General features: G+C 33.2%; 8 protein-coding genes and 1 pseudogene across 13 annotated transcripts in view; 5 read left to right on the top strand and 4 right to left on the bottom strand.

Annotated features, from left to right (window-relative positions):
* Nucleotides 1-3,363: 3,363 nt before the first annotated feature.
* LOC107626514 (large ribosomal subunit protein bL28c) lies at nucleotides 3,364-6,031 on the top strand. Its single transcript, XM_016329417.3, has 3 exons — nucleotides 3,364-3,977; nucleotides 4,088-4,201; nucleotides 5,561-6,031. The coding sequence occupies exons 1-3, from the start codon at nucleotides 3,884-3,886 to the stop codon at nucleotides 5,791-5,793; spliced, it is 441 nt and encodes a 146-aa protein (XP_016184903.1). The 5' UTR covers nucleotides 3,364-3,883; the 3' UTR covers nucleotides 5,794-6,031.
* Nucleotides 6,032-8,985: 2,954 nt separating this feature from the next.
* LOC148575515 (uncharacterized) lies at nucleotides 8,986-11,310 on the bottom strand (annotated as a pseudogene).
* A 280-nt stretch (nucleotides 11,311-11,590) lies between these two features.
* Nucleotides 11,591-12,586, top strand: LOC107626513 (early light-induced protein, chloroplastic). The gene is made up of 3 exons (XM_016329416.3): nucleotides 11,591-11,796; nucleotides 11,943-11,990; nucleotides 12,122-12,586. The coding sequence occupies exons 1-3, from the start codon at nucleotides 11,653-11,655 to the stop codon at nucleotides 12,470-12,472; spliced, it is 543 nt and encodes a 180-aa protein (XP_016184902.1). The 5' UTR covers nucleotides 11,591-11,652; the 3' UTR covers nucleotides 12,473-12,586.
* Nucleotides 12,587-14,370: 1,784 nt separating this feature from the next.
* Nucleotides 14,371-17,049, bottom strand: LOC107626512 (acireductone dioxygenase 2). The gene is made up of 7 exons (XM_088504395.1): nucleotides 16,806-17,049; nucleotides 16,008-16,119; nucleotides 15,827-15,921; nucleotides 15,438-15,552; nucleotides 15,231-15,355; nucleotides 14,755-14,825; nucleotides 14,371-14,658 (listed from the first exon to the last, which is right to left on the bottom strand). Exons 1-7 carry the CDS (start codon nucleotides 16,821-16,823, stop codon nucleotides 14,592-14,594), a joined length of 603 nt encoding a protein of 200 aa, XP_088360521.1. The 5' UTR covers nucleotides 16,824-17,049; the 3' UTR covers nucleotides 14,371-14,591.
* Nucleotides 17,050-18,579: 1,530 nt separating this feature from the next.
* Nucleotides 18,580-20,506, bottom strand: LOC148575514 (chlorophyllase-2-like). The gene is made up of 3 exons (XM_088504394.1): nucleotides 20,327-20,506; nucleotides 20,062-20,216; nucleotides 18,580-19,522 (listed from the first exon to the last, which is right to left on the bottom strand). The coding sequence occupies exons 1-3, from the start codon at nucleotides 20,415-20,417 to the stop codon at nucleotides 18,833-18,835; spliced, it is 936 nt and encodes a 311-aa protein (XP_088360520.1). The 5' UTR covers nucleotides 20,418-20,506; the 3' UTR covers nucleotides 18,580-18,832.
* Nucleotides 20,507-38,909: 18,403 nt separating this feature from the next.
* On the top strand, nucleotides 38,910-40,819 carry LOC107626511 (chlorophyllase-2). Its single transcript, XM_016329413.3, has 3 exons — nucleotides 38,910-39,072; nucleotides 39,183-39,337; nucleotides 39,877-40,819. The coding sequence occupies exons 1-3, from the start codon at nucleotides 38,982-38,984 to the stop codon at nucleotides 40,564-40,566; spliced, it is 936 nt and encodes a 311-aa protein (XP_016184899.2). The 5' UTR covers nucleotides 38,910-38,981; the 3' UTR covers nucleotides 40,567-40,819.
* Nucleotides 40,820-46,596: 5,777 nt separating this feature from the next.
* LOC107626509 (VAN3-binding protein) lies at nucleotides 46,597-51,073 on the top strand. 3 transcript variants are annotated; one of them, XM_016329410.3, is made up of 7 exons: nucleotides 46,597-47,081; nucleotides 47,721-47,840; nucleotides 48,946-49,408; nucleotides 49,492-49,728; nucleotides 49,826-49,875; nucleotides 50,100-50,157; nucleotides 50,456-51,073. In XM_016329410.3, exons 1-7 carry the CDS (start codon nucleotides 46,734-46,736, stop codon nucleotides 50,686-50,688), a joined length of 1,509 nt encoding a protein of 502 aa, XP_016184896.2. In that variant the 5' UTR covers nucleotides 46,597-46,733; the 3' UTR covers nucleotides 50,689-51,073. The 3 variants fall into 3 exon arrangements, with proteins under 3 accessions (XP_016184896.2, XP_016184898.2, XP_016184897.2); XM_016329412.3 differs by having other exon boundaries at nucleotides 46,639-47,081; nucleotides 47,733-47,840; XM_016329411.3 differs by having other exon boundaries at nucleotides 46,639-47,081; nucleotides 47,730-47,840.
* A 6,522-nt stretch (nucleotides 51,074-57,595) lies between these two features.
* On the top strand, nucleotides 57,596-62,261 carry LOC107626508 (CCR4-NOT transcription complex subunit). Of its 3 annotated transcripts, none has more exons than XM_088504392.1 (12): nucleotides 57,596-57,907; nucleotides 58,590-58,697; nucleotides 58,985-59,071; nucleotides 59,267-59,320; nucleotides 59,487-59,632; nucleotides 59,779-59,929; nucleotides 60,008-60,145; nucleotides 60,680-60,751; nucleotides 60,831-60,904; nucleotides 61,016-61,157; nucleotides 61,716-61,794; nucleotides 62,012-62,261. In XM_088504392.1, exons 1-12 carry the CDS (start codon nucleotides 57,749-57,751, stop codon nucleotides 62,107-62,109), a joined length of 1,308 nt encoding a protein of 435 aa, XP_088360518.1. In that variant the 5' UTR covers nucleotides 57,596-57,748; the 3' UTR covers nucleotides 62,110-62,261. The 3 variants fall into 3 exon arrangements, 2 of the variants coding, with proteins under 2 accessions (XP_088360518.1, XP_088360517.1); XR_015905052.1 differs by having other exon boundaries at nucleotides 57,620-57,907; nucleotides 61,027-61,157; XM_088504391.1 differs by having other exon boundaries at nucleotides 57,619-57,907; nucleotides 60,831-61,157.
* Nucleotides 62,262-63,343: 1,082 nt separating this feature from the next.
* The window catches only part of LOC107626507 (neurogenic locus notch-like protein), a 1,998-nt gene continuing 1,834 nt past the window's right edge, over nucleotides 63,344-63,507 (bottom strand). For both annotated transcript variants that reach the window (XM_021116782.2, XM_016329407.3), the window contains exon 6: nucleotides 63,344-63,507. This exon is cut by the window's right edge and continues 99 nt beyond it. The gene's annotated coding sequence lies outside the window, so the exon portion shown is untranslated.

Below are 63,507 nucleotides of genomic sequence, written 5' to 3'. Positions count from 1 at the left end.
TCATCTCCTTTGCCAAAAGAACGCGTATGGCAGCCGTGGAGTAGCCATAAACGCTGTCAAGGAACCAACGCTCAAGCACTACTACAAGTAAGAAAAAAGTGTTGAGAATGCAACCAGAAATGTAACCACAAAAAACACGATGGAGTGAGCTGAGTTTTTTATCGATGGAAAGGGATGGGTTGGTAGCGCGTTTTGTTTTGGAGCGTGAATAGTTTGTTAGGTGGCTGATACAATTCCTAATTTTGATAGCTGATTTTTAGGTATAAATAATATTTTTATATCGATATATTATAGAAAAACAAGAAAATTTATTAGAAGTGGGGGAGCAAAAATCAGTTACTAAGAAGCCAAAACTGGGAACCAAAACAATTTAAACAAAAAAAAAAAAAATCCATGTAGCTAACTATGTGGTCATGTTTCACGTCACATGTGAATTGCAAAATTATAGGGTGTTACGTTGGCGCTCCTCCACCTCGTCCCCTAGGTGGTGTTATATCCGGCGGAGGCACAATCTCAGGTCCCGGTGGACGTGGTGGCACAACCTCGGGTGGGCGTGGAGGCACCACACCCGGCTCCGGTACGGGGGTCTCCGGGCCAGGTGGGGATAGAGGTGGTTTAGGGGCATCAGGCAAGGGAATGGGATGTGGCGGCGGGGGAGGATCCGTAGTTATTTCGGGGGGGACAGTCGGATCTATTTCGGGAATTGGCAGAGTAGTTGGGATCTCCGTTGGAGCCTTTACCGGGTATTCGGGTATTTCTTCGTTCAGACCCGCTATGGTTATTAAAGATTTTGCGTTGAAGGGGGAGATAGAGATGGCCATGGATGTGGTTTTGATTTTGGCTTTGGGTGCGAAATGAGAGTATAGATTTCCCGAGTGGAGAGGGTAGACGATGCTTCTCTTTAGGATGGAGCAACACATGCTTAACGATGTCATTCTTTTTCTGTGTTTCCGATTCCTTTCTTCTCATTCGGTGCATCGCGATATATAATTATATACTCTATATGCGGATGGGATGGGATTTGCATGCTCAACACACTTGTAACCTTGTCACACACTCCCTCAACTCATCTTTCTAGGCACAACACGTAGGTGTAGTAGCATAGCCTAACATGTACGTGTTAGTCTTACTATTTCACATAAAAATTGACATTTTCATTTTGGCAAAAAATTTGAATTTGTTAAATGACGACTCATTACAAAAATATTAATATTTTTATGTAAATATAATTAAGATATAAATATATATTATATTAACTTGTTATTCAAGTATACTATCAAATCATTATAAATTAATTAATATCTAAATATATATTATTAAAAATAATTTAATTAAATATATTAAATTATATAATAATTTTAAGTTATCATCTTTTAAAAATATTTTTATTTATTTATTTTGTGGAAAAAAGTATATTCAAAGACATCAAATTTCAAGTTAATATTTAGCAACTATGAAAATAACATGGTCCGTATATAAATATTATCTATTTATAAAATGCTCTAAGATTTGTAAGTTTTATTTTACTGTTGTAAGAATTTTTATAAGGTGAGAATCACTAAATTATATTGTATATGAAGTTTGAGGATGTGATCGCTAATTTAAGAGGATTGACTTAAAATTCTCAATTTTTTGTTATGTTGGGAGTCTAGCTTAATGTTTGTAGTTATACCTAGATCAGTATTGATGACATCTTTATCTTTTATAATTTATTTAAATTGTGATAACAATGGTACTTATGATACGAGAGATAATTGTTTTTTTGGTAAGCTTGTATTGCGATGACAACTTCTCTTAGTATGTCACCAACCTCTGTAGAGGGTGGAGAACTAAATCCTATAGAAGAGGCACCGTGAGAAGATAAAGAATCTGCCATGATAGGTGAAAATAGTGGCGAGGATTTCAATTTGACAGAATAGTCCCTCAAATTTCAAAACGCAATAATATTCATCGCACTCTTTGACTTTATATTTGGAGGCCGTGACACAACAAGAATTTTTGAACATCAAATTTATATTTGGAGGTAGAGATTCGCTTTATAATTCAGCTCCAATCAAGTTTTAAGTTGGCAATCCTCCAAAATAAAGAGGAAGTTGTGTTTACTGTAAATAGTTATGGTATCTGTAGTAGAGTTGAGTATAAAGTCTTGGAATCGCATCACATCAAGTATCATAGAAAGTGTAACAAATTTGAAAAAAATTGTAATCGGTTGATTCAGATCCCTCTTTAACAAAGAAAGGATATTTAAGATGTTAAAGGAATAATGGACTTTATACACGTTTGAAACCGAGATCTCTAGATAGCTTGATAACTAATTTGGGTTGGTCGGGTGGTCAGCTCACTTGTCCGCTTAAGTAAGTGTCGGAGGTTCGAATCTCGCCTTGTGCATGCAGCAACTCATTGACTAGCGGCAGACCCTTAAATGGAGTTCAGATTCGCGACGGATTAATCCTTGACCGGTCGGGTTGAGGGATACCGTAAAAAAAAAAAAAAGCCAGCTTGATTACCATGTGATTGTTCTTTTATCTTTCCAATGATAAAAATTGATGTGATTGTGTCAATTAAAGTCTTGCAAAATATAATAGAGACAAGTTATGGTTTCAGATCAAATTACAAGAAAATTTGATTGGTAAAATAGAAGTTAGTTGCATAAATTTATGGAGATTAAGAAGATTCCTACATTGAGTTGTTAAGATAGATTCTAAGCGTGCAGGTAACTATATCAAGTAATATTGTGGGCTTGGACTAAATGTTGGAGGTCCAAAAAGGACTAGGAGAAGAATGTAACAAATATTGTTGAGGACCCGAAGAACATATACTGACCAAGTATGCTAATCGAATCAGATCAAATCTGACTTAAAAAATGTAAAAATTATACACTTTTTAATTTGAATATGGAAGAAAAGGTGGTGTTGGACTCAGATGTGGGGAATACAGGTGCTTTACAGCCATATGGTGTCAGTGAATAGTGAATAGAACTCGGACCATGCGAGTTCTTCCTTTCATAAAGAAATTGATAACAACAAACAACTCGGAGAGTCCGTTTTCTAGCTTTCGAAATTCATATTTGCCTAACAACAAGTCGGACCATGCGATTTATTAAGTAAAATTTTAAAATCAAACAACTCGCATGGTCCGATTTGTGTACTTTGAATTTTTTAAATTTTTTTAACACAAATCGGACCCTCCGATTTGTCCGATTTGTGTACTCCCATAATTTTAAAAAACACCAAAAGTTACTATGTTAAAATATATCACTCATTTTGTTTCCATATCAAAATTTTTTAACCAAAATTATATCCGATCATATAGATAAGTGTGATCTGATAAGTGCGGTGCATATAGAATAGAATTGTAGACTAGCCACTATAAACAATTGAGAGAAATAGAATAAGGCAGCACCAGCAGATCCACATGGAGAACCAGAGACAAGTCGCAGGCCAGTTTGCATTTGAAATTGAAGCAGCAGAGATTTCCACCCTCGAGATTATTCACTCTGTCTCGGATTTGAGGGGCAGCTCCACGACACAAGGCGACGAGCCCAGGAGAACCGTTCCGAACAACGTGGAAGGGGAAGCACAGACCAATCATCACTGAACGTCCATGGTCTCAATCGCAGTAACACAGCAACCGCAGGAGCTGCTGACGGTGGCTTCAGATACCATGCATTGGAGGTCACCATGGCTCTTCATCCGTTTCATCTTTCGTTAGTTGCAGGGATCCAGCTTGTGTTGTGGAACCGGGGCGGTTTTCCAAACCGGGTTCCTTTAGTGGCTTTAGGCCCAGACCAAAGGAAAAAAAACCAGGTGGATGAGGTTAGTATAGCAAGTATATAGGAGCGAAAGTGAGTTGTGTGAAGGAGAGCGAGAGATAAGAAAGAAGAATGGCAATGGCAGGTTGTGCACTAGTATCCACCTTCCCCCTCAAATTGAAGCCTCCCAAAACGAAAACCTCTTCTTCCAATCTCCTTCACCCAGGCAAGTGCAACTCCATTTCCTTGTTTATTTATATTCAATTAACATAATTTGAACTCCAAAGTCCAAACTACTAATTGTTTATGCTTCCTGCACATTTTTTTTTCTTACAGAGCTTGCCTTCGTCACTTCCCACCTCAGCGGCATCAAAATTTCGTACCACCCTTCCCCCACGCCCCTTCTTGCGCCCATCTCTCCAAAGTTCTTACCTTTCCAGCCTCTTGCTCGTAACTCCTCTACCCTTTTCCCTCAATTTCTATTTTTTACCTTTCATTGTTTGCTATCTGCCATGCACCATCTTCACTCCAAGTAGGGAAGACAAATTTAGAATTCAATAAATCGAAGATTGTCCTGTTTTGGGCCAAAAGGATTAGTGTTATCGTTCAATTCATCATAATAAAACCAATGTTATCTCTGACTAACTTCATAATAGATACTTGAGAGGTGATACATCAATTACAAGTTTCATATTCCAACCTTTTTAACATCGTAGGTTGCGTTTCAATAGTGAAACCCTTAAACCCAATCGTGATCAGTTGAAGGACTCTGACTTGTGAAATCACCTTCTTGGTCACATGATTGGACGAGGACACATTAACACATTTATTCACCCAGGATGTATCTTATCCATTTTGATGGCTCCTGATACTGGAAATATTGATGGATGGACAACTGGATCTGGAATAAAGATTAAGATGGTGGATACCCATGTGCTGTCATGATTTTAGCCAAGCATTTGAGTTCTTCAACCTGTTCATACTACAAAGTCTCCTAGTATCTCTGCTTGATTCATCCATTATGAGTTTGCTCTCTGCCAAAAGAACAGCCTTGTTTAAGCAGCTAACAAAACAAAAATCAATCATTTACATGGCCAAAAGTAACTAAGGGAGGTTGACCAAATAGCAAATTACTCCCTAATTACTATATTTTATGTTTAGCTATAAGTGGATGATTACAAAAATGTTGTGTCCTGCACCAGGCTGTTAAAGGTAGCTGATTTGAATAGCTACAACAACAATTGAGTTATTATAAAGAATACACAACCCATAAGCCGATGACTTCAACGTGATCATGTGATATTGTTTGAGTCATATGTATATTGAAGGAAGACCACCGCATTTTGTTTAGTTGAAGCTTGTGTTAATTGTTTGATACTTTGATCAGATCATTAGAAATTGGAAATAGGAAAAAGTAATCCTGAAGCTACCAACTGTGATTTTGAAGCTTCTTCGTATATTATCTTGTGGCTGGGCAATTACTATATATTACAATTTCACTTTTCTTGGACTGAAGAAACTAACACTAATATTTACTCGAGCTTCAGCCTGATCTTTAGGCGACATATGCTCTAGTTCTACCGTCTTTATTTTTTTTAAGAGGGTGACATGCATGGCTAACAATATGCTAATATGGATGTTACTCATTGATGACAAGTTAGATTATCATTAGTGGCGGAGGAACCTAATTGGAATCTGTTATGTTTTGTTGACACTTGATAGTGATCGATTATTCTATTATCTTATTTTTTATTTGATTTAATTATTATTATTGTTATTATTATTTATTTTTTTTATCTGTTTTTTCAGGGAGAGTTTGTCCTTTCACTGGAAAGAAAGCAAACAAGGCCAACAAAGTATCTTTCTCAAACCACAAGACGAAGAAACTGCAGTTTGTAAACCTGCAGTACAAGAGGATTTGGTGGGAAGCTGGGAAGCGCTATGTAAAGCTTCGGTTATCAACCAAGGCATTGAAAACCATAGAGAAGAATGGACTCGATGCAGTTGCAAAGAAAGCTGGAATTGACCTCCGGAAGAAATAAGATCACCTGATTATGGGGATGTAGTTGTATGCAAGAACAAATTCAAGTTGGTTGATATTATTTGTTGATTTTGTTTTTAATGTTACTTTTAAGGACTATGGATGATTCTAGCAGTGATTGAAAGAAGATATTGTGAGAAGCACAAACGGAAAATCTTGAGAGTTGAGAATTGATATGCACTTTGTAATGCCTGCATATTTTTAATTTAAGCTACACAAATCAGCCTTCTTACCGATTAGATATGTGTTTTATGCTCGTCTACTTTACTATTATGAATGTGTGTTTTGCCAATTGGAAATTGTAAAATTTGTGATTGTTTTGGCTAGGAAAATAAAAACATGAGAATGAGTAAATTTAAGTACTTTTATAACAAAATATATAAAAAAAAAAATCTCGAGCCCCTCTTTGTGCATGATGACTATAATAATGTATCCATAACGTGGCTTGCATTGAAGAGTCACCTTTATTTTTAGCATATCAATTATCAAGCAAACTGATACTAACATCAGCGATTAGTTTCGTGGAACTTGATTCTTCATAGAAAATGATTAGAGAAACAGAGGTACCTAAGAAATTAATTAATAAAGCATACAAGTGGTGATCAAGTTTGCTGCTAGGGGAAATTTGTACCACTTTTCTACTTGGCCCAGTTTCTTGCTGGTAAGCGTGCTAATGCTCCACGTGAGGCACTCCAAATTCTGACATTGTACTCACCCTAGAATTCAGTTTCTTATTCAACTCCAATTCAACATGAAATTTCTCTCTACTCTCTTCTGTGTTTCCAAGATATGGCTTCTGCTGCATTTATTGAACCTCTTCCGGTAGTGGAGTATGCTGCCCAGCTGCTAGGAAAAGATTTACTGTCAAGGCAATTGTCTGATGCTGTTCGCATTAAGGTACTCTATAAACACAGTTTGTTCAAACTATTTTCTTTAATGTTAATGATGTACAATTTAGGGAGCTACTATAAGATGGTTAACAAGAGAACAAGTGTAGTTATTTTTTCCTTCTGGTACTGTCCTACAATAATTTCAAAAAAAGAAAATCCTCTTTTCAACAGTTCTCTTTATAAGGACGTTATATCTTTATAGGCTTCATGTTGATGAGAACTCGACTATGAAATCAGTTGTTGAATATTTTTCAGAGATGTATGGTTTCACTATTAAATACAGTCACCTTCATTGTCTACAAGTTGGAAACCAAAAGAAGGCAAACTATTTACCTATGGAGGTAGGAAAGTTTATGGATATTGAAGTAACCAATCTTCTTGCTGATAGTTAGATTCATTATTATTACCTGCTTCTCATTCCCCAGGCTTGCAAAATTGTTGAGAAGCAACATTATACAAAAAGGTTGAACGAAAAGCAAATCACTGCTCTTCTTAAAGTTACTTGCCAAAGACCTCGCGATCTGGAAAATGACATTTTGCGGGTATCTCTAAAATTAGCTAACTCAAATACACACTCATTATTGAATCCTGGCAATAAAAACTGGATGACTTAGCTTATTAGGAAATAGGAATGTAGGGCTTTTAAGGTATGATTTTCCATGATTCTCTTAAGCAATACTAGCAAGTAGCAAGTTTGTGTTTCTATCATCTACTCATAGACTGTTAAGGCCTAACATTAAGGCCTAATACTTACAATGAAAATGAAAAAGAATGCATATATCATGATTCTAATGATACCACCCGATTGAGGAATAAATTTTGAGAGAACAAGGGACACCCAACCTAAGATATAGCCTAGTTAACACGGTTAAGTGGTTGCATCTTGTAGAATATCTTGTGTATAATATGGAATTTTGCAGAGTCAGCATCTCAAGGAGTGAACATCCAAATGACCAAATGTTAGCTTCTATGTGACAACACGAGTCAGTGCTGTGCCGTCACAAAATACAAAATTGTTTTTTATGTTGCATCAACATTCATACAACTATGCACATTTCAAACCAAAAAGCAAAAATATATGCCTTGAGTGCAGCTGGGACAGAGCACAAATAACGTCTTTATATAAAGCCAAATCCAATATTTTACCCGCTTCTGATAGCTTCTTGAGATAGTTCTGTTAGGGGGATTTAAAAAAAAAAAATAGTTAAAAAAGTGCAAAAATTTAGTTAAACAACAGACAATATGTCAGTATTAATAGCAATTGCTATAAGAAATCTTACTTTTAAGGACCCTCCATCCACATTCATAAAAAAACACTACGCTTGACATCCTCATCCGCAGAGAGTTTCCAATGGGCAAGAATTTGGTGTCCATCAATTTCTACTATGCAAGGGTGGTCCAGAGTACCTAGAACTCTTGCTTCTCCCAAAAAGTTATGTTACCAAATTTTTTATCCTGTAGGCTGAACTATCCTGAACTTCCAAAGTACGCACCTTCAGTATCATGCAAAAACATGTATATGAAACTACACTAACACAATTTAAATAACTAGTGGGAAAAGAACACCTATATCTGAAACAGGAAATAAATGAGTTAGCGACTGAATAAGCAAATAATCCACCTCCCAAAACCACCCACTAATCAACTAGAGTGATTAAAAAAAAATCACACTCTTGGCACAAGATTCAACCTCCAGCAGGACTTCGGTAACATACCTTCACCTAACTAAAGTAGTTGAATTTGACACAAGCAGAGAAAGATGGAAAGGAACAACCAAGATCAAGATTTCCTCCAGTTGAAAGAGGAATTTTGATTCGACAAAGAGGTATACACCTGAAACAAGTAGATTAGGAAGAATGACATAATAAGCAAAGACATCATTTTAAACTAAATATGCCTTTGATGATACAGACCTGCAAAAGCACTCAGGATCATTCTATTCTCTTATATCATGTGGTCTACAACTACAAGCATCAGCAAGCATCCTGATGCATATATCACCCCCTCTTAATGAGGATGATATTCCATGCACGTGCTAAAAAATCCATGTAATCTCTTAAAATCTCATAAGATATAGGGGCCTCAATGTGATCGCATAAATACTTCAAAACAATAGAATTGTATCAGATCATATGATAGGTAATGGAAGAGTTCCAGCAGAAAGGTTTACGTACAAAAATTTGGAATAAACACAACAATGATACCTTGAAAAGCAGGTTTTATGTCTGCACCACCGAACTGCTCAGCTCTAATTGGAACTATGAGATGTTGGAGAGAGTAATATTCTCTATGGTATCAACAACTTATCTAGCAGATACACTTATATCAGTGCTGCTCCCAGTTGAGCACATACATAAGGCTTCTTGTACTTTGAAGCAGACACAGACTTCCGTGTCCTTTCTACAATAGCACTTCTATTGCTGTTCCAAAATGATCTGACATGAAAAGTGCAAGCAGCGAAGCAATCCTCGAGTTGTCAATAACAGCTTGATTTTCAAGAATGTTCAAGTTATTTAAGGGCTTCAGATGTAAGATCGCTGTACTAGCGAGAGTATAATACATAATAGCATCCGACTCCTCATCCCTGTAAGAAAGCTGAAAGAGAAAAACAATTCAATCACTGTAAACAACCACTAACACACAACTACCATCAGTAGTTCAGTACTTCCACAACTAATATTATTACTACCAATAGTAATAATAACAACAAGCCTGCCTAACAAGATGACTTCACACGTGAGAAGACACCCATTTCTCTCATAGTTTTCAAGGTGCTATAATGGCAGATCATGTCCTGCATCATAAAAGCCATCTGGTAGACGGTATTCAATGCTACAAAAGGAGACCTTACTGTACTTGCAAGACAATAACAAGCTGTTATCCATTGGTTTTCTTGACTTGCACGATTTAGGATTATCAGGATCATGATCTGAATTCCTCTTTGAATTAGAAGCATACATTGAAACTTCTAAAGATGATGCTTCATACAATTCATTCGGTCCCTTCGCCAAATAGAACGAGCATGCATCTTTTGCATCTTCATTCTCAGAAAATTGTCGTCTAAACTGACTCTCAGTGCATAATTCAGCATTTTCATAATCTTTAAATTGTCATTTTCTGCATCTTCATAGGATATTCTTTTCCCATCGTCATTCAGACTTTAATTGTCTGATATAGTTTCTCTATAACTTTCAGAAGCAGGATGTTCCAGATCTTCCAGTCACAAGTTCTGAGAATCTTTTGCCTTAGGGACAGTATCACCCGCATCTTTCCACTCCTGCAACTATCCGGGCAAGGCTTTCTGCCATAAACAATGCTGGCACTTCCAGCGTTTGCCTGATTTCTGAGATGCAATACATCTAATGGGCGAAGAAGGGCTATTAAATAAGCTTGATGATGCATTATAAGTGTCTGCAGCACATTACATATCAAACAATAAATTTAGATCCATGTGCGGGAGGAACTTCTATATTCATCATTGCTTCCACCTATATCATTTCTTTTCATGTTACAAGACATCCATGAAGGAGTTTGAGAAATGATGTGCAGTTTGTTGTGCTAAACAAAAAGTATGCACACCGACGTGTTAGATGAAAATAAAAGATTTTCTTTTTCAAATGAATCTCGTTGAAGAATGAGTGACAACTTACAGCACAACAACAACATAAACCTTTCCCTAACAGATAGCACTGGCTACATGAATTAAATGGCACCATAGTGCCCTCTCTTAAACTATATGTCCATAGCCAAGATATTAAAATCTAAATCATCTTTTGTCTAATTTTTTCGTCTGAGTTTCGTCTACCTCTAAATACTACCCTAATCTACCAGTCTGGCAGTTTCCTCTGAAGATCAAATCACCTTATTAATTGAAATTCTACATAACATTGCATTTTGTTTCACAAAAAAGATGCAATTACTAAATCTATACATTGGACTTTACAAATCATAGTTAGGTACCTACAAATTTAAGTTTTGAAGTCTATGCATGGAGACAAGTTTGAGAGAATTCAGTGAAGTCAACCTCTTATATGAAAGGTCCAAATTCTACTGCTTGGACAAAGAAGTCAAAGCTGAAGGTAGTTCCCCTGTCGTGAATTTGCTTGCTAATGCAGATAACAGTGACATAGAGGAACCTTAAAACAAATAAACAAACTAAAGAGGAGCAATAAAGTAAAATGTTAAAGAGTAACAGAAAGTCAGAAACACAAGCCTTACAGAGAATTGTGGTCAATCTATGAAGGCCAGCAGAAGAAAATGAAGGAACCTTTGAAAGCTCAAGACACTGTAAGCGATCAATGGCTGAAATATTCTTTGTTCAGTTGTTGGCTTGTTGCTACTAATTATGCTTGAGTCCCTCACTGCCTTTTTTTCTTTAATTATTATGAAAATAATATTTATAAGTCTTGTGAATATTCTTAGAGCACAAATTTAATATGTTCCAGCATCATTCAATAATTATGATAATTGCTAATTGAGTAATACTAAAATAGTTATCTAGAATCTGTAGAAGAATATAATAGTATATTTTGAAGCCTTGCAGGGTTCCAACTTTCAAGAGTGCCACAGTTGACAGTTTCAATCCCAAGTTCATCGAGGCCACGTTCTGGTCCATATGTAAGCCACATGCACGCACATCTCTGGCTATTCTCATGTATGCCTGGACAAGTTAACTCACGCGACCCAAGTTACCTTTGGAGCCTAAGCCCTAAAGTATGCTTCAAGCGGAAAAAAAAAAATACCCACGCTTCATTATTGCTTCTGCCTACAATTCAAAGTTAAGTCTCTTTGCAGGAAAAATTCTCTTCAAGCCTTCCTTAGGTATTCTTTGTGGTTAGCTTAGGTGCCAAGAATAGCAATCATATAAGTACCTCTATCTATTGTATTAATTGCCATTGTAACCAGATACTCATAATAATAGTACATTCATCAGGAACAGTTCCAGCACACATTACTAACAAAATTCATCAATGGCTGCTGCTTCATCATATGCTATGCAGTCTTCTATTCTGGCCTGTCCTGTGACCAACATTTCTAACAGGTGCAGGGTGAACCAGTTTGGCATTCCAAGCCCGAGGAGGAAAGCTAGCCTCGTAGTTCGGTCCATGGCCGAGGTATTAGTTCACAAATTTTACTATTAATTAGTATTATATCACATGATGTGATCTTGTAGTTGTTGTGTTTTGTGTATTTCATCAAAGGGTTTAAGAGAAAACATATGCATTTGGTGACCATATATATCATTGGTCTTTGATCGCAGGAAGAGCAGGCACCAAATCCAGTTACACCACCAGCACCTTCACAAAGGGTGAGTAGAGAATTATATTTAAATATCAAGTTGTGAGCATACAAACAAACATCATTAACACAAGAATATGTTTGCAAATTTTTAATTTGATTATCAATCTGACACCCCGTTAACACGAGTAATAACTGCAGGTGAGCAGCAAGTTGATAGATATTCTGGCTTTCAGTGGGGCAGCACCAGAGAGGATCAATGGAAGACTTGCCATGATAGGATTTGTGGTAGCATTAGCAATGGAGGTGACCAAAGGGGAGGGTGTGTTTGTACAGATATCCAATGGCGGGATCACATGGTTCCTGGGGACAAGTGTGATCTTGTCACTTGCTTCTCTGGTTCCACTCTTGAGAGGGGTTAGTGTGGAGTCTAAATCAAAAGCGTTCATGTCCTCTGATGCAGAGCTATGGAATGGTAGATTTGCCATGTTAGGCTTGGTTGCTCTTGCTTTTACTGAATACATCAAAGGAAGCACAAGCACCCTTGTTTGATTATTTGATTAATTATGGATGTATGTATTTATAGGGTTCAATTCATAGAATATGAAAAACTCAAATGCTAATGTATCTAAGTTTAGTGGATAATAAATGATCATATTAGACGAATGAATTTGTCCACGTTGGAACCCAACAATATCGCCACAATTCATTTAAAAACTATCAACCACGGGAATGAACCTTGCTTTAGAACAACACATTGTGAACTGAACTGCTGTGAGCAGAGTGACTCTTGTTCATATGTGAAACGCAATTGATGAGTAAACATACATCTCATCTGCCAACAAAGCTAATATACAACATATTTCTTGCATCCATCCTGCATGCGACTATCAAAAAAAAAATCTAACACCTGCAAGTTAAGCATCAAATAGACCATTCCACTCTTTGGAAACAAGATGTATTATTAATATTATACTAAGATGAGGTCCTAGAATATACTAAAAACCCTCCGCTCCTTTGAAAATTTGTATTATATTGTAACATGATTCGACTGAAATGGATCAAAACAAACATACAGTGTAGATGCTTTAATTTCAAGCAGCTCATTGAAGAATTAAAGTTGGATATATGTTGATGTGGTGTTCTATTAGTATATTTTTTATGTTTGAAGGTTTTTTGTGCTCCCTCACCTCTATATATGAGACTGGTGAGTGACAACTCCAAAACAAAAAAAAAAAAAAAAAAAAAAAAAAAAAAAAAAAAACCAACAAAATCCAGAATCAATGGACTTACGAGGAGAGCACAACCTTTGTAAATTAGAAGATCGCATGGGAACGGGATGCAAATGCTCCAGTTTCTCTTATCCCCTGTTTTTTGTTTTCAGCTTATGCTTCTTTATCTTTTTCATTTTGGTTTTTGTTTTTGAACTTTTTAATCTTTTTTTTTTCAGATTTGAATTTTTTTTTTTGTAACAATTTGGTAAAATTACGAAATGAATCTTTCTAAAAATGATTATGATTTGTAAAATAAATGTTATCATAGTTTAGTATTTAATTTTTAAAATGATAATTAAAAATATAATTAACGTTAACTATAATAACACAACTAAATTTCATCAATAATAATTTAACAATTAAATAAAATATAGAGGGTAACCAATCCTCCATTTATGAGAGAGTTGGCTAAAATTCACCTAATTTTTATGTTATATATATAAAATAGGAATTACAAATATTTTTTTTTTCAATAAGAGAGACAAACTTTGGCTCTTATTGTGATCCTACCTATTTAATTAATTAAAATGAAATAACAAAAACAAAATTTATTAATAATCTATCAAATATATTTTTTCTATTTTTAAATATTAAAAAATAAAAACTACTTTTCAAGTCCTTGTTCTGAGATCTCCTAACTTTCTCTCTCATCTTCCCTTCTCTTTTCTCCAATGAAACAAATTCCTGTTTTCTATATTCTAACACAAAAACAAATTGGAGACAACCTTTTTTTGTCATTGGAATTGCTCTTAGATCCCATTTTTCAAAACTTCTTGCCAAAAGATGTTAGAATGGAGTTGGAAGAGAGTTATATATGGAATATGGTCAAACCTATGGAACAAACTAGACTCATCTCCATCCAACTAGCTAAAAAGCTAATGCTTATTTATTTTTTTATTCTTTTGGGTCCTCAAATCTCTAACTCAAGTTTAGCCCATAAACTCGTGAACCCAACTGTTGTAAACTTTAATGAACAAAGTGACATAGCACACCCTATAAACAAAACTTAGAAAGTAAAAGAAAAAGAAGGGTGGAGGTTGGGGGACATGATCCACACAGATATTAGTTCAGTGATTCAGTCACTTCTAACCTCATCTAAAACTCGTGACCGAAAAAAGAAAACTTGTCTATAACTAATTGATTACACCTTTTTTAGATGAATCCCAAATACGCCAATACAGCCAAAGAAGAACATATTATTACAATAAAATGCTGATATGCTGATGTCCATCACAGTAAAAAAACAACGCTTGCATTAAACTTTTGAACACCATCAAAGTTAATGGGTGAATAACACAAACAACATAAAGAGTAGCATATTTATCCAGAGGTAGCATTATTCTTTTGAGTTCAACTCTTGTTTTAAAGCAGTGAAATCATAGTCTTTTCATCCAATCTTAGGCAGCGGCATCAACAGTTTGTTTGGCAACATCCTTTTCCACAAAAGCCTTGATATATTCCTCTCTGCACATTGAAACCACAAAAATGAGGTTCTATGAATTTATGGAGTGCCATTGATTGTCCCGAATGTCACTCAACTCAAATCATATAAATTCATACCTCGCAGGCAGATGATCGTGTGGGCGATTGTACGGAGTCCAAATTGGTTCACCAACGAAAAATCGCAAAGCCTGCAAATGTATAAACAAAAACAAATGAGGATCTCTGCAGCCCTTCAGGATGTCTATTCATCCGAATAATAAGACACACTTAACCATTTAAAGGTAGACGAGATTCAGCAAAACTTGATGTAAATGAACATCAATTGGTAGAAGAAAATATATCAAGTTATATATTTGCATATCACAAGAATACAAGTAGAAAATATAATAATCAGATGCCTGACACCAATCGAAGTAGAAGATCCTTTTATTATAAAAATAAAAGCCTTCCAAAAAGGGAACAAGGCCATGAAGTAAATTTAATCACACTTCCCACAAAATGGGATGGACTAGTAGGAAGAAATTGACAGGTAGAAGTTCTCTTCAATTTGCGACAATGAAATGCGTATTAGTACTGTCATATACGATCAACACCTTAATGTAGTTGCTCTCATCAAGTGTGAAGCGATGATAAATTCCAGCAGGTAAGATGATCATTCCTCCTTTCTTTACCCATACACGAATCCAAGCATCATTTCGATCTCTAACATCAAAATAACCTTCAGGAAAAGCACAAACATCAGCAATTCAACATCATATGTAATGTATCGCGACAATCAAAGCAGAAGTATTTCAACAAACCACTTCCAGCTGCACAAAAGCGGATCTCCTCGTCAGTGTGAAGGTGTTCTTCAAAGAAACTCTTGATTTTTTCTTCATAATTTGGCAACTTTTCCGGGCAGACCTCACAGACATCCTGCAGAAAAAAATATGCATTTCAGGTCAAATATTCAAAAATTAACACAGGCAGAACATTGTTGGCAATGCCATAACTAGTGTACTGTTCATGTCTTAAACAAAAACATGTTATCCTTTACAATAATTATTGTTCCATGTAAGTCATAATTAAGGATGGTCGTGTATCTGCATTTTGTTGATATTTCTGATTATGTAATTGGAATGGTCAGATTGATGGTGAATAAAATCTAGAAGATAGTAAGGCAACTTTGAATCAACATATTATAACAAACCATGTAGGTATAGCCCCGTTCTTCACGGATCTTTTTCAGCTCTGGATCTGTTTCATGGTTATCAGCATCCAATCGCCAACTAAGAACTCCAAGTTCTGCATGTTAACATGGAAAATCCCAAGTGAGCGTAAGTTCCTCAATAAGCTAATAAAAAGGCAACACATTCTGCAAAGAATCCTACCGGCAAGTTGCTCCAATGACACAAACTGCTTGGGTTCTTTGTGGTGAGGAAGCCTCTGATCTTCTTCACTATCATCCATGTACCATGCTTGAAGGACTTCCTCTCGGGGATCCTGTGAATAAGTGACATTTGAAGAATCATTCCTCGTATTTTTTTCTATGACTATGACTATGAAGTCCGAATGAATAACTCAAAAATTCCTCTACATTATGTAAATAGAAATAGTAGTGATTTTAGCACAGAAAAATAACATTTTTTTCTTTTTATTTATTTATTTCTTTTTCAAATAAGCAACTATGTTTGAATATATAAATCATGAGAAACTTTCAGCGCGCTCTCTCTCTCTTCCACAAACAAACACAAAGCACACATACGAGGAGCAGAGGAATAATCACTATCGATTCACTAAGCGATTAAAGCAAATAATAAGTTAGAATTACACATTGATAGAAAGAAGCTCAACTTCAAAACAAAAGAATCTCACAATTAACTGAACACTTTTCAGCTTGCCAAAGCAGCACTATGTATGGAAAAAAAATTCTAGAATTCAATATATTTAGTTATTTATTTGTTTATTTCTCTTGAACATATAGCAGCTTTGTTATCGGCCCTTTTGAAAACAATTGAAGAAGGAAGAATTTAAGTCTCTGAAATCTGAGTGAAGGAAATAATATAGAGACTTAAAATTGAGCATCTGATGAAACAAAGCAGAAAGAGAAAGAGAAAGCAATGGATGATATTGCAGAATCAGGAAACATAAAACTTTGTAAGGGAGAAGAAGTAAGAATGTAAGATTACCTTGATGGAGGAAGCCATGGCGGTTGAGGTGTTGTTTGGGAGATTTTGATTCTGCGCTTCGTGGAGACGCTATTGTTAGTTAAAGAAAAGCAGTGTCAACCCAAACAGAGAGTTTCCTGACCAAAAAAAAACCCAAACAGAGAGTTTGCGCGTTTTGACCAACATGTCCTGGCCCCCGCTTTCTGGTTAGTTGAATCTGGACATCCTTAACACTGCATCAACAAATTAAAAAATGCCTCCTTTCAAGGCTCTCTTTGAATTTTTAATTAGTTAATATTAATTATTTTTTTAGTTTCTTCCTGAGCTTTTGATCCTAATAATTTTAGTGGTATTTCCTTTTTTTTATATAATAATTCTCTTTTATAGTGTTATAGTTGTTTTATATGAATATTTTAGATTTAGTTATATCTTTTCTTTAAATTTGGGAGAAAGATGTCAAAAGAAAAGTTTTTTATTCATAGAAATTTTTGCAGACTAGAAAAGTGTTCCATTCTACTTTTTGGAAGAGAAAAAATAAATATCCCATTATGTTACAGCATATCTGGATGGATTTAGAAAAAAATTTAATTTTATTTTTGTTTTTGTTTGTTAAAATTTTGTGTAATTCAATCAAATACCGTGTCTTCTTTTAGTTTATAACTTAACATATGAAATATTTTTTCACGGGGTTTAGCTAACATATGATGTAGGGATAAATAATAAATTTATTATTAGTAAAAAGAAAATGATTAGGAGTGGTTGCCTGCCTGCCTGCCTTGCAAGTTGCAACATTCAATTTGTATTTAATTAGTTAATTGAAGAGTATTACTCAATTAATAATTTTTATTAAAAATTGATGATATAGAATGTTAACGGCCAATATACATGACACTTAATATGTAAAATTGGACACTGAATAAATATGGTTATAAAAAATTATTAATTTAATTTATTTTTTAATTATTTTTTAATTATATAAAGCATAATTCTAATATAACCTATCCACACTAAATTAATAGATTTTTATAAATATGTTTGTTCAACATCTAATTTTATATACTAAGTGTCATGTATGATATGGGTTAAGACGAAAACGGTTAATTGAGTGACTGAAATATAAAAATAATTAATTTATAATCTTTAAAAAACAAATTTGATTGATAAAATTTTTTAAAGATAAATTTAAAAAAAAAAAGTCATCTTTTAAAGACTAATTTAACTATTAACCCTTATTTTTTATTAATACTTGATTAGTAATAATATTTTTATATATATGTTAAAAAAAGACCCAAATGCATCATGTATAAAAAATAGTAAAATACTATGCTGACTAAAATTGATAACTGAAAAGTGTTAGGACCAATAGATTTTGTGATTTGTGGCCATCAATTAGCCATCATCAGTCTTTTTTTAATGATGTGAGATTACATCTAATAGTGTGGGATCACTCACTTTCCTTTTGATGGTTAAATATTAACCAAATTTTAATAAAAATACTTATCCCTAAACTTTCTCAAAAATACTAATACTTAACTGTTGTAGTTAAGTAATTGCCACTTGCCCCCTACCCCAATTTGTAATTTTTCCCAATACTAATATATAATGAGAAATATTAGAAAATCATGGAAATTTATTATTTTTAATCAATTCAATTTTTTTAGTCGAATTTCTTTAATTTAGTAATCAACAATATACTTTATTTCATACTTTTAAATATTAATGACAAAAATAATAAATTTTGATAACTCTTTAATATTCCTGTATATAATTATAGATGTACATTAGATATCTTATTAAAGCTTGGATCATTGTCTATTATATGATACAATATCTGGTACTAGAGTAGACATTGCAAGTGAAACGAAACATAGCATGTATGTTCATGATTTTCCTTGAACTGTCACCATGGGAAGTAAAATGTGCTATGCTTATGAACGTATAGTGTAAGGAAATAGAATCGACTATTTCCTGAAAACTAATTAGATAAAGGTGTCGACGAGCACGCAAGTATATACTATACTTCCCCTAATAAGTTGTATGATCTTTTTTCAAACAAGACAATCAAATTTGAAGTCCAATGGTATTGGTACGCTCTGATGCCTATCTGTTGCAGTTGTAGCCAACAAGTGAGTGTTATCTCCATTGAGGTAAGCATTCAAGAATGCAACAATAACTCCTCCAACAAACATCCTCATTGGTTTCCTTGATTCCCCATTCTTGCATAGACAGTAAGTAGCTTTCCCTGCAAGTCCCTTGGTATCATCATCAAGCATGTCAAGATGCCCATAATCCTTGGCCACAAAATACCAAGCTGGTTTCTGGCATTCACTGAAGAAGTTCTCATGGTTCACACCTTTCGGTGCACAAGGGGGAAACAAGGGATTCCTCTTCACTTCACCTAGCCCTGACCCTATCACCAATGCAGCCATATCAACATCGAATGAGTGAGGGACATAGGTCAGAACTGGCGGCGGAGTTTGCTTTCCCTTGTCCATTCCATCCACCGGATCCACTCCAATTACAGCCGAAAACCTGAGATTAGTGGTCATGTTTAATTTTCTCAGAGCAAGAGCGAATGCTGTTTTGCCTCCGCGACTATGGCCTGCCAGTGCTAACTTGCTCAAATTCGGCCTTACATTTGATGGAAGGAATTTGGTGAGTCCTTCAGATAGCCAATTTGTTATTGCTGCTGCAGAATGAATCTCATCGCTTGTATCGGGTCCAGCCACCGTATACAACTGTAAATTTCGCAAACAATGCATAACTTTCTTTTCAATCTATTGTTTCAGAAAAATCTTGTCATTGCTTATTCATGTGTACCAGTAATGCTACATCACTAGCAAATATTATCATTTTGGATTGAAGCACTTGGTCGACAATAATTTGCACCTATATTTATAAGAACTTTTACTCAAAAAACACACAATGTGCACCTGTATTTTTTAGAGTTTGTGCATATAAATCAGTAAAATTTATTTATGGAAGACAAGTTAGTATTTATGCTATCCGACGATTCCGCCAAAATTGCTAAAATCTGCCCCAAGACTTTCTGTTTGGATAAAAGAAAACGATCGCAGACATGAACCATTAACATATGACAAAGCAGATCAGAGAAATATATCCATGACCTAGGCTCATACTTGCCCTTCAATAAGTAATCAGTGGCCCCTTGTCAATAGTGGTGTTTTAGATGAAATTAAGTGGCATTTTAGAAGTGCGTGTTGCAAAGCGAAACTATATTTGACACATTAGAGTGTAAAGAGGGAGATTGATTAACCTGTGGAGCAATGACAATAAAGCCATGAGAAGCAACGTGTTGGATAAGTTGGGAGTAGAAGATATTATAAAGAAGGTAGCCATGGAGGAAGAGCAGAATTGGGAACTCTCCATCTTCAAGAGGCGTTGCAAGTAAGAGCGGTTTTGGTGGTGGAACTGAAAATATCAAAAGCAGATACAAGCTAAGTCTTGTGAAATTGAGCTTCATGCAGGCCTAAAATGAAGGAAAATAAAAAAGCAATAGAGAAATGAACAATTGTAATTACCGGTGCATGTGGTTGATCTCCATTCGACCCTTTGAACATGGGTGCTGTGTTTTCCACTATCAAAGACATTGGTTGAGGAATAGGAACACATGACATGAGAGAGCTGCTTCCGTGTTTTCCCTTAATCTGCAACTGCAACTCTTACTCTACATCCAAAGCTGATGATAAACTTGTGGCTTTTATACAATCTTCTAGATTTTTTGGTTTCCTATAATCTCCCCAATGGATATTTTGGCGCGGGTGTCCTTTTTTTTTGTTCAACTTATAGTTTAGAAAAAAAAAAAACTTCCAATAGTTTTTAGTACTATAAATATTAGAATGTGTTTGGAACTGGAAAATAAACATTATGTTTGGAATGAATAAGTGGTTTTTTCATAGTCCATACAAATTTTAATTTAGTTCTAATAAATTTTTATTAGTTTTAAAATTTCGAAAATTACTCCAATGAGATAAATAGTTACTTCTATCGCTTTCAACAAAATTTCAAATATGATAGATAAATAAGTTTTGGTAAATTTTATTATAAAATAATTAAATTTTAAAAAATATTATCATGAAGTGAATTAGTTCTTTTCGAAAATCAATTTCTCTAAAAATATTTTTGAATAATAAAAATTTATTAAAAAATAAAATATCTCATTTAAAATTCTCTAAAAATCAATTTAAATCTTTGTCTATAAATTATTACCAACAAAAATTCCCTTAAAATATGAATTAAGATAAAATAATAGTGATAACTAATAAGTGCAAGGTTTTGTTTTTCTCACTTAAATTTGTCCTGCATTAAGAGCACTAATTATAGATTTAAAATATAGAGTTGTCCAAAAAGATTAAGTCATTAAGAAAAAGCATAGATAAACATTATATATGTTGAATAACATAAACAATAATTTAAAAAATAAAAATTAAATTAATTATTAAAATTAGATTCTCAATTCATTAGAATAATCAATTTTTAAATTTAAATTATTAAAGTTAGGCAATGTAACCTCCTCTTAATATATACCGTTACATCACGTTTCTATTTCATCTCAATCTTTTTCTCCGTCTTTTACTCACACCGCCGTTCATCCCGACGGTCTTTTTCTCTGTCACTCATCCTGACACGCCTCCACTTCTGCCAGTAAGTCCGACGCGTCTCCCCTTCCGGCGCGTAGCCCAACGCGCCTCCCACCCACCCGCCCATCACTGTTGCTGCTGTTTTCGCGCCACTCTTTCTTGACAGTGTTACTGCAGTGTTGCGCCACTCTCTCGTAGAGTTGTTGTTGCGTCGTGCTAGTTTGTCGTTCTGAGGCGCCGTAATTCCTGGTAAAAGCTGCTAGATAGTGAACCATTGATGGAGCCATCAATCTGTTAATCTCGTCATCCAAGTTGTCGTTGTCGGCTGCTGCTGCGTGAGTGATGTCATCGTGTACATTTCCCATGCGCCACTGCGGCTATCTCGCGTTCCACGGGCACTGCTCCTGCCTCGTAATTCTTGGGTAGTGTTGTTGCTGTCTCGTCACGATCCTCCCTATGCCGCCGTGGTTCTCCTCCTCCTCTTCTTCCTCCTCTTCTTGTTCTCTTTTTCCGAATGTGATTCACATTAAGAACAAACATCCCATTTGCATGAAAAATAAACATTATGTTTGTAGGAAAAATAAATATATGGATTGAATTTAAATAGATAAATGAAATTTGTTGGATGTTTATTTTAGGTTTAATTACTCTGATGGTCCCTATAGTTTCACCATATTTTTAATTAGGTCCCTATACTTTTTTCCTTTCAATTTGGTCCCTATACTGCTTTAATTTTATAATTAAGTCCTTCCTAGTGTAAAAAATATTAGAGTTAACTGAATATTTCTTCACAAATTGAAGATATTTATAATTAAAAATTTAATTAAATCTTTGACCGCATGTATTTTGGTAAAAATATTATGTTAATTTTAACATTTTTAACATGAAAATTACGTAATTACAAAATTAAAAGCAGTGTAAGGACCTAATTGAAAGGAAAAAAAGTATAGGGACCTAATTAAAAATTTGGTGAAACTATAGGGACCAACAGACAGGGACGGATCTATTCATGAAATAGTGGGGGCAAGTGCCCCCAGGGAATTTTTGAAAACTTCTTAATAGTTCTTAATAATATAAGTTAGTTGCCCCACCATAAAATTAAGTTTGCCCCCACAACAAAACTAATATAGGTTATTGGCAACTTTTGCATATATTTTCATGTTTGAAATAAAACTAAATAGTAATTTTAGCCTTTTTGATTGGTTGAAAAAAAGAAAAAATCTACCTCTAAGATAATACATTGGTGCTGTGATATTGGACTTATTAAAATTCTCTAAAATTTTGAAATCTTAAACAAAATTATCTTTACTAATTTTTTGGTTAAATAATCATATTTTATAAATTACAATATTATAATAATTATAAAAATTATTATTATACTATATATATTTGCCCCCACTATTAAAATTTTTTGGATCCGTCACTGCCAACAGAGTAATTAAACCTTTATTTTATTAGGTATGTAGATGGTTATTTTTATTATAAGGTGGATGCTTATTTAATTTGGATTGGATTTAAGTAGATACAATAAAATTTGTTGAATGTTCATTTTACTAGATATGTAAATGGTTTATTTTCATTCTAAACTGATGTTCTTGATGGAGAAGAAGCTCGACGGCGCTGAAGCTGGTGAGGGAGAAACCGACGGCGCAATGAGAATTTGAAAAGGGGGTATACGGCGGTAAAAAGGTTAGAAAATGAGTGATTAAAATGTAAAAGGTGAATGTTGGAATTTTTGGAGGATAATTTATGATAAACTATTTTTTTTTTTTTTTACCTTTCTATAGACCAAAAATGCAGTCCATTATTCACGTTGTTCACAATTTTTGTTATCTATTTAACGAAACCGTTTATTTAAATTTGTTGGTAAATTTAAATCGAATTAATCACTTAATAGCGAAGGAATTCAAACCGTATATTTTTAGTTATGAAACTAAGTAATATTTGACTATTTGTTACCAATGAAAAGGGAAGGAAAAAGAAAAAAAGAGAGAGAATGTGTTTAGTTTGTATTTGTAAATTGATATATATATTTTTTTACCTTTTTTTTAAATCTAAAATAGAGAAAGTGAAAATATTTTTTTTTACAAAAAGTATTAAAAACAAAATTACAAAAAAAAATAAAAAAATAAAACGCGAACTAAAATTGCCCTAAATTGGAAAAAAGAAAAAGAAAAAGTGGGATAATGAACAGAAAAATGTAGCCAATCCCCAATTCAACATGAACAGGTCATGGGAGCCTTATAGCTTTGAATTATTAGGGCTGTGAATGAGCTTCGTGACCTCAAAATGATAATGACCCTAAACAATTCATGCATATATGTCCCATGTCTTACCCCGGCATAGCTAGAATATATCGTAATAGAGGAGTGCTACACATACAAGTCATTTTTGTTTACAAGTCTTACAAGTTGGGCCTAACACGCGCATTATAGAAGAAGAAGCAGAAGAAGAAGAAGTTGGGCCTAACACGCGCATTACAGAAGAAGCGTGAATATAAATGACTTGTATGGAAAAGCGTTCTCTCTTTGCCTTCGATCTCCTTCTGTTTTTTTTCGATTTTCATGGTTTCTGAAATCAAGCTTTGAAATTGTTTTGAAGATGATGGAACTTCAAAAATACACCCGAACGATTACAAAAATACATCCAAAGGATTACAGAAATACATCCAAACAGTTACAGAAATAAACCAAAAGATTACAGAAATACACTCAAAGGATTACAGAAATACACTCAAAGGATTTAAGAAATACACCCAAAGGATTTAAGAAATACACCCAATATAGAGAGAGACAGTATATGTCTTCTTGAAATCAATACACCCAAAGAATTATAGAAATACACCCAAAGGATTACAAAAATACACCCAAAGAATTTAAGAAATACACCCAAAATTCGTTGAAGTACACCTTATGCATAATTCAAAACTCTTTCTCTTTTTCCTCCTCATCTTCTGCTGCTGCTTCTTCTTCTTCAAAAACGATTTCAGAGCTTGATGTCAAAAAATAATGGAAACCGAGAATAACAAAGAAAGAAAACAAAGAGAAAAGCACGTAAATGAAGAAGAAGAACGTGTAGCAAGAAGAAGAAGAAGAAGGAGAAAGAGAAGGCAAAAAACGTACCTTGAATAATGTCTTCGTTTTTTCTGGTGATTTTGATGAAGGAGAAAGAGAAAACGAAAAGAGAAGAAGAAATTTTAATAAAAAAAAGAAGGAGGAAGAGAAGAAAAAGAGACACAGAGAAAGAGGAAGAGGAAGAGAAAGCACGGAGAAAGAAGAAGAAGAAAAAGAGGCACAGAAAAAAGCGTGAAACAGCGTGTTTATAAATGACTTGTATGACTTGTATGGAAAATCACTTATAGGTGGAGAATTACTCATCGTAATAATAGCTAGAGTCCCCCCAATCGATCTCTTTCACCATTATTATATGCTGAAACAAACATTATATTATATTTTATCTGCTAATTGTCATACACATAAACAATCGGAAAAAAGAACACCACAAGCCGTCTCTCCTATAAGAAGGAATCACTATTTATCATTCCTTTTGTTAAATATAAGTAAAAGGAAATATATATATATATATATATATATATATATATAATATCAACTGTCATTATTAATATTTCATTTTTTTAAGGGTCTATACAAAGAAGTCTATATTTAAGGTATAAACAGTATTGTTTCTGGACTAAAAAAAAAAACTTGCCATATCAAATCAAGTTGCATTGCTGCTACAAAGCAAACTTTGTTTTTAGTTTTTTTTTTTCCCCTTTTAGGATAAACATCTTTAATTTTATCATTTATCTTAGCCACTGATCTTATTCACTTTCTTTATACCTACCAAAAATGAGATTCTTATTATTAATTCCTTAATTCGTCTATACTCATTACTTTGAATTTCAAGATTAAATTATTTATTTATGTATTTATTTTTTATTTCCTTTTCCAATCATGGATTTTTCTGCATGCATATAATATACATTGCCCATTGCGTGCATCAAGTTTCATGATCTTAGTAATAATGGAGGTATCATTGTGCTACAGTTTTGAACCGCTTCCTGCACCTTTCTTTCGCGAAAAAAGGATACATATCCGTGATGATGAGACTCAGTTCTCTTTTACCTCTAATCTCCTATCCGTATGTCAAGCATCATCGTCTTCCTTTATATTGTGTCCAACAACTTTGTTCTTGGTTCTTTCTTGACTGATGACTTTATTTAGTATACCATTTTTTTTACTTTATTAGGAGAACAATGTACATATCTAAAAATTTTAAAAACTATATTTTCCATCCACCCGTTATAATTTGGTGGTGACCATTATAAATCGGTCATTTTATATTTTAGAATAATAACTTATCTTTTCAGTTATAAATTCCAAATATTATATATTCTTGTTATTGTAACCAATTAATGATTATATCTTTGAATGGCTTATAAAATGAAAAAAAAAATAAGTAATGTTGTAAAAATAAATAAATAAAAAAATAAATATAAAATAAAAAAATGTAAATAAAAAATTTTAGCATTAATATTTACTAATATTATAATCTCAATATAATTGAGATGATTCATATATATATATTAGCTTTTCATATGTGGCATCATTCATATAGAGAGAAGTGTTATTGTTATTGTTGTGTATATACTTTGCTTCAAACCATGCTTTTTATTTATATACATACAAAATTTACTTTTTCAAATTTTATTAAATTTACTTTATCTGGAGAACTTGAACATTTTATCATTGAAAAATTGAGTGGCATGTATAAAGAAAAAAGTTACAAGTCATTAAATGGGCATCTATTCATATCACAACACTCTTTTTTGAATGTCCATTTAGGATTATATTTCATTAAAATCTTACTAAAGAATAATCCAATGAAAAAAAAAATTTAGTGACGGAAAAAGAGTACAATATCCTTTGTAATGAGAATTATCTCATTAAAAATCTTGTCAAGAAAAACCTAATAGGGAGAAAAATTTGACAAAGGAAAACAAGACTACGACCTCCCCTCTATTATTTAATATCTCGAAATCAGCATATCCCAATCTGATGTATCAATCTTTTAAAGGAGGATTTTAGAAGTGACTTTATAAATAAATCTGTTAGATTATTGCTTGAGCGGATCTATTGGATATCAATTGTTCCTTGATTTTGAATATCACGAATGAAAAAGAATTTGGGAGAAATATGCTTTGTTCTATCACCTTTGATCTATTCACCCTTAAGTTGAGCAATGCATGCTATATTATTTTCAAACAGAACAGTTGAAGCTATTTTTCTATCAGTCAGTCCACATGATGATATAATATATTGGATTAAACTTTTGAACCAAAAACACTCGCGACTTGCTTAATGTATCGCTAGTATTTCAGCATGATTATAAGATGTTGCTGCTATTGTCTGTTTCGTGGACCTCCATGATATAACTATATCACCATTCACCATATGTGAATAGGTATCCTATTTGAGATCTTCCTTTGTATGGATCATACAAGTATCCTGCATCTGCATAGCCAACTAATTGTGACTTAGATTCATATGAATAAAATAATCCCATATCAATTGTTATATGAAGATATCGAAAGATTTGTTTTATTTCATTCCAATGTCTTCTGGTTGGAGAGGAATTATACCTTGCTAGTAATTTCATAGCAAATAATATACCAGGTCGTGTATTATTAGCAATATACATTAGTGCTCCAATGGCACTGAGATGTGGTATTTCATAACCAAGAATATCTTTATTTTCTTCTTTATGACAGAATTGATCATTTTTCACATCCAAAGACCTTACGATCATTGGGATACTTAATGAATGTGACTTATTCATATAAAATATCTTCAAGATCTTTTCTATATATGTTGTTTGATAAAGAAAGATCCTATTATTTGTATGCTCGATCTGCAGGTTGACACAAAATTTAGTCTTTCAAAGATATTTCATCTCAAACTCTTCTTTTAGAATTTTCAATTTTTATAATTGTTAGAATCTCTTCAAGGGTTACAATAGTATTTAATAGGGATGTTCGCGGTGCGGTTTGGTTATTTAGAAAAAAGCCATCCAATCCAATCATTTATTAAAACTGCGGTTTGGTTTGGTTCGATTTTTTTTACTGAGATCATCTGAACCAAACCAAACCAATTAAAATCGATTTAGTTTAGTTTGGTTTGTTCAATTTATTTAACTAATTCAAACAAAAACCATTCATACCATTTCACAAAGTCACTAACAAATAACAATAATCAACCTAACTCAGAGATCACTAACAAATTAGCAGAAACACAACAAACCAAAATAAATAACAATTTTGCAAAAACAGCAAAAGCAGATGGAACAATGATCAATCTAACTAAAAAATTACTAACAAATTAGCAGAAGCACAACGAATTAAAATCATTAAAAAATGTTGCAAAAACAGCAGAAACAGAGGGAACAATAATCAACCTAAACTGAATCAAGAAAATCAAGATACACAACCAAACTAATTCAAAAAAATTTGCAAAATTGGTGCACTGGTTCCCAATTGAATCAAGATATAGAACCAAACTGAATTAGAAATATATACAACCAAACTAATTCCACAATTTTTGTGTGGTGCACTAATTCAACAAATTCTTCCTCTTCACCTTCTCCTTTTCCGCATTAACATTGAATAAACAAAAATTCAGAACCAACCCTAAATCGGCATTACCCTAAATCAAAACAGAACAAAAAGTTCAAAATTAAATAATAAAATCTGAATCAATAAGAAGACTAAACCAGAATTAAAAAAAAAAATAGAACCAGAACAAAAAAATAACCTGAGACTTAGGCTCTGTTACAGTGGACGACGAAGGTGCAGGATGGTGACACGGTGGTGGCAACGAGCCAAAAAATAGAGATGGAAAGACAACACTGCTTCAATGACGAAGAAGAAGAGACTGAACAGCAGCACGACTTCAACGACAAACGAGTGATGGGCGACGAACGGCAGCGGCTTCGACTGCGTTTGGTACGTGCTGCTGCGGTTCGTCGAGGACGACGGCGGCTGTTGGTTCGTGGAGGAGACGACTGCTGGAGAGGTGGTGTGTGGATCCGTCGAGGATGAGGGACAGAAAGAAGCTCTACGAGCCTATGAGGAAGGGAGAGGAAGAGGAAAGAGCCGCACCGCAGCGATGGTGCTATCCGGTGGCATCGGTGGCGGAGAAGAAGGAGGAGGTTCGGCGCTGAGACACAACGCTAGAGAGACTGAGAAAAGGGCTCGAGGAGTTAGGGTTCCTGGTAGGGGAGGGGTGGCTGTGGCTAGATTAGGAGGAATTGTGGAGGAAGGCTGCTTTTATATTTGGGTGTTTTAATAACACCGGTTCGGTTCAGTTAGGGATTTCTCTATCAAAACTAAAAACCAAACCAAACCGCAAAAAATGCAAAAAAAAAAAATATTTTTTCAGTTTTTGGTTTGTTCGGTTATCGATTTTTTTGGTTCGGTTGGTCGGTTTTGTTCGGATTGGATCGGTTTTAAACACCCGTAGTATTTAAATCATCAATGTACAAAGCAATTATAATAAATCCATATGCAAATTTCTTCATAAAAACACATGGGCATATATCATTATTCTTAAATCCGTTTTTGACCAAATAGTCAGTAAGACAATTATACCACATTCGTCCAGAGATCATATAAAGATCTTTGCAATTTGACTGAGTGTAACCCCTGTGAATATTCATTGGATGATTTAGATATCTTTAGTCCTTCAAGGATTTTCATATAGATATCACGATCTAATGATCCGTATAAATAAGTTGTCACCACATCTATTAAATGCATACATAGTTTATGGTATGCAGATAATCTAACCAAATAATGCAATGTTATTGTATTTACTACAAGAGAATATGTTTCTTCATAATCTATACCGGACCTTTGTGAAAACCTTGTGCCACAAATCGAGCTTTGTAGCATACAACTTTATTTTTCTCATTTCGTTTTCTCACAAATACTCATTTGTATCCAACTGTTTTACATCTTCTGGTGTATGGGCTATAGGTCCAAAGACTTCACGTTTTACAAATGAGTCTAACTCAGCCTTCATAGCTTCTTCCGATTTTGGCTAATCATTCTTTTGTCGACATTCTTTGACTGTTCTTGGCTCAAGATCCTTACTTTCATGCATAATGTGTAATGCCACATTATATGCAAATATTTCATTGACAATTGTTTTATTTCGGTTTTATTTTTCTCCTGTAAAGACATAAATTTATTGAAATCTCATCATTTTCACAATTTTCAGAATTTTTAGGTACTTGAACGTCTTCTGGCGTTAGCACTATATTAGAATTTCGGACACTTACTGGTGTCTTTTCTATGTCTTTATCTTTTTCAACAAGAGTACTGTTTGTCTCGGTAACCAATGTTCTGAAAATCGGACCGGACCGGCCAGTCGAACCGGTCTAATCGTGAATCGGCAGCTCAAACGATTCGGTTTACTAACAGAAATCACAATTTTAAATAACACAACTAAATTTCACCAATAACACAACTTTTAAAATAGCGGTTCTCGGCCAGTTCAGCGGTTCGTATCCGGTTTTTAAAATAGCGATTTCTGTTAGTAAACCAAATCGTTTGAGCTGTCGGTTCACGATTAGACCGGTTCGACCGGCCGGTCCGGTCCGATTTTCAGAACATTGGTTACCGAGACAAACAGTACTCTTGTTGAAAAAGATAAAGACATAGAAAAGACACCAGTAAGTGTCCGAAATTCTAATATAGTGCTAACGCCAGAAGACGTTCAAGTACCTAAAAATTCTGAAAATTGTGAAAATGATGAGATTTCAATAAATTTATGTCTTTACAGGAGAAAAATAAAACCGAAATAAAACAATTGTCAATGAAATATTTGCATATAATGTGGCATTACACATTATGCATGAAAGTAAGGATCTTGAGCCAAGAACAGTCAAAGAATGTCGACAAAAGAATGATTAGCCAAAATCGGAAGAAGCTATGAAGGCTGAGTTAGACTCATTTGTAAAACGTGAAGTCTTTGGACCTATAGCCCATACACCAGAAGATGTAAAACAGTTGGATACAAATGAGTATTTGTGAGAAAACGAAATGAGAAAAATAAAGTTGTATGCTACAAAGCTCGATTTGTGGCACAAGGTTTTCACAAAGGTCCGGTATAGATTATGAAGAAACATATTCTCTTGTAGTAAATACAATAACATTGCATTATTTGGTTAGATTATCTGCATACCATAAACTATGTATGCATTTAATAGATGTGGTGACAACTTATTTATACGGATCATTAGATCGTGATATCTATATGAAAATCCTTGAAGGACTAAAGATATCTAAATCATCCAATGAATATTCACAGGGGTTACACTCAGTCAAATTGCAAAGATCTTTATATGATCTCTGGACGAATGTGGTATAATTGTCTTACTGACTATTTGGTCAAAAACGGATTTAAGAATAATGATATATGCCCATGTGTTTTTATGAAGAAATTTGCATATGGATTTATTATAATTGCTTTGTACATTGATGATTTAAATACTACGGGTGTTTAAAACCGATCCAATCCGAACAAAACCGACCAACCGAACCAAAAAAATCGATAACCGAACAAACCAAAAACTGAAAAAATATTTTTTTTTTTGCATTTTTTGCGGTTTGGTTTGGTTTTTAGTTTTGATAGAGAAATCCCTAACTGAACCGAACCGGTGTTATTAAAACACCCAAATATAAAAGCAGCCTTCCTCCACAATTCCTCCTAATCTAGCCACAGCCACCCCTCCCCTACCAGGAACCCTAACTCCTCGAGCCCTTTTCTCAGTCTCTCTAGCGTTGTGTCTCAGCGCCGAACCTCCTCCTTCTTCTCCGCCACCGATGCCACCGGATAGCACCATCGCTGCGGTGCGGCTCTTTCCTCTTCCTCTCCCTTCCTCATAGGCTCGTAGAGCTTCTTTCTGTCCCTCATCCTCGACGGATCCACACACCACCTCTCCAGCAGTCGTCTCCTCCACGAACCAACAGCCGCCGTCGTCCTCGACGAACCGCAGCAGCACGTACCAAACGTAGTCGAAGCCGCTGCCGTTCGTCGCCCATCACTCGTTTGTCGTTGAAGTCGTGCTGCTGTTCAGTCTCTTCTTCTTCGTCATTGAAGCAGTGTTGTCTTTCCATCTCTATTTTTTGGCTCGTTGCCACCACCGTGTCACCATCCTGCACCTTCGTCGTCCACTGTAACAGAGCCTAAGTCTCAGGTTATTTTTTTGTTCTGGTTCTATTTTTTTTTTTAATTCTGGTTTAGTCTTCTTATTGATTCAGATTTTATTATTTAATTTTGAACTTTTTGTTCTGTTTTGATTTAGGGTAATGCCGATTTAGGGTTGGTTCTGAATTTTTGTTTATTCAATGTTAATGCGGAAAAGGAGAAGGTGAAGAGGAAGAATTTGTTGAATTAGTGCACCACACAAAAATTGTGGAATTAGTTTGGTTGTATATATTTCTAATTCAGTTTGGTTCTATATCTTGATTCAATTGGGAACCAGTGCACCAATTTTGCAAATTTTTTTGAATTAGTTTGGTTGTGTATCTTGATTTTCTTGATTCAGTTTAGGTTGATTATTGTTCCCTCTGTTTCTGCTGTTTTTGCAACATTTTTTAATGATTTTAATTCGTTGTGCTTCTGCTAATTTGTTAGTAATTTTTTAGTTAGATTGATCATTGTTCCATCTGCTTTTGCTGTTTTTGCAAAATTGTTATTTATTTTGGTTTGTTGTGTTTCTGCTAATTTGTTAGTGATCTCTGAGTTAGGTTGATTATTGTTATTTGTTAGTGACTTTGTGAAATGGTATGAATGGTTTTTGTTTGAATTAGTTAAATAAATTGAACAAACCAAACTAAACTAAATCGATTTTAATTGGTTTGGTTTGGTTCAGATGATCTCAGTAAAAAAAATCGAACCAAACCAAACCGCAGTTTTAATAAATGATTGGATTGGATGGCTTTTTTCTAAATAACCAAACCGCACCGCGAACATCCCTATTAAATACTATTGTAACCCTTGAAGAGATTCTAACAATTATAAAAATTGAAAATTCTAAAAGAAGAGTTTGAGATGAAATATCTTTGAAAGACTAAATTTTGTGTCAACCTGCAGATCGAGCATACAAATAATAGGATCTTTCTTTATCAAACAACATATATAGAAAAGATCTTGAAGATATTTTATATGAATAAGTCACATTCATTAAGTATCCCAATGATCGTAAGGTCTTTGGATGTGAAAAATGATCAATTCTGTCATAAAGAAGAAAATAAAGATATTCTTGGTTATGAAATACCACATCTCAGTGCCATTGGAGCACTAATGTATATTGCTAATAATACACGACCTGGTATATTATTTGCTATGAAATTACTAGCAAGGTATAATTCCTCTCCAACCAGAAGACATTGGAATGAAATAAAACAAATCTTTCGATATCTTCATATAACAATTGATATGGGATTATTTTATTCATATGAATCTAAGTCACAATTAGTTGGCTATGCAGATGCAGGATACTTGTATGATCCATACAAAGGAAGATCTCAAATAGGATACCTATTCACATATGGTGAATGGTGATATAGTTATATCATGGAGGTCCACGAAACAGACAATAGCAGCAACATCTTATAATCATGCTGAAATACTAGCGATACATTAAGCAAGTCGCGAGTGTTTTTGGTTCAAAAGTTTAATCCAATATATTATATCATCATGTGGACTGACTGATAGAAAAATAGCTTCAACTGTTCTGTTTGAAAATAATATAGCATGCATTGCTCAACTTAAGGGTGAATAGATCAAAGGTGATAGAACAAAGCATATTTCTCCCAAATTCTTTTTCATTCGTGATATTCAAAATCAAGGAACAATTGATATCCAATAGATCCGCTCAAGCAATAATCTAACAGATTTATTTATAAAGTCACTTCTAAAATCCTCCTTTAAAAGATTGATACATCAGATTGGGATATGCTGATTTCGAGATATTAAATAATAGAGGGGAGGTCGTAGTCTTGTTTTCCTTTGTCAAATTTTTCTCCCTATTAGGTTTTTCTTGACAAGATTTTTAATGAGATAATTCTCATTACAAAGGATATTGTACTCTTTTTCCGTCACTAAATTTTTTTTTTCATTGGATTATTCTTTAGTAAGATTTTAATGAAATATAATCCTAAATGGACATTCAAAAAAGAGTGTTGTGATATGAATAGATGCCCATTTAATGACTTGTAACTTTTTTCTTTATACATGCCACTCAATTTTTCAATGATAAAATGTTCAAGTTCTCCAGATAAAGTAAATTTAATAAAATTTGAAAAAGTAAATTTTGTATGTATATAAATAAAAAGCATGGTTTGAAGCAAAGTATATACACAACAATAACAATAACACTTCTCTCTATATGAATGATGCCACATATGAAAAGCTAATATATATATATGAATCATCTCAATTATATTGAGATTATAATATTAGTAAATATTAATGCTAAAATTTTTTATTTACATTTTTTTATTTTATATTTATTTTTTTATTTATTTATTTTTACAACATTACTTATTTTTTTTTTTCATTTTATAAGCCATTCAAAGATATAATCATTAATTGGTTACAATAACAAGAATATATAATATTTGGAATTTATAACTGAAAAGATAAGTTATTATTCTAAAATATAAAATGACCGATTTATAATGGTCACCACCAAATTATAACGGGTGGATGGAAAATATAGTTTTTAAAATTTTTAGATATGTACATTGTTCTCCTAATAAAGTAAAAAAAATGGTATACTAAATAAAGTCATCAGTCAAGAAAGAACCAAGAACAAAGTTGTTGGACACAATATAAAGGAAGACGATGATGCTTGACTTACGGATAGGAGATTAGAGGTAAAAGAGAACTGAGTCTCATCATCACGGATATGTATCCTTTTTTCGCGAAAGAAAGGTGCAGGAAGCGGTTCAAAACTGTAGCACAATGATACCTCCATTATTACTAAGATCATGAAACTTGATGCACGCAATGGGCAATGTATATTATATGCATGCAGAAAAATCCATGATTGGAAAAGGAAATAAAAAATAAATACATAAATAAATAATTTAATCTTGAAATTCAAAGTAATGAGTATAGACGAATTAAGGAATTAATAATAAGAATCTCATTTTTGGTAGGTATAAAGAAAGTGAATAAGATCAGTGGCTAAGATAAATGATAAAATTAAAGATGTTTATCCTAAAAGGGGAAAAAAAAAAACTAAAAACAAAGTTTGCTTTGTAGCAGCAATGCAACTTGATTTGATATGGCAAGTTTTTTTTTTTAGTCCAGAAACAATACTGTTTATACCTTAAATATAGACTTCTTTGTATAGACCCTTAAAAAAATGAAATATTAATAATGACAGTTGATATTATATATATATATATATATATATATATATATATATATTTCCTTTTACTTATATTTAACAAAAGGAATGATAAATAGTGATTCCTTCTTATAGGAGAGACGGCTTGTGGTGTTCTTTTTTCCGATTGTTTATGTGTATGACAATTAGCAGATAAAATATAATATAATGTTTGTTTCAGCATATAATAATGGTGAAAGAGATCGATTGGGGGGACTCTAGCTATTATTACGATGAGTAATTCTCCACCTATAAGTGATTTTCCATACAAGTCATACAAGTCATTTATAAACACGCTGTTTCACGCTTTTTTCTGTGCCTCTTTTTCTTCTTCTTCTTTCTCCGTGCTTTCTCTTCCTCTTCCTCTTTCTCTGTGTCTCTTTTTCTTCTCTTCCTCCTTCTTTTTTTTATTAAAATTTCTTCTTCTCTTTTCGTTTTCTCTTTCTCCTTCATCAAAATCACCAGAAAAAACGAAGACATTATTCAAGGTACGTTTTTTGCCTTCTCTTTTTCCTTCTTCTTCTTCTTCTTGCTACACGTTCTTCTTCTTCATTTACGTGCTTTTCTCTTTGTTTTCTTTCTTTGTTATTCTCGGTTTCCATTATTTTTTGACATCAAGCTCTGAAATCGTTTTTGAAGAAGAAGAAGCAGCAGCAGAAGATGAGGAGGAAAAAGAGAAAGAGTTTTGAATTATGCATAAGGTGTACTTCAACGAATTTTGGGTGTATTTCTTAAATTCTTTGGGTGTATTTTTGTAATCCTTTGGGTGTATTTCTATAATTCTTTGGGTGTATTGATTTCAAGAAGAAATATACTGTCTCTCTCTATATTGGGTGTATTTCTTAAATCCTTTGGGTGTATTTCTTAAATCCTTTGAGTGTATTTCTGTAATCCTTTGAGTGTATTTCTGTAATCTTTTGGTTTATTTCTGTAACTGTTTGGATGTATTTCTGTAATCCTTTGGATGTATTTTTGTAATCGTTCGTGTGTATTTTTGAAGTTCCATCATCTTCAAAACAATTTCAAAGCTTGATTTCAGAAACCATGAAAATCGAAAAAAACAGAAGGAGATCGAAGGCAAAGAGAGAACGCTTTTCCATACAAGTCATTTATATTCACGCTTCTTCTGTAATGCGCGTGTTAGGCCCAACTTCTTCTTCTTCTGCTTCTTCTTCTATAATGCGCGTGTTAGGCCCAACTTGTAAGACTTGTAAACAAAAATGACTTGTATGTGTAGCACTCCTCTATTACGATATATTCTAGCTATGCCGGGGTAAGACATGGGACATATATGCATGAATTGTTTAGGGTCATTATCATTTTGAGGTCACGAAGCTCATTCACAGCCCTAATAATTCAAAGCTATAAGGCTCCCATGACCTGTTCATGTTGAATTGGGGATTGGCTACATTTTTCTGTTCATTATCCCACTTTTTCTTTTTCTTTTTTCCAATTTAGGGCAATTTTAGTTCGCGTTTTATTTTTTTATTTTTTTTTGTAATTTTGTTTTTAATACTTTTTGTAAAAAAAAATATTTTCACTTTCTCTATTTTAGATTTAAAAAAAAGGTAAAAAAATATATATATCAATTTACAAATACAAACTAAACACATTCTCTCTCTTTTTTTCTTTTTCCTTCCCTTTTCATTGGTAACAAATAGTCAAATATTACTTAGTTTCATAACTAAAAATATACGGTTTGAATTCCTTCGCTATTAAGTGATTAATTCGATTTAAATTTACCAACAAATTTAAATAAACGGTTTCGTTAAATAGATAACAAAAATTGTGAACAACGTGAATAATGGACTGCATTTTTGGTCTATAGAAAGGTAAAAAAAAAAAAAAATAGTTTATCATAAATTATCCTCCAAAAATTCCAACATTCACCTTTTACATTTTAATCACTCATTTTCTAACCTTTTTACCGCCGTATACCCCCTTTTCAAATTCTCATTGCGCCGTCGGTTTCTCCCTCACCAGCTTCAGCGCCGTCGAGCTTCTTCTCCATCAAGAACATCAGTTTAGAATGAAAATAAACCATTTACATATCTAGTAAAATGAACATTCAACAAATTTTATTGTATCTACTTAAATCCAATCCAAATTAAATAAGCATCCACCTTATAATAAAAATAACCATCTACATACCTAATAAAATAAAGGTTTAATTACTCTGTTGGTCCCTATAGTTTCACCAAATTTTTAATTAGGTCCCTATACTTTTTTTTCTTTCAATTAGGTCCTTACACTGCTTTTAATTTTGTAATTACGTAATTTTCATGTTAAAAATGTTAAAATTAACATAATATTTTTACCAAAATACATGCGGTCAAAGATTTAATTAAATTTTTAATTATAAATATCTTCAATTTGTGAAGAAATATTCAGTTAACTCTAATATTTTTTACACTAGGAAGGACTTAATTATAAAATTAAAGCAGTATAGGGACCAAATTGAAAGGAAAAAAGTATAGGGACCTAATTAAAAATATGGTGAAACTATAGGGACCATCAGAGTAATTAAACCTAAAATAAACATCCAACAAATTTCATTTATCTATTTAAATTCAATCCATATATTTATTTTTCCTACAAACATAATGTTTATTTTTCATGCAAATGGGATGTTTGTTCTTAATGTGAATCACATTCGGAAAAAGAGAACAAGAAGAGGAGGAAGAAGAGGAGGAGGAGAACCACGGCGGCATAGGGAGGATCGTGACGAGACAGCAACAACACTACCCAAGAATTACGAGGCAGGAGCAGTGCCCGTGGAACGCGAGATAGCCGCAGTGGCGCATGGGAAATGTACACGATGACATCACTCACGCAGCAGCAGCCGACAACGACAACTTGGATGACGAGATTAACAGATTGATGGCTCCATCAATGGTTCACTATCTAGCAGCTTTTACCAGGAATTACGGCGCCTCAGAACGACAAACTAGCACGACGCAACAACAACTCTACGAGAGAGTGGCGCAACACTGCAGTAACACTGTCAAGAAAGAGTGGCGCGAAAACAGCAGCAACAGTGATGGGCGGGTGGGTGGGAGGCGCGTTGGGCTGCGCGCCGGAAGGGGAGACGCGTCGGACTTACTGGCAGAAGTGGAGGCGTGTCAGGATGAGTGACAGAGAAAAAGACCGTCGGGATGAACGGCGGTGTGAGTAAAAGGCGGAGAAAAAGATTGAGATGAAATAGAAACGTGATGTAACGGTATATATTAAGAGGAGGTTACATTGCCTAACTTTAATAATTTAAATTTAAAAATTGATTATTCTAATGAATTGAGAATCTAATTTTAATAATTAATTTAATTTTTATTTTTTAAATTATTGTTTATGTTATTCAACATATATAATGTTTATCTATGCTTTTTCTTAATGACTTAATCTTTTTGGACAACTCTATATTTTAAATCTATAATTAGTGCTCTTAATGCAGGACAAATTTAAGTGAGAAAAACAAAACCTTGCACTTATTAGTTATCACTATTATTTTATCTTAATTCATATTTTAAGGGAATTTTTGTTGGTAATAATTTATAGACAAAGATTTAAATTGATTTTTAGAGAATTTTAAATGAGATATTTTATTTTTTAATAAATTTTTATTATTCAAAAATATTTTTAGAGAAATTGATTTTCGAAAAGAACTAATTCACTTCATGATAATATTTTTTAAAATTTAATTATTTTATAATAAAATTTACCAAAACTTATTTATCTATCATATTTGAAATTTTGTTGAAAGCGATAGAAGTAACTATTTATCTCATTGGAGTAATTTTCGAAATTTTAAAACTAATAAAAATTTATTAGAACTAAATTAAAATTTGTATGGACTATGAAAAAACCACTTATTCATTCCAAACATAATGTTTATTTTCCAGTTCCAAACACATTCTAATATTTATAGTACTAAAAACTATTGGAAGTTTTTTTTTTTTCTAAACTATAAGTTGAACAAAAAAAAAGGACACCCGCGCCAAAATATCCATTGGGGAGATTATAGGAAACCAAAAAATCTAGAAGATTGTATAAAAGCCACAAGTTTATCATCAGCTTTGGATGTAGAGTAAGAGTTGCAGTTGCAGATTAAGGGAAAACACGGAAGCAGCTCTCTCATGTCATGTGTTCCTATTCCTCAACCAATGTCTTTGATAGTGGAAAACACAGCACCCATGTTCAAAGGGTCGAATGGAGATCAACCACATGCACCGGTAATTACAATTGTTCATTTCTCTATTGCTTTTTTATTTTCCTTCATTTTAGGCCTGCATGAAGCTCAATTTCACAAGACTTAGCTTGTATCTGCTTTTGATATTTTCAGTTCCACCACCAAAACCGCTCTTACTTGCAACGCCTCTTGAAGATGGAGAGTTCCCAATTCTGCTCTTCCTCCATGGCTACCTTCTTTATAATATCTTCTACTCCCAACTTATCCAACACGTTGCTTCTCATGGCTTTATTGTCATTGCTCCACAGGTTAATCAATCTCCCTCTTTACACTCTAATGTGTCAAATATAGTTTCGCTTTGCAACACGCACTTCTAAAATGCCACTTAATTTCATCTAAAACACCACTATTGACAAGGGGCCACTGATTACTTATTGAAGGGCAAGTATGAGCCTAGGTCATGGATATATTTCTCTGATCTGCTTTGTCATATGTTAATGGTTCATGTCTGCGATCGTTTTCTTTTATCCAAACAGAAAGTCTTGGGGCAGATTTTAGCAATTTTGGCGGAATCGTCGGATAGCATAAATACTAACTTGTCTTCCATAAATAAATTTTACTGATTTATATGCACAAACTCTAAAAAATACAGGTGCACATTGTGTGTTTTTTGAGTAAAAGTTCTTATAAATATAGGTGCAAATTATTGTTGACCAAGTGCTTCAATCCAAAATGATAATATTTGCTAGTGATGTAGCATTACTGGTACACATGAATAAGCAATGACAAGATTTTTCTGAAACAATAGATTGAAAAGAAAGTTATGCATTGTTTGCGAAATTTACAGTTGTATACGGTGGCTGGACCCGATACAAGCGATGAGATTCATTCTGCAGCAGCAATAACAAATTGGCTATCTGAAGGACTCACCAAATTCCTTCCATCAAATGTAAGGCCGAATTTGAGCAAGTTAGCACTGGCAGGCCATAGTCGCGGAGGCAAAACAGCATTCGCTCTTGCTCTGAGAAAATTAAACATGACCACTAATCTCAGGTTTTCGGCTGTAATTGGAGTGGATCCGGTGGATGGAATGGACAAGGGAAAGCAAACTCCGCCGCCAGTTCTGACCTATGTCCCTCACTCATTCGATGTTGATATGGCTGCATTGGTGATAGGGTCAGGGCTAGGTGAAGTGAAGAGGAATCCCTTGTTTCCCCCTTGTGCACCGAAAGGTGTGAACCATGAGAACTTCTTCAGTGAATGCCAGAAACCAGCTTGGTATTTTGTGGCCAAGGATTATGGGCATCTTGACATGCTTGATGATGATACCAAGGGACTTGCAGGGAAAGCTACTTACTGTCTATGCAAGAATGGGGAATCAAGGAAACCAATGAGGATGTTTGTTGGAGGAGTTATTGTTGCATTCTTGAATGCTTACCTCAATGGAGATAACACTCACTTGTTGGCTACAACTGCAACAGATAGGCATCAGAGCGTACCAATACCATTGGACTTCAAATTTGATTGTCTTGTTTGAAAAAAGATCATACAACTTATTAGGGGAAGTATAGTATATACTTGCGTGCTCGTCGACACCTTTATCTAATTAGTTTTCAGGAAATAGTCGATTCTATTTCCTTACACTATACGTTCATAAGCATAGCACATTTTACTTCCCATGGTGACAGTTCAAGGAAAATCATGAACATACATGCTATGTTTCGTTTCACTTGCAATGTCTACTCTAGTACCAGATATTGTATCATATAATAGACAATGATCCAAGCTTTAATAAGATATCTAATGTACATCTATAATTATATACAGGAATATTAAAGAGTTATCAAAATTTATTATTTTTGTCATTAATATTTAAAAGTATGAAATAAAGTATATTGTTGATTACTAAATTAAAGAAATTCGACTAAAAAAATTGAATTGATTAAAAATAATAAATTTCCATGATTTTCTAATATTTCTCATTATATATTAGTATTGGGAAAAATTACAAATTGGGGTAGGGGGCAAGTGGCAATTACTTAACTACAACAGTTAAGTATTAGTATTTTTGAGAAAGTTTAGGGATAAGTATTTTTATTAAAATTTGGTTAATATTTAACCATCAAAAGGAAAGTGAGTGATCCCACACTATTAGATGTAATCTCACATCATTAAAAAAAGACTGATGATGGCTAATTGATGGCCACAAATCACAAAATCTATTGGTCCTAACACTTTTCAGTTATCAATTTTAGTCAACATAGTATTTTACTATTTTTTATACATGATGCATTTGGGTCTTTTTTTAACATATATATAAAAATATTATTACTAATCAAGTATTAATAAAAAATAAGGGTTAATAGTTAAATTAGTCTTTAAAAGATGACTTTTTTTTTTTAAATTTATCTTTAAAAAATTTTATCAATCAAATTTGTTTTTTAAAGATTATAAATTAATTATTTTTATATTTCAGTCACTCAATTAACCGTTTTCGTCTTAACCCATATCATACATGACACTTAGTATATAAAATTAGATGTTGAACAAACATATTTATAAAAATCTATTAATTTAGTGTGGATAGGTTATATTAGAATTATGCTTTATATAATTAAAAAATAATTAAAAAATAGATTAAATTAATAATTTTTTATAACCATATTTATTCAGTATCCAATTTTACATATTAAGTGTCATGTATATTGTCCGTTAACATTCTATATCATCAATTTTTAATAAAAATTATTAATTGAGTAATACTCTTCAATTAACTAATTAAATACAAGCCAATGAGTAATAACTCAAATGGCACAGTCTTCCCATACTCAATTAAAATGTTGTGGGTTCGAGTCTTCTATCTTTAGTAAAAAATAAATAAATAAATAAATAAATACAAATTGAATGTTGCAACTTGAAAGGCAGGCAGGCAACCACTCCTATTCATTTTCTTTTTACTAATAATAAATTTATTATTTATCCCTAAATCATATGTTAGCTAAACCCCGTAAAAAAATATTTCATATGTTAAGTTATAAACTAAAAGAAGACAGTATTTGATTGAATTACACAAAATTTTAACAAACAAAAACAAAAACAAAAATAAAATTAATTTTTTTTTCAAAATCCATCCAGATATGCTGTAAGTTAATTACTTAAACATTTTAAAATTATATTTTATTATTAAAATCATTTAATAGTGCAAATATTGTCACACTATCTAATCGAGTCCCCGAAAAAATTTTACCATCATAGCCAATTCATCACCTACTAACTTCGGAACTTGGAGCTACCGAGCTACGTTATGACTTCCTTTTGTATCTCAATGATGTAAAATGTTCGCTCGAATCCCATGCATGCATGCAGGGTAAATCGGAAAATTTGAGAATAAAACAACACGTAAAAGGCCTAATTTCCTTTTTAATTTTTCCCTTTATTTTTTCTACCTCTGGCACATAAAGAATGTTAGATATGATGAAGCAATAACTATGCAACAAATAATAATAATAATAATAATATTAAACTAAATAAATAAATGAATGGTGCTTCATAAGTTAAACTAAATGAATGGTGCTTGTCTACATTACAAGCCCATAAAGAAAACTTATATACGCCCTTCTCATATCACTATAATAATGTATATGATCAAAGTAGGTAAGCTTATTGTTAATAATTTAATTTAGGTCTTGATTTATTACTACTAAGGTCTGTATAGCTACCGTTGAAGATTCTTCTAACTAAATAGAATTATTAGGGTGGAATAAGCTAAGCAAACTAAATTTTACTAACTTGTGAGCTACTTGATTGGCTATATTTTTTGTATAATGTGTAAATTATTATTGGTGAGTCCGAGTAAAGTGTGGTTGCTAATAACTCTATACAATCATGTATGTATGACATTATGAAAATAAGAGCATATACAATCTAATTTTGAAAAGATGAATGCTACTTGCTCAACACTCTTAAACAATGATCTCTAATTTTTAAAGCTGCGTTTAGTTTATGTATGAGTTGAGATAAAGACATAAATATAGACATTGAAGACATAGATATAATATATAAGATATAATATTTTTATTTTGTTTGATAATTATACATTGGACAGAATAATAAATTACAAATGTCAATATTATTTCTGTAAAAAAAAACACCACTGAAAAAGAGGAGATTATAATAAACAAAGTGAAAATTAAAAAAAATAGATAAAATTAAAAAATTTTGTGTATTATAAATTGTATCTTAATATCTTAACCTAAAGAAGAGACATAAAAGACATGTATTTTATATATTTTTGTGTGTCATCGTATCTATAAAAAATTTGTGTCTAATAAACTAAATAAAAAACACGTACTACTGTGTCCATCAAGTAATGGACATGTCCAGCAAAACAAACACTGCACAAGTGTTATGTCCCGCATTTAGCTTGTAAACCCTACCTTTTTTCCTATATTGACTCAAAAGAATTAGCTCTATATATATCAAACTTAATTAACTACTATATACTATATATATGTAACAGTGCTTATTGCAACACTAGAATCTTAGGTATCATTTGGTACGGTTATTGTTCTAAAATAAAAGCTATTAAGTTGTTAAATATGAAAAGGAGGAGGTCCTTGATCAGTTTGAGTGATGAGAAGCCTTTGGAATAATAATATTATACCTGCATCTCTTCTTTTGGTAACTGTATGTTGAATATTTAATGGCATTCCATTTTGATGAAAACACACTCTGTCTTGTGCTAAATTCCAATTCAATGTGGTCCTGCTTTCACTCATGTCACCCTATATATATAAAAGAGTTTATTTCCAAACGCCATGCATTTATAGGGATTCAAAATGATGTACTTTCTGTGTCAGTTAATTCATTAAATTAGAGGATCCTCAATACCGGTGTTCAATTAAGAAATACAAAACTTGATTCGTGAAAAGATTTTAACAACTTTAGTAACCGATAAAAAAATCTATAAAACAAATAACAACAATCTATCTAGAATATAAATATGTGGGGTTAGATGATAAAAACAGAGGTGTATATATATATATATATAAAAGAAAAGAAAAAAAGGTGGTAATTGTTTCGAAAATAGAATTATAAAGATGTATTAGTTGATGAGTGTAGTAGAAGTGTTACAGCCGTTAATATATATAACTATGCTAAGTGTATTTTAAAATTAGTTATTAAACTAAATTCAGTTATTAATAATAAAATATATATTAAAATATAAATTTTATTAAAATAAATTAAATTATATATATTTATATATAAATAAATTAGTGACTGATTTTAGTAGTTAATTTAGTGTATCAAAAATATTTTTGTATATATATATATATATATATATATATATATATATTGTGGCGTAAGTCCCAAAAATGTTGGCATTATATGAAGCACAAGTACAAACATTATCCGGCTCTTCACCATTATTATTTACCAACCCTTGATAGCCCCACATTCGCATATCTATCCATGATATATATTTCCTCATTGATCACATTCAAATGAATCAGGCCAAAGAGACACGTTACAGCATACAAGGAAAAATATCATCGAATATATATGAATGCAAGATGAGTGATTCATGGTCATCAAGCTTTAATAAAAGGCTCAAGTCTCTGAAGATCGGATTTGATACGATAAAACGTGTCTTAGTGCATGAGAACGAGTGAGAGTAGAATCATATAGAAGTCACACTTGATACTTATCATTAGCATGCAAGTAATAATTATTTAGCATGCAGAATAAGAAGAATGAATGAAGGCCATATATAACCACATAAAAGGGTCTTATGAATTATTTACAAAAAGCTGCAGCTGTTGCTGCTTTAAGTTCTATGCATCATGACGAGCTAATTTAAAGTGATCAGCATTCACTATGCATGTGTATGTAAGATTCATCACAGCATGCATGCCCTTTGCTCCGATCCGATCCTGTTCATTACAAACAACACCAGGATTGTTCGGAACATGCTTCATAATAGCAACAACAGTATATATGCATTAAAAGACAGCAATGTTTCACTCACTCACTCACTACCTCGATCAGAAGCAAAACAACCAGTACGTACATAGGAGATAGGACACAAATTTAAAAGTAAAATGAACAGACCCTATGTATATAATATATATAAGTATAGGCGCGCGGCTAATTAATTAACTCTAATCCAGAAAGGGTTAACTATATGCCCCTTATATATAATTGTGATTACGGATGGCCGAAAACCAGCTCTTCAAAAACATGTAACAGAATTCAATTTACATTCAATTTCAAGTAGTGGGTAGAAATTAAATAAGATCATGAATAATATAATTTATTTGAGTCATCAAGCACAACATACAACTTGAAAATCTTCTGTTATTATAAATATATTATACTAGCTAAGTAGCTAGTGTGTAAAAAAGAAACATGTAAAATAAAATGATTGGTATATAGGGAAGAAAAGGGTATGTGTGTGCAGACATAAGGTAGCAGAGTAGCAGCAGTAGTAGTGAAGCAGATCAGAGTAGGAGGCAGCAGTGGTGATGAGTGGGGTGAAGGCGCGGCATTGTCTCAGAGTCTCAACAGAGAATATGGTGCCGCGTACGGTTTATTATTCTATGGACATGGATGGACCCATTTACTTGTTATTGTTTTTATTACTGTTCAGTCCTTAGCTTCATAATTCAACTATCATATTACTGCTACCATGCCTTGTTCCTTTTTGTCTTATGCCTTAATTATGCCTTATTCCTTATGTTTATCTCTCTATTACATTGCAAAAGACAAATATCTCATCCATCTTCCTCTACCATCAGTCCGTCACCCTACTCATTCTCGTTTATATCATTTTTTTCCTGTTAATATGAGAAATTAAAACTTAAAGATAGATTTGAATATACATAAGAAAATAATAAAAATTAGTAAAAAAAAAAAAATTGTGTACATCTAAAACTTGAAAATTTGTATACAGAGTCTAAAAATTGCACATCTGAAATTTATGTTAACTAATTATTGCATGTTTTTGTACTACATTTTACAGATTTATCCTATTTAAACTATGTCAACTTATCGTAATTTGTTTTTGTCTTAAAAAAAAGGGTAAAAGTGTGAAATAGAAATTTGAAGAAAGTACAAGAAATAAAATCACGTGTTATTACTTAAAAAAACTTTTAGCTAAATAAGCCAAATTGAAGATATTTTTCTTTATTTGATCTAATTGATTGATAACGTTAAAATAAATAAAATCGTTTTCACTAATTATTTATCTTATTGTTTTTAGAACCTAAATTTAAGGATTCAAGTCTACACATCCAAACTATGTTAAGTTGTAAATAACTAACTTACAAGCCAAAACATCTAGCCCATTAAGACCTATAGGCTATATTGTTTGTCCATTCAAGCAATTTATTTTGCTCCTTCATGTTGCTTTTTTCTTTCCTTTTATACCAGAAATTCTCCATCTTTATATCTAAATTTTATACCTTTACTAAGCCATACAAATTACAAAGACATAAAGTGTAAGATGCTATGATTCGAGACCCTTTTGTGTGTATAAGCTTTGATTAATTAATTGAGTATCCGACTTGACACTCTCACTCACTATAAAGCCACAGAAGAACCAATATACTCTTCTCCAAAACTCTTCAGTCTTCATTCACACTTTGCTTTCTACCTTTTGCTCTCTCTATCTCTTTTGCTTCTCAAAATAAATTTTAACAAAAAATGGAGAAAGAAAAACTAGAAACACAAGCATGGAGCATGTTGCTGAGGCAACCTGAGACACCACAAGACCCTATGGAGTTCTTGTCTCGTTCATGGAGTGCCTCTGCTCTTGAAGTGTGTAAGGTTCTTTCCCCAGCTCAACTTCCAGCACCACCTTCTTCTTATAAGGCCAACAACAACAATGGTGGTTGTTCTAATAATAATAATAATAATCATAATTCTATGCCTATACTTGAGGACATTGCTGGTGAAGCTGCTGAAGAATCTGCCATTGTTTCTGGCAACCCTTTTTCTTTTGCTTCCTCTGAGACCTCTCAGATGATCATGGACCGAATCATGTCACAGTCGGTATGTTCTTTCTTTTGCTTTATTAAGGATGTTAATTCAGTTTCAATTCATTCATGTATATAACATGTTTTGCTGAAAATAGTAGAATCACCTCTCAACTTGATTCGTAGGTTACAAACCATAATTTGAAAAGAAGTACTAAAAAGATGAAATTTTTTTAGAAATTATTTTAGAAATTTTAAGCCAAACATAGCCTTAATATACGCTCATCTTCTACAACAACTCACTTTCCTTGTTTCATGCGACTTTACTTTTGTTTTCACTTTTTACTTGTTGTCTCTTTTTGATATTTTCTGTTCTGTTTTCTCTAGTGGTCCAGAAGCTTATTTGCGTTCTGCAGGGTCGGTCTTGTTGTTCAGTTTCTTACCAAGCTTTCATTTTTCTGTTAATTTTGAATGCAAATCCTCCTCAGTAAGCTTAAAGTTCCATTTTTTCTTATCTGGGTCATCTTGGAAAAAACAGAACCATTCCAATTTTCATTTAGCTTCCATTTTTCTTGTCTTAAACAGCTTATGTTGAGTTATTCTTTAGTGTGTAGACTACGGAGTGTTTCATGTTTCACTATAGTTAGTGAGCAGTTTATATGTTGAATTTTAATTCAGAAAAAGAAACTGAAGCAATTGGTGCTTGTTGTTTGAGTTTGGTCAGCAGGAGGTGTCTCCAAGAACCTCAGGGAGGCTATCTCACAGCAGTGGCCCTCTCAATGGCTCCCTCACAGATAGCCCTCCAGTTTCCCCAACTGAAATTGATGATTTCAAGGTAAGCATCCTTCTCTTCATTTTCATCTTTCTCTTTCTTTTTTAGCAATAGCAATAGCATGAATCCCATATCAACCTAAACAAGACACAGCCATGTTGATTTGTTTTGGCTTTCTTAAGGAAAGGAAAAAATAAAAGAAATATTTTTTGGGTACAAAGCACGAGCACTGACCAAACTGTACCATGTTAGTTCCAGCTTTCTCTGTAACCACAAACAAACTTCGATGACACTCGGAGGACAGTACCCACAGGTTCTCTCTGCATTCTTCACTACTATACTAACACTAACAGACAAACAAAAAGTAGAAATTGAAAATGTTCTAGTTTTGGTTGCTAGTTAAAAAGGCTAAGCTTAATTTAGCTCCAAATGATTAGCACAAACAACAATTTTTAGAGGCGAATTTGTTAGTAATTGATTTTCTGGGGACTGACTTGATAATACATTAATAGTTAAAGTATATCGAAGATTGAGAGAAAAAAAAAAAAATTCCTTTTGAAGACTAAATTATTGGCATTTCTATCTAACATGACAAAAATTTGGTGTTACCATTTGTCTTTATTGCTGCTCTTGTTAACAAAAGTTGGGGAGGGAACAAAGAAAAGAAAAGAAAGAACAAAATCTCTATATTTGTTTGTTACATTGCATCTCTTATCATGATTGTCTAAAACCTCTGTCATTCTTCCTGATTCTGGTCCCCTCATCCTACTGTGAAATTGGTTAACAAGATCCCACCTTGAACACCAACCAAAACTGCTCCCTTTGAGTCCAAAGTTCAGCCCACAAGGGGATTCAAAATTCGTCTTTATTCGTCTTTAGCACTGGCACACCAATCTTGTTACCCATTTAGTCTCCCATATCAACATTTGCACATTTTAAAGAAAACTAAATAATAAAAATTCCTCACAATTAAACAACAGCAGAGTGAAATAAAACACATCTAGTGTAAAGGTTTTTTATTATTATTTTGAATGGGACATCTAAGCTTAAGTTATCATAATAGAAATCAATCTCTCAATAATTCATAGTAGAAAAAGAAAAGAAGAGTACATTGTGACTCGCGGAAGGAAGACATAAAACCTAATCTTTATTAAAATCATATATGCAGTGTAGCCGCTCCAACAACAACAGCCATAATAGCAACAACAACATCACCAGCCTGAGTAGTCAATACAGGGCTTCCGCCACCGGTGGCGCCACCGTGGCAGCAGGTGGTGGTGGTGGTGGCAAGACGGTAGGAAGGTGGCTTAAGGACAGGAAGGAGAAGAAGAAGGAGGAAACAAGGGCCCACAATGCTCAGCTGCATGCAGCGGTTTCGGTTGCTGGTGTTGCCGCCGCTGTTGCAGCCATTGCCGCCGCCACAGCTGCCTCCTCTGGGTCCGGCAAGGACGAGCAGATGGCCAAGACAGACATGGCAGTGGCGTCTGCCGCAACGCTTGTTGCGGCTCAGTGTGTTGAGGCCGCAGAGGCTATGGGGGCTGAGCGTGATCACTTGGCCTCGGTGGTTAGCTCCGCCGTGAACGTAAGGTCCGCCGGCGACATCACGACCCTGACGGCTGCCGCGGCAACAGGTATGCATATAGAAAAGCATTGTTATGAGATTAGAATAACTTTTCTTTTGTTGGATTTTATTTAATCGTTGAATATTTTGCAGCTTTACGTGGGGCTGCCACGTTGAAGGCAAGGGCGCTGAAGGAGGTTTGGAACATCGCTGCTGTAATTCCTGTGGAAAAGAATGCCCCTGCTGGTGGTGGTGGCGCCGGCGGAGGTAGTAATGGAAGCTCTAATAGTAGCTTCAGCGGTGAGCTTGTTCCTGAAGAGAACTTCTTAGGCATCTGCAGCAGAGAATTGCTGGCAAGAGGTTGTGAACTCCTAAAGCGCACGCGCACAGGTCAGCATAGCATAGCATGGTTTTCTGTCTTCTGTCTCTTACTGAATTCCATGCCATTCCATTCATGCATGTGAATATGTCACTTGATTTGTCGCAGGCGAACTTCACTGGAAAATTGTGTCTGTTTACATTAACAGGATGAACCAGGTTATTTCTTTTTCTTTTTTCACTCCTCAAATATTCCACTTTAATTATTTGGACATCAATTAGACTTTGTAATGATTAGAATCTTAATAATGAGGGGGCTAGTATGAACAAAAGTTGTCATGTTATGGCGCCTTAGCTTTGATGCGATATGCTAAAGGATCCACCTTTGCTTTAGTTTCCTAGAAATCTGTAATTTTAACTCTTTGGAAGCTCTTTTTGTGCAGGTTATCCTCAAGATGAAGAGCAGACATGTTGCTGGGACCATCACAAAAAAGAAAAAGAGTGAGTCTTTGAATACTCTTGTCCCCTCACTCGCTCTCTCTCTCTTCACTAATTATCTTTGACAGATTCTTGAGGGTGGGTCTAATTCCATTTTGGGATTTGTGAAAGTCAAGCTCTTTAAAGTTGGAAAAACATCAAAACTCTTCTTTTTTAATTCCAACCCACTTTTGAAATTGTGTTCTATTATTTCGAAATTATGTTAGGAATATAAAATATAAAGCACTTCGTATTATGTATGTATAACTATAATAATGTTCAACGAGTAAGCATTCTTTTTCCCTTTTGCAATTTTGGACAGATGTGGTGCTTGGAGTGATCAAGGATATGCCTGCTTGGCCGGGCCGCCACTTGTTGGAAGGGGGCGAGAACCGCCGCTACTTTGGGCTGAAGACAGTGATGCGTGGCGTTGTTGAATTTGAGTGCAGAAACCAAAGAGAATATGATGTTTGGACTCAGGGTGTGTCAAGGCTTCTCTCCGTTGCTGCAGAAAGGAATGGTAGAAACAGAATATGTACTTCTGTTGGATTGTGAGGGATAATAAACAGATTTTTTTGGCACTTGGGAATGGTAAAATCTTATTGATGCATGGTATTATTGGCGGGCTCTAGATCAATTTGTAAAAAAGGGTGTAAATTTCTAGTTTATGTCAGATGGGGTTTAGGTTTAGTTTGATATTGGGATAACATACATTAGTACTTTGATGTATTTATTTAATTTTTTTTAAATTAGGAAAGCATTGCTATTTAAGCCAAAGTATGTGAAGACCATGTGAAACCTTGTGTTTCTTTCACTGAGATGGAAAGAAAAGTAGTCAAAAGAAGAAAAAGGAGTCACATTTGGATTTGGGTGAAGGTGTAATATTGAAGATCGATAAAGACATAACATTATTCTATTGTGCTTTGTTTATTATACCATACATGTTGGTTTGGGATTTCTTTTTCTTTGTTTTCTAGGATTGGATCCCGAGACATTGTTTTAAGGTTGATGATGATGATGATCTTGAGCCATCACTATCTTGGATTACTTCCTTCCACTTTGTGAATTCTGTTTGCATTAAAAAATTTGAGATCAGGAAAAAAGAAAAGAAAAGAAAAAGTGATCCAAAGGTTAAAAGAAAAGAAATCATTGATTTTGTTTTAGTACAGTAAGCCATAAGAAAATTGGAGCCCTGAGGTCCTTGAATTAATTGGAGCCCAAAATAATACTCTTCTAAACCCGTACGATAAGTATTTCTGAGCTTTTGCTTCCTAGAAACTTCCATTAGGAAAGTAAGCAGCTTTCAATACTTGAACGCAAACTGCATTCGGCTGCTTGATGGTCTTCTAAGCTTGTTTAGCCAAATAAGCAAGGTTTTGTGTTTCCCAATCCTTAAATCCAAGCTCATCATCTCTCTTGCTTGCTGTAATTGATTTCCATCCCGTTTAATGTATTCTTCTTTCCTTTCTTGCTCTAGAGCTCAACTTCTTACAACACTCATAGAGTCATAGCATATGTTTGTATTTTCTGTGAGACTGTCTTTGTAAGAATTTCATTCCCAACTTGATTCAAAAGCTTTTCATGTCATCACCCTTTCTTCAATCCATGCCCAGGCTCTTCTTTTGGGTCGTCTCCATCAAGCTGGAAGTCTTACATATTTTTCTGATGAGTCCCAAGCTGGCATTTCCAAGACCTTTTCTATACTTACTCTTATTTGAATAGGAACTTAGTATATGAAGGTAATACCTGATTTAGCTAAATTTATTCTCGGCTTTGATGCTTTTATATCTCTGTTCAAAATTGTGGTTATCTAATATATTTATTCCTCCCATGCCTTCGCAAAGATAATAAATCATCTGCGAATAGCAAAATGTATAATTGTTGGAGCGGAGAGAGATCAGTCTAGAAATGATGTTGTTTCTCCTGAACTTCTTCCATTCAAATTGTAAGCATTTCCTCGACCATAATAAATAAGCAGTGAGACAGTGAGTCGCCTTGTCTTAGGTCTTTGTTGGGGTTTAATTTTTCGATTTTGCTAGGTAAAGAATAAAAATTGTGAACATCGTGAATAATGAGTCCATATTAAAACAAATAAAAAAAATAGTTCATAATTGGTCCCACCCTCACCAGCCAGCTTCAGCATCATCGAGCTTCTTCTCCATCAAGAACATCGATTTATAATAAAAATAACCATCTACATTCTTAGTAAAATAAACATAAATTTTATTGTATCTATTTAAATTCAATCCAAATTAAATAAACATTTACCTTAGAATAAAAATAACCATTCACATATCTAGTAAAATAAACATCCAACAAATTTTATTATATCTATTTAAATCCAATCCAGATGTTTATTTTTCCTACAAATAGAATGTTTATTTTTCATGCAAATGAGATGTTTGTTCTTAATGTGAATCACATCCGAAAAAAGGAAAGAAGAAGAGGAAGAAGAAGAGGAAGAAGAGGAGGAGGAGAATCACGACAACGGAGAAAGGATGATGACGAGACAGCAATAGCGCTGCCCAAGAATCGCGAGGCAGCAGCATCAGCGCCTGTGGAACACGAGATAGCCGTAGTGGCGCATGGAGAACGTGCATGATGGCATCACTCACGCGGTAGCAGCCGACAGCAGCAACTTGGACGACGAGATTAACGGATTGATGACTCCATCAATGGTTTACTCTCCAGTGGCTTTTACCGAGAATTACAGCGCCTCGGACGACAAACCGGCACGACGCAGCAGCAACTCTATGAGAGGAAGCGCGAAAACAACGGTAGCAGTGATGGGCGGGTGGGTTGGAGGCGTGTTGGGCTGAGCGCCGAAGGGGGAGACGTGTCGGGCTGACCGACGGAGGTGGAGGCGTGTCAGGATGAGCGGCAGAGGGGAAGACGGTCGAGATGAACGACGGTGTGAGTAGAGAAGGGGGAGGAGAGTTGAAATGGAATGTGAACGTAATGTGACGGTATATTAAGAGGAGGTTACGTTGCCTAACCTTAATAATTTAAATTTAAAAATGGGTTATTCTAATAAATTGAGCATCTGATTTTAATAATGAATTTAATCTTTTTTTTTTAAACTATTGTTCATGTTGTTCAACATTTACATTATTTACCTGTATTTTCTCTTAAATAAAAAAGAGTAAAATATATTTATTATTCTTAAAGTTCGTTAAAAATTTTAAAAATACCACTAAGTGTTACTTTATTCCAATTTTATTCTAAAAGTATTCGATTTGCATAAAATATATTGTTGGCAGCTAATTTTAAAAATAATTATATGACCAATTCAGTAACAATTTTATAAGAACAACTTTCAACACAAGTAAATCAGACATAGTTATCATGCAGTATTGCTGAATTGGTCTTAAACTTTATAAAAATTTAGCTATCAAGAGTATATTAGATAAAAATAAAAAACTCCAAGAATAAAATTGAAACAATAAAATTTAAGAATATTTTTAAAATTTTTAACAAATTTTAACGATAAAAAACACTTTATTATATATATATATATATATATATATATATATAAAGCCTTCAAATGAAACCCATTTGCTCTCGATGCCTTTAGGTAGCCTTTAGTTACTGTCCGTGTTCCTTTAAGACATAGACACGATAACACACATCCTTCATTTGGTTTGATGAGACACAAAAATTTGATAGATATGAGAAGACATAGATGGACATAAATACACAAAATTTATGTACCACCTACAAATTGAGACACTAAGACATAGACACAAGACACTGATTTCTTTTCCTTTAAATTCCAATTTTAACCCTAAATCTTACTAACGTTTTTCTTCCTCTCTCTCTTTTCCTCTTCCCTCTTTCCTCCTCCATTTTCTTCTGCCTCTATCATCTTTCCTCAATCATTCCTCCCTTTGCTACTATCTTTGCCGCCACTCTTAGCGATTCCTCAAGATCTGTCGTCCACCACTGAAATAGTCACAACACCGTCGCCGTCCAACCCTTACGAGTAGCAAGTCGTCGCGCCATCGCAGAACCGTCATCGTCCACCCTCGTGACCTAGCAACTCACAACGCCGTCGTCATCCACCTCTCGCGGCCTACGTCTTGCAGTGTCCACACACGAACACTCGTGTGCCGTGTTTACTCGTCTTCCTCTGTTTCATAATTACCATTGCTTTCCAGCAATTCGCCGTCGTCATTGTCTTCTTCTCCCCTTCTATTGCCATCATTCTATCTCTTTCATTTTCTTGATTTTTTAATTTTGATTGTTATTGTGATTACTAGCTATTTTTGTCAATTTTTTTTAGATAAACAAATAATTATTGTCAAGAAATTTATTTTAATATTTTTTGTTAATTATAAACGATGATGATAATAATGATGATGGTTGTTGTAGATATTAAAAGTGGTGGTGGTAGGCCTGTAGTGGTGTTTTTGAAAAGGATAAATTTAGTATTTTGATATGATAGAAAGTGTATTGTTATCTATATTATTATCAAACACAATTAAAAAATTATGTATGTTTATGTATATGTGTTATTATCTCTTTATATTTTTGTTTATTTTGTTGTGTTTTTATTACCAAACGAAATTTTACGATTTTGCTATCACCCACAAGTAAATCCCTTCAAAATGTTTTTTTGAGAATTAAGAGTGCTGACAAAAAGAAAATAGATGTCATTGAGAGGATAGGAGTTTGTTGAAGCTAAAGTCTAATATATTTGAAGGAAGGAATATATTTTTTAAGAGTGTGTTACATTTTATAATTTAAAATATTTTGTTTGAATATTAATACAAAGAATTTTATCAATTTTATTTATTTATATGGAATATTTTGTTTAGTTAACAAAATAAAAATACTTTTATGCATGAACGAAAAAATCCCTAAAATTTCTCTTTTCTTAAAACTTGATTAATAAAACAAAAAAGAATTTAGAACCAAACTTGTCAGATATATAAATTGTCTCATGTTCTCTTGTTGTATATACAAACAAGATATTTTAAAATTATATAATATTTTGAATTTTCAAAATTTAAAAATATTTTATTCAAACACATTCTAATATAACTATATAGAAGGAAATAGAGACTAAGAAGTGACTTCTATAATCAAGATTAGATATTTGACGAGCTAACTTGTTTGTGGAAGTCAATTTTAGCATGATGTTGCACCGTCATGCTCTTTGGAACTTTTGAAAAACTATATAATTTTTATAATTAAAAATATAGATTTAATTTAGGTTGGATCGAATACCTATCTTAAATATAATATGCTACTTGTAGAAAAAAAAATATTCAAAGAAAAGCCAAAACATGTTTATATATCATCTTGTAATACCAAATATAATTTTTTTTTATATTTAAGTTTTTAAATTTTAAAAAAATTAAAATAATAATTATTTTTATTTTAGACTAATTAATTTTTAAACAGTGACGTGTTTATTTATGAAAAAAAAATAACAATTTTTTAAACGAAATTTCACATATTTTATTAGAGTTCGTGATAAATAAAAAACAATTAAAAAAGTGTTATATAGAAATTTAAAATATAAGGAATGTTTCATTGTCCAAAATGATATTATTTATATGCTTATATGATAGTAATAAAATACAACAATGTAAATATCAAAATATATAGATAATTTTGTTTTATTTCATACTAATTATTAACACAAGGATATAACATGTTCATTGTTTGCTATAATAAAAATCTAATTGATATTTTTAGGAACTAATTAATTTTAGGTAAAAATTAATGTAGATCTAATTATCATTTTACTCTTTTTGAAAAGTTAAAATTTCAATTGTTGCATTTTGCCTATTTTAAAACTCCAACATTAAAAGCTACAAATTATTATTATGTCAAAGAGTAAAAATCTAAATTTATTTTGTTCAAATAAAAATTTTAATTGAGAACATTGGATCTTGCATTTAAATCTAAATTAAATCTTTTTTTATCTGATAACAAAAATATCTCACTTTCGTTACTCAATGGGACTTATGCCTAGAAAAAATAATGAAACTAAATAGAGATATTTTTGGAAAAGAGACTCATTTCTCATATCAGTTGAAAATAAAATAGAAATCTTATTAGAGAGACTCATACAAAATAAAATGAGCAGCATGATAGTGTCCTAAATTGACTATTTCATTAGTGCAGTTGTTACCTTCTCTAAACATATGTTGTAGAATTATCGTCCAATCCTAGTCAGTTAATGTCCAAAAGATCATTACAATAGGTGCAACAATGCAACATGAGAATTCTGAATCCCTCAATCCCATTCTGATAAAACTCCAATGCAATTCTAGAATCAGATTCCATCTGAATGCAACTATAGCCTCGTTGATGCGCAAGGGGCAACCCAAACAAAATAGCCCAAAGCTCTGCCATTATTATTGAGCAAACTCTCAAATTTGCACTAAAAGCAAGCATAAATCTATCTGTGGTAATACCACAATAAGCTGTTAAGCCCGAGCCTTTCATTGAACCATCTATATTTTATTTTGAGCCAGTGTTTTAATGAGGTTGCCACACAACTTGAATGATGAAAAATTCAGCCACACATCTCTTACTCTTACTCACTAAATTCATCTCCATTTGATATTCCATTGCAAGACAAAGACGTCTATGGAAGTAAGCATCCAAACTCTCATGATGATTCTAAAAAATCCATCCAATCTTCCAAGCCCATAAATCATATCAAGTTGGTACAAAAGGAGGGGCCAAAGCACCCCATTAAAATAGCGAGTAACTTCTTTTAAGTTGCCTTTGATCCAATCTAGAACTTGAGAATTCAAGAAAGAACGGTGAAGGTTACTAATTTTAGTGCTAATTCAAAGACTTTTCAGAATCAAACAATCGCGAAGGACATGAAACACTGATTCCACCTTGCCAACACACACCTCACAAGTAGGTCTATAGTTGAATGTTTTCTCATCCTTTCTTGGTTTGTTAGGAGGGCCCCACTATATGCCAAACAAAGAAAATATCGAACAAGTTGTGGACATTGAAGCTTTTATACCACTTAAATGCAAAATTGTTCATATTCTTACCACAACTCTTTATGTAGATTACCAAAGAATGTGTTATCTTAAAAATATAAACTACGAAGATATTCCTTCAAAGCATATTAGAATATTATGTTTTTTTTTTCTCATAATATGCTAAAAATTTTCAATATTTCAAACTCTGGTCTTATTTATAAAAGAAAAAAAATTAGCATAATTCACCGTCCTCTAACCAAACACAAAAATATCTTATTTATATTTAACGTATGAATTTTTGAATTGATATAATATAGAATTCAAATAAAATAAAAAATAGAGAATAAATGAAGAAAAGTAAGAAAAATAAAATTATTATTATTATTATTATTATTATTATTATTATTATTATTATTATTATTATTATTTCCGAAGGAACCTGGGGAGAACAGATGGGCTCAGGAATAAAATGAAATATATAAAACAAAAAAGGTAAATAATGTAATAAATAAATAAATAATAAATGAAGTTCATGAAATGAAGGTTGAGTGATTGATGGTCATTCTCATATTACACAGTAAACACTTCGTTTTCCCCCAAATCTGTGAAAACCCTAAAGCACAGCGAAAATTCGCAAATTTTCAAATCGAGAAGAAATGAGTATTGAGAAGTTGAGCACCGAAGAATGTCAATCACTCTACTCTCTGCTCAGAGCTGAGCAACGCCCACTTCATGAGATCGTTGCAGATTTCAACAGCTCTCTCCCTCGCCATCGCCATTTCACTCTCTGCTCCTACCTCCTCATGCTCTTGCAGGCAACACTCTCAATTTACCTCTTTCTTCCTTCGTTTTTAATTACTGCGTTTCTGCACTGGATTTTGGCCTCGCTTTATACTAGGGTTTTGGGATTTTATGCTTGCTTTTGGGTTTTTCGTGGTGTGAATTCTCGTAATTGTGTGCTGATTTTTTCACAAAAGTAAAAAAAGCCTACCTGTACCTAGTCAGATACTGGTACAGATTTTGGCGTCATTTTATTTATCTGTTATTATTTCTTAAAGAGATCTATTTTGCTCAATCTAATTTCTGAGTTACTCAGGTGGAAATGTCATTGCTTTAAAATAATGTTTTTATATTTTATTTTTTAAATTTTGGTTCCCTTAAGTTTTGTATTGAGAATTCTGAAGACGAGGTGCTGGACTCTCAATGAGAAACATTGTATTGTAACTACTTAGAAAAGATTGCACATTTTGACATTGCGTTTCTGGTTTCTTTTTATTTTTATTTTAGTGACATTTGAATTATAGCTAATTAAGTGTGGATATTGTTGGATTTAAACAAGGGGTGCATTTCCCTGCTGATCAGTGTTGGTTTCTGTGAAAAATTGCATTTTGACAGGCATGTATTGAATCATGCGTGTTTAGATTTATAGGTTTTTTTATTGCTTATTTAGGTGCAAGCAATGTTGAATGTTGTCTAATTGGTATCTTTCGTGTGCAGGACAAGCAACTCAACATCTCTGAACGAATAATTGCTTTTGCCCTACTTGTTGAAGCATATTCATCCCAGAGACCCGCTTCAAATCCTTTCATAAGCTTTATTGTAAAAGTAAGTCTTTTTTTTTTTTCATTCTATCCTTCTCGTGCTGTTGCTCAAAGCTCTGTGCAGTTGTTAGAACCGGTTCTAATTTAGTTGTCTTTTGAAATTCATAGCTGAAACAAATTATCAAGACTAATATTAAGCAACTGATATTTCTTTGGTTTTCATTTCTGCTATAAATTAAATTGGGTTTATTATTTCCTTTTTTTAATAATCTTTTTATTACTCCTCATAGATATTTTGCAATGATATTGCATCATATGACACACAAGATAAGTATAATTTCTTGTCTGCAGGTTGCTTGTCATGAAGGGTCTGAAAAAGTTGTGAGAGCGTTCATTCTACAATTGTTAGGTGTTAATGCCTCCAACAGTGGCAAAGAGGTTATAGTCTGATTTATTTCTTGATTTTACAGCATTCATTCTCTTTTTATAGAATACGTCAAATATTATGTACTCTCTTTTGGTCCAGAGTCTGCTTTCATAAACGTCAAATACCTTCTCTTACATGAGATGTGATCTTTAGTGTTTAATGGTATGAAATTCTGAGGTATTATTCCTTTTGGTGGAGGATTGCAGTTTCTTAAACAGTCTGCTTCAGATTACGTGAAAGGATTTGACCAATCATTGCATGTAAGTTACGTATAAACTTTATAATACATTACTTGCCCATGATATATTCAGTATGCCCTTACACATCATCTAAATTCTGATAATATTCCTTTAAATGTCTCTAGGATTGACCTTCCTTTGCTTTACCTCATGGGACATTAGTACCTAATTTATTCTCTGATTCCAGGATTTTCCACCTGTAGATCAGTTGCAGCAGCAGTTTTCTGATAAAGTTCATCATGAATCATATCATAGCTTATTTAAGGGTGGTTCTATAAAAAATGTAGTCCCAGACCCTGATGTTCCTCCCAATTGTAATGCAGATTCAGCAGAGTATGGCCCTATGCATTGGATTGACCAATTAATGAAGCTTTTCCTAAAAAAAAAAGAAATTGTTTGGTCCTTCCTTCAATATTTTCATCTAGCTATTTTATATCAAACCTTATATTTTCTTCATTATAGTAATGGCCTGATTATAGGTTTGAATTGCGACCGGGAACAAAACCTAAACTTGGCACCGGCGACAAAGACGAAGCAGTAGTTGGGTTATTGTCTAATCTTTCACTGGAAGGATTGAGCCCTCACTGGATCAGGCCCCTTCCACCAAGGCTACCAATACTTGATGGGGAGGTATTGCGTATTTGTTTCTGCAATGATTAACCCGAGCCTTGATAGTTCAAACTATTTATGCTGGAGAATCCTTTTCAGCTAGTTTGGCTCAACCCTGATGACAATCATGAACTTATGTGGGACTACGGTATGTGCGTTGATACTAGCAGAGGTGCTGCAGTAAGAGATTTAATTGCAAAAGCTCTGAAGGGAGCCCTTGCACCTGCACAGCAAGAGGTGATCACTGTTACTATTATTTTGTAGAAGTAATTTATGAAAACAAAGAAGAAAAGTATACAAGGCTTGCATCATTTCCTGTAGAAATGTGTTTAACTCTGCATGTCTTTTAAATTAATTTGTTGCAGAAAGTATTTTATCCTTTTATATATGGTATAAGCAAAATATTGGGCTTTTAAGGAAAATTACACCCGCTGGAATAATTTTCCTAGTAGTATATAATATATTCTGTATATATTTCTTTTTGCATTGTCATACCAATTGGCTTGGACATCAGACCGCTTGTGCTCGCCCATTTTGTCTCGCCTAAATGGAATGGCACTTAGTTACACTGTGCCCCAGACTGAATTCCCATGTCTGCTCTTCTCCACCTGCAACCCAAGGAAGTTCACTTTACCAACACAACATTTGGGTCGTCCCCTTAATTTTTTGCTGACCCTGGCCCTGGCCCAGAGCTGGCCTTTTGGAAATATAAAGTTAGTATCGTGTTAATTGTTTCATGAGGACTAAGATGGTTGTGTTTTTTGCATCCAGCAAGTGTTGGTGGAGTTGGCGAATGATCCAAAGCTTGTATACCACTGTGGACTAACTCCAAGAAAGTTGCCAGTATGTGTCTTTGTAATGTTTCTGATAAAACGTCAAGCAAGTTACTTTTTGTAATATTTATTTTCAAATTGGTAATCAGGAACTGGTGGAAAATAATCCCCTTATTGCAGTTGATGTTCTCACTAAGTTGATAAACTCCCCTGAAATAGCAGAGTATGTTTTTTGCCTTTTTGGCCTTTATTTTATCTCTTTCTTTCCTCTAAGTTATAAATTATTCAATCGCTATTATATTCTTGGTTTCTATTTGCTCATTTATGGAAACAGATACTTTACAGTACTCGTGAATATGGACATGAGTCTACACTCAATGGAAGTTGTGAACAGGCTAACAACTGCAGTTGAATTGCCTTCAGAATTCATTCACATGTACATAACTAATTGTATATCATCTTGTGTGAACATTAAGGTATTTGACTTTGCCTAAATTATTTATTTTTCACGTCTAAAACATGACAGGATTTTTGTCCCTATGGTTTTTATGTCTAATTGCCTATATTTGTGCATCTAAAATATAATCGTCCTTTTCTAAGTCTTGCTTTTGGCAGTTGGAACAAAGTGTGATGTAAAAAATCACACAATAATTGTGACCCTTTAGGTGGTCTCCTAATCCTAACTTATATGCAAGATCTTGCGGTCAAAATGTTCCAAGGGTCCTGCCGTACTCATGAAACTTAAAGGGCCAAACATGTATTGACTTTTGAATGTTTATAAGCACGACAAAATTGTGTCACCATTATACGTTCAGTTCAATTTGACATTTTTTAAACAGCTTGCAATAAATTTTCTTGTGGAATGTTTCGTTCCATTGGATGAAGATCTTTTGTCTGTCTTAGTGAATCATATCAACTGAAAATGAAATTATATAATGTTTGTCTCTGTACTATGCATGCTGTCTATGTTATTCCTATAATTAATTAACATCTAAGCATTTTACCCCCCCCCCCCTTTTTTTTTCCCCAAACAGGACAAATACATGCAAAATAGGCTTGTACGACTTGTTTGTGTTTTTCTGCAAAGCCTTATTCGAAACAACATTATTAATGGTGAGTTTTCTCAGCTTTTGATGAAGCCTGAAAGCTGTTGCTAAAATGTCATGTTATATTATGTATCTTGTAACATTATATTCTTGAAGAAATGTGAAAGAAAGTTGTAACCACCGTGTTACTTACGTGTGTATACATGAATATTTTTCCATCATCATAACCTGTCTTTTGCGTATGCATATGTAACTCATGTTGGTAAATGGTCCTTCCTTTGCAGTTAAAGACCTCTTCATTGAAGTTCAAGCGTTTTGCATTGAATTTTCGCGGATTAGAGAGGCAGCTGCATTGTTTAGGCTTCTCAAGTCATTGGAATGAATATGATTGTTTTGACCTGTTAAAATTTTTTCCTCTATTGCTTCTCCAACCCTTACAATACATTCTGATGTAGATATGTATCTACCTAGAGCTAATTAGCATTCTGTACTAATTTTCATTTTATGGACAATAAATATCAGTTTGTTGGCCTACGAAGTCAGTTATTTCAGTTTTTAATTGAACTGGCCTATATCATTGAATTTCACAATATGTATGTACCTTACCTTCACAATTGGCAAATAGGTATAAACAGTGTATTTGGTTTCAGACCGAAAACAAATTTAACTGTCATTTTGATGCTGATATTTTATCCTAAAAAAACCGGCTATTTTATAAGAATTTAATACTCAATAGCAATGAAATGTATTATAAGATGATATTGTAGTGGGATGCATTTGGTTTCTATTGAGTTCTATAGATTTTCAAGATTAATACTTCACGATTCTATCAGAATAAAAGAAAAACAATATTAAAATACTCATGTAATTCGGTTTTTATAATTTGATTATTATTAATTAAAATTACGAACCAAATCTGACGGCATGTATTTTGGATTTTAGTAATTTTCAGGGTATAACTAAATTTTATTTTATTTTATTTTTCAATTTTCTTTAGCGTAGAGTCCAATTTGGTCAGATTTGGGTTCAACTGTTCAAGCACTATAATAATACAAGGAAACAATTCCAATTTCATTGCTAAACTCTCAACCCTTGAGAGAAAAATATGACGTAGCACAATAGAAAAATGTGAAATACCTGAAGGTGATTGATTGTAAAGCTACAGTCAATTCTATCTCAACAGATTATAAATAAATAAATAGATAAAGGATATTTTTTGTCTCTAAAATTTGACAAAAAATTTAAAAATATTTTTAAGTTTTATTTTGTTTCAATTTTGTTTTTAAAAATTTTTTATTTGCACCAAATATATCATTGACAGCTAAATTTTTAAAAGATTTAAGATCAATCCAACAATAATGCATAAAAATTATGCTTGATTTACTTATTTTAAAAGTTGTTCTTATCAAATTATTGTCAAATTAGTCTTAATTTTTTTGAAAAATTAGCCACCAATGATATATTTGATGCAAATAAAAAATTTTTGGAATAAAATTAAAACAAAATAAAAATTAAAAATATTTTTAAATTTTTTATCAAATTTTAAGTACAAAATATTCTTTACCCTAAATAAATAGATGGTAAGATATGGATGGCAGGTGGGAAGCTCAAAGAGGATACAAAAGCATCAAACAATCAAACATGAATTTATATTCTGTACATGAAGAAAAGAAGCAGCAAGGACATATGGAAGTCTTATTACAATCTTTTGTGTACTACAATACTACATACACTAATCAACATATAATTAAACTCCTCCAATGCCTTATTTATATGAATC

This window comes from Arachis ipaensis, chromosome B2, assembly GCF_059453495.1.
Source record: "Arachis ipaensis isolate K30076 ecotype BB chromosome B2, ASM5945349v1, whole genome shotgun sequence".
NCBI lineage: Eukaryota > Viridiplantae > Streptophyta > Magnoliopsida > Fabales > Fabaceae > Arachis > Arachis ipaensis.
This window is presented reverse-complemented; position numbering and strand designations above follow the sequence as displayed.

Excerpts from the sequence above, each read along its gene's own strand:
- LOC107626514 (XM_016329417.3), top strand. The coding sequence starts at position 3,884 with ATGGCAATGGCAGGTTGTGCACTAGTATCCACCTTCCCCCTCAAATTG. Across the intron at positions 3,978-4,087 it reads TTCCAATCTCCTTCACCCAG|AGCTTGCCTTCGTCACTTCC; the intron begins GCAAGTGCAACT and ends TTTTTCTTACAG. Across the intron at positions 4,202-5,560 it reads ACCTTTCCAGCCTCTTGCTC|GGAGAGTTTGTCCTTTCACT; the intron begins GTAACTCCTCTA and ends CTGTTTTTTCAG.
- LOC107626513 (XM_016329416.3), top strand. The coding sequence starts at position 11,653 with ATGGCTGCTGCTTCATCATATGCTATGCAGTCTTCTATTCTGGCCTGT. Across the intron at positions 11,797-11,942 it reads TAGTTCGGTCCATGGCCGAG|GAAGAGCAGGCACCAAATCC; the intron begins GTATTAGTTCAC and ends CTTTGATCGCAG. Across the intron at positions 11,991-12,121 it reads CACCAGCACCTTCACAAAGG|GTGAGCAGCAAGTTGATAGA; the intron begins GTGAGTAGAGAA and ends TAATAACTGCAG.
- LOC107626512 (XM_088504395.1), bottom strand. Across the intron at positions 15,922-16,007 it reads GTCATTGGAGCAACTTGCCG|AACTTGGAGTTCTTAGTTGG; the intron begins GTAGGATTCTTT and ends GTTAACATGCAG. Across the intron at positions 14,826-15,230 it reads ATGAGAGCAACTACATTAAG|GCTTTGCGATTTTTCGTTGG; the intron begins GTGTTGATCGTA and ends ATACATTTGCAG.
- LOC148575514 (XM_088504394.1), bottom strand. The coding sequence starts at position 20,417 with ATGTGTTCCTATTCCTCAACCAATGTCTTTGATAGTGGAAAACACAGC. Across the intron at positions 20,217-20,326 it reads GAGATCAACCACATGCACCG|TTCCACCACCAAAACCGCTC; the intron begins GTAATTACAATT and ends TGATATTTTCAG. Across the intron at positions 19,523-20,061 it reads TTATTGTCATTGCTCCACAG|TTGTATACGGTGGCTGGACC; the intron begins GTTAATCAATCT and ends CGAAATTTACAG.
- LOC107626511 (XM_016329413.3), top strand. The coding sequence starts at position 38,982 with ATGTGTTCCTATTCCTCAACCAATGTCTTTGATAGTGGAAAACACAGC. Across the intron at positions 39,073-39,182 it reads GAGATCAACCACATGCACCG|TTCCACCACCAAAACCGCTC; the intron begins GTAATTACAATT and ends TGATATTTTCAG. Across the intron at positions 39,338-39,876 it reads TTATTGTCATTGCTCCACAG|TTGTATACGGTGGCTGGACC; the intron begins GTTAATCAATCT and ends CGAAATTTACAG.
- LOC107626509 (XM_016329410.3), top strand. The coding sequence starts at position 46,734 with ATGGAGAAAGAAAAACTAGAAACACAAGCATGGAGCATGTTGCTGAGG. Across the intron at positions 47,841-48,945 it reads CTGAAATTGATGATTTCAAG|TGTAGCCGCTCCAACAACAA; the intron begins GTAAGCATCCTT and ends TCATATATGCAG. Across the intron at positions 49,729-49,825 it reads CCTAAAGCGCACGCGCACAG|GCGAACTTCACTGGAAAATT; the intron begins GTCAGCATAGCA and ends GATTTGTCGCAG.
- LOC107626508 (XM_088504391.1), top strand. The coding sequence starts at position 57,749 with ATGAGTATTGAGAAGTTGAGCACCGAAGAATGTCAATCACTCTACTCT. Across the intron at positions 59,072-59,266 it reads CCTCCAACAGTGGCAAAGAG|TTTCTTAAACAGTCTGCTTC; the intron begins GTTATAGTCTGA and ends GGAGGATTGCAG. Across the intron at positions 60,752-60,830 it reads TAACTCCAAGAAAGTTGCCA|GAACTGGTGGAAAATAATCC; the intron begins GTATGTGTCTTT and ends ATTGGTAATCAG.